We start from the raw sequence: 72,089 nt of genomic DNA, 5'->3' as shown, positions 1-72,089 counted from the left end.
ACTACATCGGATGCTCGTGTTGGTTTCGACCTCAACGAGGATGAGCTCGTTCAAGTGTCACCCCCTCCCCCCGTGCGACCAATAGGAAGGGACAAAACAAAAAACAAAGGCAAAGGCAAAACCTCGGAATCAAATGAATTGAAAGAAATGGACGAGAATATACAAGGCATAAAATATAGAATGACTCGAATGACTTGCAACTTGCTTTGGATAGAGAGAGTCGGAAACAAAGGGACATCGACCTAAGAGTGCTAGTGATGGACACGTCGAATATGATCGTAGATGTGCTTCAAGTTGTTTTGACGATGAAGGAAGACGTGAAAAAACGTTACGCTAATCGTGTTTAATTTCTAGTTGTTTTCCAAGTTTTTAATCATTTGATGTGTGTTTTTTTAAGTTGTAGGTTTAAGCTTTCTAGTTTTTTATTTTCTATTTTCTAGGATTTTTTTAATGTAATGTTTTTTTAAGTAATGTAATGGTTTTTATTTTTAATTAATGAAATCTTTTGTTTTTAATTAAAACTAAAAAATTTATTTATTTAAAAATAAAAATGTAGCAAGATGTTATGTGTTGCCTACATGGCGGTGCATCTTTTGTGGTACTACTCCCTCTAGGATTAGAACTCGGTGATCTCTAAGAAAAAAACGTATGTACAACCCAGGTGTGCTAAATAGTTGTTTGCGAAAATTCTGTCATAGTTGCGAAGAGTAATTTACGAGATTATTTTTCCGAAAAAAAAAACAAGAATTTCTTGATGAGAACTCGTGACCTCTAGTATAAGGGCCATGTGTGCTAACCAAATATGGTAAACAACTACTCACAAATAAAAAATGTCATGGTAGCTAAAACTAATAAATCTCGTATGGTTATTGTTTGAAAAATAGCATAGGCATAGTAGGCACCTACCAATTATGTTAACACAACTACTCATGGGATATGCCTACTTACCAATTAAGTTAAACAACTACTCGTGGGATAAACAACGTACGTTCACTAATATTAATTAATTACCGATTGGCATCCCTGATTCTAGTCTTCGCCTTCAAATCATTAGGGAGCTGCATGGTGAAGGGCATGTCGGCCGAGATCGCACTTTACAGTTGGTACAATCATCTTATTTTTGGCCTACAATGCGCAAGGAGGTGGATAGATATGTTAAACGGTGTCGAATCTGTCAGGTGTCAAAGGGCACATCTACCAATGCACGACTCTATATGACTTTGCATGTTCCATCACAACCTTGGGTAGACATCAGCATGGATTTTGTGTTGGATTTACCACGTACTCAACGGGGAAATGATTCAATATTTGTGGTTGTTGATCATTTTTCTAAGATGGTGCACTTTATTCCTTGCAAAAAGACGACAGATGCAGTTAATGTGGCCCATTTATTCTTTCGAGACGTCTACCGTTTGCATGGATTGCCGTCTTCTATTGTTTCAGATCGAGACACTAGGTTTTTAAGTCATTTTTGGCGTAGTCTATGGAAAATGGTGAACACTCAGCTTAATTTTAGTAGTGCATATCATCCTCAAACGGATGGCCAAACAGAGGTTGCCAATCAATCCCTTGGTAATATTTTGCGGTGTTTAGTGCGTGATCATGTGAAGACCTGGGATAGAAGCTTTGTCAAGCTGAGTTTGCTCATAATCATGCTATCAACCGAAGTACTAGATATAGTCCATTCCAGGTGGTCTATTCTATTCAGCCACGGGGACCACTTGATTTGATGTCACTACCTATTTCTAGGGTTGTTCCAAAGAAAGTGTAGGATTTCATTGGAGGACTGCATGATGTTCATAAGGTTGTTCATGACAACTTGGTCCGAGCTAACTCCAATTACAAGCAAGATACAGATAAAAAACGCAGACAAGTTGATTTTGAAGTAGGTGACTTTGTTTGGGCTGTTTTGACTAAAGATCGTTTTTTGGTTGGTGAGTACAACAAGTTGTCAGCTAAGAAGATTGGACCGGTGGAGAAGATTAATTCCAATGCTTACCGTCTACAGTTGCCAAGCCACATTTGTTGTTCCGATGTTTTCAATGTAAAGCATTTGCTTCCTTATTATGGGGATTCTTCTGATGATGACCATGGTGCACATTCGAGGTCGAATTTTGTCTACCCAGGAGGGGATGATGCGGGCCCTAGTGTGGAGGATCGGGCCCTTGCGTTCCTAGAGGCCCACGATCGTGTGACCAAAGGGGCTTCACGGAAATGCCCATAACGTTGGCTACGAATCTCCTTTTTGGGCCTACGACCAGTCAAATCGAACCTTGGAGCAAGGAGCACGTCTAGATAAGTTCCCGAAGGGGACTTACCCATTTTTGTATAACGCCCCCATCTCTGGTATGTTGTTCCTGTGGCATTTATTTAAAAGTTTTATTAAGGGACTCGGCGAGTCTTTGGCCTGACTCGTCGAGTAGGGTCGAGTTTTCGTGCACGTGTTAGTCGGCGACTCGGCGAGTCTGCTTGCCTGGAAGAAACCCTAAATCCCCGGGTTGCTCACTATTTAAGCAATGCTATGTGCCCCAAACTCGCCTCCTTCACCCTCAGAGAGCTGTGAGAAAACCCTAATCTATCCCTTATTGTTTTAAGTGCTTTTGTGTGTGGATTTTGAAGGCTTGAAGAAGAAGAAGAAGAAAGGAGCAAAGAGAAGAGGTGTAGAGCAAAGATCCAAGGGCAAAATCAGAGTTCATTGAGGTATTTCTCGAATTTCTTCTGTTTTATGCTTTAGACCTCCATTAGAACTCTTCTAGGGCTAGTTTGATGCATTTTCCAAGCCTTATAGTTGTATGGATGCCTTAATAGGTCGAGATATCCCTAGATCTATTCATTTAGGAGTTGTAGAGCCCGGATCTATTGCCTTTTTGAAGATGCTTTGCATAAGAACCCTAGATCTAGCCTTTATTATGCTTTTTGAGCCTTATTATCTTCTTGGTCGCTTATAGGCACGTAAAGATAGAATCTTTACGTGCTAATCGAGTTAAGGAAGCCCAGATCTATAAGTTTCAGACGTTGGATTCAAGCAGAATCGAGTTTAGAGTAGCTGCATGGATGTGTTGGAATAGTGTCTAAGGCTGCAACTATATTAGGCAAGTATTTGATCCGGTTGTGCATGGTCCTTTTGGGTTGCCTTCACCATAGCAACTTGATAGGATGATTTATTAAGAGAGAGTAAGTATTATTAATATATTATGTGAATAATATAATGAATAATATATTGTTATTTGATTAATATAAGTCATAGAATTAATTAGAATTAATTTGGTGACTTAAAGAGATTAATTAAATAAAGGGGTATAAACTGTCAATTGATTGATAGTTAAGCTTTAGACTGTAAATCCATTTGGATATGGTATGGACGAATTCTAAGAGGTTTAGGATAGCTAAAATCGTCCATATGCTTATCTTAGGAATGGATTTGGATAGCCTTAAGAGAAGATTATCCAATTAGGGTTTAGGTTGTAACCCTTAAGGAGTCTACAAGTATAAATAGACCCTATGGCATAGGGAATTCGACACATCTCCAAAAGCAAGGAACCTCTGGTCGAATTCCTCCCCTCTCCTCTCTCCTAAATCATTCTTATTGCTATTGGTGTTTGTAAGCCATTAGAGGAGTGACACTTGTGACTCTAGAAGCTCCAAGACCTCAAGATCAACAAAGGAACTCAAAGGTATGATTCTAGATCTGTTTCAATGTTGTTATTTAACCTAATTAGTCATTAGAAGACTTGGATTCAATGCATGTTTATTAGAAAGCCTAGATCCAAGCATTAGGGTTTTGCATGCGCACATAGGAAAGTTCTTATGGTTAAAACCCAACAGTGGTATCAGAGCCTAGCTTGGTTTTCTTTAAATTGTTGCTTGATTAACTGAAACAAACCTGCAAAATTCGATTTTTTGGTTTTTGTGTCACTGACTCGGCGAGTCCCAAGGTGGACTCGGCGAGTAGGCCTGACTCGGCGAGTCCCCTTGTGCACTCGGCGAGTCAAAGCGTCAGGAATGGCCAGATTCGGGATTTCTTTGTGTTTATCTTATGGAAACTTACCTTAATCATAATAGATCAACCTAAATCCGATTTTATGATAAATATGACTATTATCTTGACCTAGAAAAACGTAATTATCAACTAATTAAATATTTAATTTCCTTATATGATAATTAATTAATTATTTAACTATTTTGGTAATTATCTTTCAAAGAAATCTTGAATAAATCAAATATAGATAATTAGGATATTAATTGTTAATTGGAATTATTTGTTATTTGATCCTCCATGTTTTAAATGTTTAAAACCTACCCTCATGTTTTGAAATTTACTTTTGTGATTAAAAGTTTTAATTTAGACAACTTAAATTTCAAACCCTAGATTTTAAAAGTTTTAAAATACAACACTATACAAATATGATATTACTAGAATAATATATATATGTATAACTAAATGCTAGTCTTACCGTTAGTAGGCCTCATTCACGAAGCCGATCTATAAGGTGGGTATAAGGTTGCGTCCTATAAAATGGCGCTTAATGGGTGTACACTCACACCCACCGCTTGCTTGATTGGTGGAGGGTCGTTAGCCGAACGGGTAGGATAGGGCAACCTCATTCTCTCATTAAAAGTATAATAAGAAATATAAAGTAACTACATATATTTTTTTTAAATTTCCCAATCCTAGTTACTTTAGGAAAAGTGAATTGATGCAATCCCATGAAATTACACTTTGCACCTTGTTGAGATGTTAGTGGAGCGTGTGTGGTTTACCGGCACACTAATTGGTTCTAAGCGAAGGTGGCAAAGGGTGATTCATTGTTTATCATAGTTCGATGGAGCGTGTGTGGTTTACCGGCACATCGAATAGGTGATTGTTACAATGAAGGCACCATGTGAATTTGCATGGTAATTCACACCCACTTTGTGATCCTCGGCATCCCAGTCACAAACGAGAGGGGCATATCGAGATTTAAACATGCCATTGAATAGTTTCAATGAATCTCATCCGAACCTAGGAATTCTCAAAAACACTTAGGACTAATAGTGTAAGTTTTATGATGGAGAATTAGTGAATCGTCATTCACTTACCTTCAATTTATTTGCATGTTAGATTACGGCATCCCTTTTCTAGTATGTAAATGTTATTGTTGGATCCTAGCCCTAATTTTCTTATTGGGTGATAATTGGGGATTCTTATTCTAATCCATCTTTGTCCTTTTCTAATTGTAGATGTCAAACGCAAACAACGCTGCTGCTAGTTCTTTCACGTTGATGAGCCTTTGCCAAAAGGTCACCTTCGATGGAACGAACTTTAGCGAATGGATAAGATACATTCGCACCATTGCTCGCTATGAGGATAAGGAGTATGTCCTCGATGAGAAGCTCGAGAAAATCAACCCCGAAATTGCTACTCCCGCCGAAATCACCGCCTTTGAAACTCATGAACGAGATGCAACGAACGTACATTGCATCATGATCGCCACCATGAACTCCGAATTCCAAAAGTCCTACGAGGACATGTACCCGTACGAGATGCATCAAGACTTATTGGAGAGGTACCACCAAAACGCGAGACAAGAGAGGTACGAGATTTTCACTAACATGATTTCCGCGAAGATGGGTCATGGAGAATCTCTTACCGTGCACTTGCAAAAGATGCAAAGGTATGTTGACCGCCTCCGCAAGTTAAATGTTGACTTCGGTGAAGACTTGGCGATCGACATGGTGCTTCACTCTTTGCCTCCGATGTACAACCAATTTAGGATGACCTACCACATGAACAAAGAAGAGGTCACCCTAAGCAAGCTCCAAGGTCTCTTGAGGGTTGCTGAGAGCAACTTCAAGGACAAGTCTGTTGCACCCACTCCCAATCCGCCCGCTGCTCCTGTCTTGGCTATTGGACAAGGGAAGGGAAAGAAGAGGAAAGCTTCATCGAAGAACTATCGCAAGGTGAAAGCCCGAGATGGTGCCTCTTCTAGTGGGACCAAAGTTGATCCCGCCAAGCCCTGCTCTAACCCGAAGGAGGCAGAGTGCCACCACTGCCACAAGATAGGACATTGGAAGAGAAGCTGCCCGGATTACCTGCAAGCAATCAAAGAAGGAAAGATCAAGCCATCTTTCGCAGGTATATATACAATCAAATCTAACGATTCTAATCATGCTATTTCTTGGGTTCTTGATACCGGTTGTGGTTATCACATTTGTTCTAATGTGCAGGGACTAAGAAGAAGTAGGGATGTGGAGCAAGGAAGGATCAATCTAATCATGGGGAACAGAAGATCGTCGCCTGTGACCAAGATTGGAGTGTATTCCTTAGTGCTTAGGAATAGTTTAGTTTTAGATTTGAACAATTGTTGCTATTCGCCAGAAATGGCAAGAAACATCATTTCATTTCATGGTTTATATAGACAAGGATTTAGATTTTCTTTTAATAATAAGAATGGTTCTATTTTGGCTTATCTAAATGGTGTCTTTTACTTTGAAGCTATACCATGTAATGGAATATATGAAACCGTTATGATTGTTGATAACTTAGGAAATGATGTTTTGAATATTGATTCTTCCACTAGTATGGATAAAGCATCCTTGTGGCATTGTCGTCTTGGACATGTCAACAAGAAACGCATAGCCCAACTCCAAAAGAATGGAGTGTTGGAGTCATTCGACCTTAGGGAAGATGACACATGCGAGTCTTGTTTGCTTGGAAAGATGACTAAGTCGCCTTTCACGAGTACATGTGAAAGGGGCGAGGGTCTATTGGACCTAATACATACCGATGTGTGTGGACCGTTTAGATCAACCACGAAGGATGGGAACCGCTTCTATGTGACTTTTACCGATGACTATAGTAGATATGGGTATATCTACTTAATCAAGCAAAATTCAGACACCTTTGAAAAGTTCAAAGAATTCAAGAATGAAGTGGAGAATCAATTGGGCAGGAAAATCAAGATGCTTCGATCCGATCGAGGAGGAGAGTACCTAAGTCTTGAATTCCACGATTATCTCAAGGAGTGTGGAATAGTTTCACAATTGACGCCTCCTAGGACACCGCAGTTGAATGGTGTGGCAGAAAGGCGTAATCGAACCTTATTGGATATGGTTCGCTCTATGATGAGTAGTGCTTCGCTATCGATCTCTTTTTGGGGGTATGCCTTAGAGACTGCCGCCCATATCCTTAACCGAGTCCCTACTAAGAAGGTTGCCAAAACACCTCACGAGATGTGGACAGGGAAAGCTCCCTCGTTGGCACATATCAAGATTTGGGGTTGCGAGGCTTTCGTAAGACGAGATACTCACGACAAGCTTGAACCTCGAAGTGAGCGATGTATTTTCATCGGCTACCCGCAAACATCCTTTGGATATCTCTTCTATAGACCAAAGGACAATGTTGTCTTCGTTGCAAGGAGAGGAGTTTTCCGAGAGCGAGAACTCATAAGCCAAGGAGACAGTGGGAGGCAAATCGAGCTTGAAGAGATTCAAGAGTCAATAGATGAAGGAACCTCTACCGCTGGCACTCAACCCGAGGAGGAAACTCCGGTTGAACCGATTGACGAATCCTTACCTCTTAGACGTTCCGATAGAGTTAGAGTTCTACCCCAGTTTTATGGTTTTCATATTACTACCGAAGGGGACACGTATATTAGTGATGGTACACTAGTGAATCTTGATGAACCTAATAGCTATAAGGAAGCCATGGCAGGCTCGGAGTCTGCAAAATGGAAAGAGGCAATGGATAGCGAGATCCAATCCATGTATGATAACCAAGTTTGGAATTTGGTTGATTATGTGCCCGGACGTAAGACTGTTGGGTGCAAATGGATCTTCAAGAAGAAGACCGACGTGAATGGAAACGTACACACATATAAAGCGCGATTGGTTGCGAAGGGCTTTACTCAAACTCCTGGAGTTGACTATGATGAGACCTTCTCACCAGTTGCAAAGATTAAATCTATTAGAGTGATGCTAGCTATTGCCGCATTTCATGATTATGAGATTTGGCAAATGGATGTCAAGACTGCTTTTCTTAATGGGAAGTTGGCTGAGGATGTTTACATGGCTCAGCCCGAGGGGTTTGTGGATCCGAAGCATCCGAATAGAGTGTGTAAACTTGAGAAGTCCATTTATGGACTTAAGCAAGCGTCTCGCAGATGGAATCTTTGCTTCGATGAGAAAGTCAAAGAGTTTGGATTTGTACGAAGCGAAGACGAGTCTTGTGTATATGTCAAAGCCAGTGGGAGTATAGTAAGCTTTCTCGTCCTATATGTCGATGACATATTGCTCATAGGAAACGACATCCCGACTCTGCAGGAAGTTAAGTCCTGGCTCGGGAAGTGCTTCGCTATGAAGGACCTCGGAGAAGCTTCTTACATTTTGGGAATAAGGATAGTGAGAGAAAGAAGTAAGAGACTAATTGGACTTAGTCAGAACACTTACTTGGAGAAGGTACTGAAACGTTTTAGTATGGAAAACTCAAAGAAGGGAGAATTACCGATACAAAGTAATGCCAAATTGAGTAAGACTCAAAGTCCGAGTACCGAAGCTGAGATAGCAGAAATGAGCCGAGTACCATACGCTTCCGCAGTTGGCTCAATCATGTACGCTATGACTTGTACTCGCCCTGATGTAGCCTTCGCCTTGAGCATGGTTAGCAGATATCAAGGGAATCCTGGCAAAGCACATTGGATTGCGGTGAAGAATATCCTTAAGTACCTTCGGAGGACAAAGGAATGGTTCTTAGTCCTCGGAGGGAGTGATGACTTGAAGGTGCGAGGGTATAGTGCCGCCAGTTTTCAGACCGACAGGGAAAACTACCGTTCGCAGTCGGGCTGGGTCTTTACCCTAAATGGAGGAGCAGTGACCTGGAAGAGTTCCAAGCAAGAGACCGTAGCTGATTCAACGTGCGAATCAGAGTACATTGCAGCGAGCGAAGCGTCGAAGGAGGCAATATGGCTAAAGAACTTCATCGGTGATCTTGGAGTCGTACCTGCCATAAAGGAGCCCATGGAGATTTTCTGTGATAACGAAGGTGCGGTTGCCTTAACCAAGGAACCGAGGGATCATGGTAGATCAAGACATATCGACAGAAAATATCACTTCATCAGACATCGTGTAGAAGAAGGACAACTCGTAGTGAAGAGGATATCATCAGAAGATAACCCAGCAGATCCGCTTACGAAGGGACTGAGTAGGGTTAAGCACTTACAGCATGCTAGGAGTATTGGGCTGAAGGATGATATTAGCATAGATTAGATAGTATTAGAAACATGTAATAGATAAATGTAAATTGACATTTGATGATTAAATAAAGGAGTTTTATTTATGAGTAATGATACTATCTTATGTTAATTGTTTAGCTATTGTTTCACTTTGCATGTTTTGACTTCCAGAATAATTGAGTTTATTAGGAATAATCGAATTATTCAAATGGTCCACAATCGTTCATATGTTGGGAGTAGATATGAAAGAAGATTGTCATGAATTGGTGTGTAGAGTGTCTAAATGGTGTTAGACATAGCAAAGGATTGATGCAACGTTCATGAGTGCTTATGAACTAGTTTTGAGCATTGGAATAAACCCACGCTTGCTGGAATCACCTTGTGGAATACGATATAAAAGGTGATCGCAAAACGATAATATCATATAGTCTTAAAACCTAGATATATGGTTTATTATTTGTTAATTGATTGTACATTGATAATACGAAAACGCATCAGTAACTTGGTGTTATAAAACGTATTGTTGTGTATAGTTGGTGAATGAATAAGTAAATGCATATAAGTCGAAGTTTATCTGTAACTTTTATCTAAGAAGGTAAAAGCGATATCTCGGCCGCTCGATGATTTGATTTGACTTATGTGCCGGGCCCGGTCAGAACTGAATTGATGTGTTCAATTAAGTTCTATGTCAAATAAATCAGAGATCGAGAAACCTGAATGCTTGACTAACCATTCCATAGGATTGTCAGCATGATATCTAACAGAGGACTGTACGTTCCCTTATCTAAAGGACAAGATTGATTAGATCAGAGTTGACAGCGTCTTTGAGAGCTATGATTGCAAACCGAATTGTACTTGTATAGTTACTAGACTTATCCAAGTGGGAGACTGTTGGAATAGTGTCTAAGGCTGCAACTATATTAGGCAAGTATTTGATCCGGTTGTGCATGGTCCTTTTGGGTTGCCTTCACCATAGCAACTTGATAGGATGATTTATTAAGAGAGAGTAAGTATTATTAATATATTATGTGAATAATATAATGAATAATATATTGTTATTTGATTAATATAAGTCATAGAATTAATTAGAATTAATTTGGTGACTTAAAGAGATTAATTAAATAAAGGGGTATAAACTGTCAATTGATTGATAGTTAAGCTTTAGACTGTAAATCCATTTGGATATGGTATGGACGAATTCTAAGAGGTTTAGGATAGCTAAAATCGTCCATATGCTTATCTTAGGAATGGATTTGGATAGCCTTAAGAGAAGATTATCCAATTAGGGTTTAGGTTGTAACCCTTAAGGAGTCTACAAGTATAAATAGACCCTATGGCATAGGGAATTCGACACATCTCCAAAAGCAAGGAACCTCTGGTCGAATTCCTCCCCTCTCCTCTCTCCTAAATCATTCTTATTGCTATTGGTGTTTGTAAGCCATTAGAGGAGTGACACTTGTGACTCTAGAAGCTCCAAGACCTCAAGATCAACAAAGGAACTCAAAGGTATGATTCTAGATCTGTTTCAATGTTGTTATTTAACCTAATTAGTCATTAGAAGACTTGGATTCAATGCATGTTTATTAGAAAGCCTAGATCCAAGCATTAGGGTTTTGCATGCGCACATAGGAAAGTTCTTATGGTTAAAACCCAACAGGATGTGACTCGGCGAGTCGGAAGAACGACTCGACGAGTCAAGTCGCAAGTCCCGTTTTTCCCCTTTTTGAGTGATGTCGAGTGGAAGCCGTGAGTAGTAGAGTGGACTCAGTGAGTTGGAGGGAAGACTCAGTAATGGAGGGACTCGACGAGTTGTTCATACAACTCGGCGAGTCCAAGGCAATCTTCTTAGCTCAAGAACAACTCGTCGAGTTGTTCATATGACTCGGCGAGTCGGATGAAGATTGTCTGAGTTCTTGGATCGAGAGGGTACTCGTCGAGTCGATGCCATACTCGACGAGTAGCCACGAGTAGGGTTGAGAAGTGAGACTAGAGACTCGGCGAGTTGGCGGCCCAACTCGGCGAGTCAGGTCAACTGTGGGTTGACTTTGACCGAGAGAGTTGACTTTGACCAAGGGTAAAAGAGTCATTTTACCCCAGTGCAGTGTTTAGCATTTGATTGAGTGTGTTTATGGACTTGTAGCCGGGGAGATACCGGAGCAGCAGCAGTTAGCTTCCAGAGCCATTCACACAGCAGCCAGTTCACGAGGTGAGTTTCCTTTCAGTAGGAACGGGTCTACGGCCACAATGCCGGCCCGTTCAGTTAGCAGTAGTCCCGGACTTTAGTCCGATGTAGTAGTTAGAGTGCTTGATGTCTTTGTGATTCAAGCATGTTTGTATTATGTGTTCCGGACTCTGTTCCGATGCAGTATGCAGTATATGTGTTATATTAGTTGATATGTGTTATGCTATGCCATGACCAGCCAGTTCCGGACTTCGGTCCGATGCAGGGGACAAGGTCCCAGTCAGTTCCGGACTTCGGTCCGATGCAACTAGTTCCGGACTTCGGTCTGATGCAGTCAGTTCTAGACTTCGGTCCGATGCAGTTAGTTCCGGACTCCGGTCCGATGCAGGGGACAAGGTCCCAGTCAGTTCCGGACTTCGGTCCGATGCAGCTAGTTCCAGACTTCGGTCTGATGCAGTGGGCAAGGCCCAGTATGTGCTTTATATGTATTGTATGGTATGTGGTAGTTTGGGGGAGCTCACTAAGCTTCGTGCTTACAGTTTCAGTTTTGGTTTCAGGTACTTCCGCAAGCAAAGGGAAGAGCTCGGGATGATGGCATCGCACACACCACAGCTTCAGTCTTTGTCCTGGGAGATGATTTTGTTAGTTGATTTGTTTGGATACAGTTTTGATACAATTTTCTTTCTCTCAGTATTTTATCATGGTTTTTGAAACACGCGACGTTTGATGTTGTTATGTGATACTTGGTTTCATGTTTTTGTTATGATAAAAATTGAATTTTTTTGGGTCGTATTTTTGGGTTGTTTCAAGTTGGTATCAGATCCTTGGTTTGAGGGATTCGGATACACCTCCGGGTGCATCTGAACTCAAACTAAGGGAAAGATAAAAAGACTTTCAAAAAGAAAAATGTTTTCGAATGAAATTTTGAAAGGCACTTAGAAAGAAAAGAATTTTCAAACAAGATAAGGGTGTGGTGCATGCGATCAGCCGAGCTCAAGTAAGTACTCCCAAATTACCAATACAAGTTTTATTATTATGATTAATTGTTCCAGTTTCAGTAGAACAGCATGCTAGTATAGGACTAAGGATCTAGGAGGATGCCTTATGTGCCTGCTATATGTGTTACAGCTTTATGAGAATTTCATACTAGTATTGAGTAGACAGCAGTAGGATAGCCTGTTTAGGTTATGCCTGGTAGCGCGAGCTTAGCATTGTATGCTAGTACAGTTTCTTGTTATGAGAATAGTTTTGCCTGAGTATGTTTCCTTTATCCGAATGATGCTTGCTTTGTGCTTTGTGGGACTCTGAGTGGTGGGAGTTAGCCATTAGGTGAATATGTCACATCACATGTGAGCAGGGTTGAATAATCTCAGAGTGCTGGATTTGGCCCTATTGCGCAGCTCTTGTCTGAGTCCAACCGTTGTAGGGACGAGTCTTTTACTCGAAGGATTATCCGAGCCTCATTGCATGTGATGGTATTCAGGTGGTGGCTAATTAGCATTACAAGGAGGCCTTCAGCAGCTGAGGACTGGTTTGAGTGGAGTCAGAGATTTCCCTAGGGCAAGCCTAGGAAGAGAGTAGCAGAGATTAGTAGTAGTAGAAGTGACTTGGTGGAGTCAAGGTAGTTCTTGAGGAAAGTATGGATAGATGTGGAAGGTAGTATGGGCCCGTACTACTGAAAGCAGAGGATCCATACTCGAATCAAGGAAGGCCGAGACAAGACCGGGAAGCTAGTAGTAGTATCAATGATCCCTTGAGATATTTCAATTTTCTGATGTTGCTATGATGTGTTTCAGAATGGTGGTTTTGCGTCCGAGGACAGCAGTCGGCAGTGGAGGTGCCGGGGAGGGATCAGGATCAGGCTCGGGGGACGAGCGCATGGATGAGCAGACCAGAGAGTTTCTTTCTTCAGAGATTACTCGTATCATTTTAGAGCAGACTCCTGTGATCTTCGGTTCGATCAAGGAGGGTATCCTAGAGCTGATGGATGAGATATTGGGCACCTTCCGTGCCGAGGTGGCGGCCATGATGGGGTCGCGTACACTTACATTCAGGGAGTTCAGGGCATGTGGAGCTCCAGACTATCATGGGGAGCGGGCCCCCATAGCGAGTACTAGATGGTTGACGGATATGGCTAACGCGTTCCGCACTAGCAGGTGTCCCGAGGGGGACAAGGTCAGATTGGCGTCCTGTCTTCTGAAGGACAGGGCGCGGGATTGGTGGGAGGAGGTCGGACATACCATTGGAGATGATGCAGCGTTGGATGCCATGACCTGGGCTGATTTCTCTACCAGGTTCAGGGCGGAGTTTGCACCAGTTATTGAGGTGCAACAGTTAGCCAGAGAGTTTCAGGACCTCACCCAGACTATAAAGACCGTGGTGGAGATCACCGCCAAGTTCAGGGAGAGGGCTTTTCTTGTTCCTCAGTATGCGGCCGATGAGGAAATGAAGAAGGCCCGTTATCATGAGATGTTGCGGAGCGATATCCGTCAGTTTGTGAGCCGGTCTAGCTGTAAAACGCTGGATGACATGATTGCTAGGGCTCGGGAGAGGGAGATTGATCTCGAGATGGAGAAGAAGAGGAAACTGGAGGCAGTTTCGGGTACAGGCAGTTCGGGCAAAAAGCCCAAGGTTTCTGATCACAGATCCAGGAGTCAGCAGAGCCACGGTCGATGTGGCAAGTGTGGGAGATTGCATGAGGGGGTGTGCAAGGCAGGGAGTTCCGGTTGCTACAAGTGCGGTCGGACTAGGCATTTGAGCAGGGATTGTACAGCCCCTGCTACTGCCGTTGCAGCATCAGATCTGATTTGCTTTCAGTGCAATCAGAGGGGACATAAAAAGTCCCAGTGTCCAAGTTTAGCTGCAGTAGGGAAGGTGGTTGCACCTGCCCCTGCTACTTTGAGGATTACAGATGGCCGGCAGGGCCGAGTCGAGGTGCCAGTGGCGAAGAGTAGGGCGTTTCAGATGACAGCAGAGGAGGCGCGAGCAACTCCTGATGTGGTGACGGGTATGTATCTTCCCTTCATCTCTTTATTATTATTGATTGATTATTGCTTATGATTGTATGTTTTATATAGGGTCGTTCTCTATGAACGACATTTCTGCTATGGTATTATTCGATTCGGGGGCTACCCGATCATTCGTATCGCTTGCGCTTAGCAAGAGATTTAGCAGAGCTCCAGGAGAGCTGGATTGTCCACTAGAGGTTGAGATAGCAGATGACAGGACCGTGAGGGTCGCCAGAGTGCATAGAGGGTGTTCTCTTTAGTTGTTTGACGAGCAGTTTTCGGTGGACCTGGTTCCTATTCCCCTGCGAGGGAATAAGGTTATTGTGGGCATGGATTGGCTAAGCCCCAATGGGGCGGTGATTGATTGTGAGTTGCAGCTAGTGAGGGTTCGCACTCCCAGTGGGGGAGAGTTAGTGATTCAGGGCGAGAGGCCACAGCGCGGACCGACCTTTTGTTCCGTCGCAAGGGCGAGGCGCTATTTTCAGCAGGGTTGCGCTGGTTATGTAGCTTATGTCTTGGATGCCCAGGAGAAGGGCAAGACGACAGTTGATGATGTTCCGATAGTGCGAGACTTCCCGGATGTATTTCCCGAGGATTTACCGGGGATACCTCCTAAGGGGCAGGTTGAGTTTAGGATCGACCTGATTCCTGGTGCGGCTCCGATAGCCAAGGCACCGTATCGCCTAGCTCCCCCTGAGATGCAGGAGTTGTCTACACAGCTGCAGGAGTTGCTAGACAAGGATTTCATTCGGCCGAGCAGTTCGCCTTGGGGAGCGCCGATCCTGTTTGTGAGGAAGAAGGATGGGTCGCATTGTATGTGTATAGATTACCGGGAGTTGAATAAGGTAACGGTGAAGAACCATTACCCACTTCCGAGGATAGATGATTTGTTTGACCAGCTTCAGGGAGCGTCTTGGTTCTCCAAGATCAATCTACGCTCCGGGTATCATCAGATGCGGGTTAGGGATAAGGATGTGCAGAAGACTGCTTTCAGGACCAGGTATGGTCATTATGAGTTTGTGGTGATGCCATTTGGGCTCACCAATGCCCCGGCCGCGTTCATGGATCTCATGAATCGCGTGTGTAGGCCGATGTTGGATCGGTCAGTGATAGTATTCATAGATAATATCGTGGTATATTCCAAGACGCAGGAGCAGCACGAGGAGCACCTGAGGGAGGTGCTAGAAGTTTTGAGGAGGGAGAAACTTTTCGCAAAGTTCTCCAAGTGTGAGTTCTGGTTGCGCGAGGTGCAGTTCCTTGGTCACCTCGTCAACCAGAAGGATATTTTGGTGGATCCGGCCAAGATAGAGGTCGTGATGCAGTGGGAGGTCCCGAAGTCTCCATCTGAGATTCGGAGCTTCCTAGGGTTGGCAGGGTATTACCGGAGATTCATTCAGGATTTCTCCAAGATAGCAGTGCCGCTCACCCGACTGACCAAAAAGTCGGTGGTATTTCGTTGGGGGCCCGAGCAATAGGCAGCGTTCGAGACCCTCAGGCAGAGATTGTGCGAGGCTCCGATCCTTACCTTGCCAGAGGGAGTAGAGGACTTCGTAGTCTACTGTGATGCCTCAATCACAGGTATGGGAGCAATGTTGATGCAGCGAGGCCATGTGATAGCTTACGCCTCGAGGCAGTTGAAGCCTCACGAGGCTAAACTATCCTACCCATGATTTAGAGCTGGGGGCGGTTGTGTTTGCCCTCAAGATTTGGAGGCATTATCTTTATGGGGTCCGTTGTACTATCTACACGGATCAAAAGAGTTTGAGGTACCTTATGGATCAGCCGAGTCTGAACATGAGGCAGAGGAGGTGGTTGGATGTGCTGAAGGATTATGATTGTGAGATCCTTTACCATCCAGGGAAGGCCAACGTGGTGGCCGACGCCCTAAGCCGCAAAGTGTCGGCAGCCCCTATCAGAGATTTGTGTTTGAGGATGACAGTGATTACTCCGTTGTTGGAACGGATCAGGGAGGCTCAGGTTGAGGGCCTCAAGGAGGAGAGGCAAAAGTGTGAGAGGATAGTGGGCCGAGTATCTTCGTTTGATTATGACAGTCGGGGATTGCTGACACTTCATGGGAGAGTGTGGGTACCGTACTGGGGTAGGGTACGGCAGGTGTTGATGGATGAGGCTCATAAGTCTCGATTTTCTATCCAACCAGGGGCGACGAAGATGTATAGAGATCTTCGACCCGATTATTGGTGGCCCTGCATGAAGCGGGATGTTGCTTGGTATGTTGAGAGGTGCCTGACTTGCAGGAAGGTCAAGGCGGAGCACCAGAGGCCTCACGGCAAGATGCAGTCGTTAGACATTCCCGTGTGGAAATGGGAGGGCATCACCATGGATTTTGTCACCAAGCTTCCCAGGACCGCACGAGGAGTAGATTCGATATGGGTAGTGGTGGATCGGTTGACAAAGAGTGCTCATTTTATCCCAATCCAGGAGAGTATATCAGCAGAAAAGTTAGCCGATATCTATGTGCGTGAGATCGTGGCACGTCATGGAGTGCCCGTATCGGTAGTGTCAGACCGAGATGTTCGTTTTACATCCAGATTCTGGAAGCGGTTTCACGACGAGATGGGTACTCGTCTTCATTTCAGCACCGCTTTCCACCCTCAGACGGACGGGCAGAGCGAGAGGACGATTCAGACTCTCGAGGACATGCTCAGGGCGTGTGTTCTAGACTTCGGTGGCAATTGGGATACGTATCTTCCGTTAGCGGAATTTTCGTATAACAACAGTTATCATGCGAGCATTGATCGACCTCCCTTTGAGATGCTTTATGGGAGGAAGTGTAGGACCCCGATTTGTTGGGGCGAGGTCGGTCAGCGAGTCGTTGGGAGCACAGAGGTGGTGCTCAAGACGACCGAGTTGATTCAGCAGGTCCGTAGTAGACTGTAGACTGCGCAGAGTCGGCAGAAGAGCTACGCCGACAGGAGGCGTTCAGACTTGGAGTTCCGGGTGGGCGATATGGTCCTCTTGAAGGTCTCACCCTGGAAGGGTGTCATCAGGTTTCGGAAGAGGGGCAAGCTGGGCCCCAGGTTCATTGGTCCCTTCAGGGTTTTGGCCCGAGTGGGTCGAGTTGCTTATCGGTTGGATCTTCCTGTAGAGCTTAGCCAGATCCACAACACTTTCCATGTGTCTCAGTTGAGGAAGTGTTTGGTGATGAGTCAGCAGTTGTTCCCCTAGAGGATATTCAGGTTGATAGCAGCCTGAATTATATTGAGAGGTCGGTCGCGATTCTGGACCGGAAGACAAAGACCTTGAGGAACAAGGCAATTCAGTTAGTGAAGGTGCAGTGGCAGCACCGGAAGGGGTCTGAGTGGACGTGGGAGGCTGAGGAAGAAATGAGAGAGCACTATCCGGAGTTATTTGCAGATTCAGCCGTAGCAGACTTCGAGGACGAAGTCTGAGACAAGTGGGGGAGAATTGTAACGCCCCATCTCTGGTATGTTGTTCCTGTGGCATTTATTTAAAAGTTTTATTAAGGGACTCGGCGAATCTTTCGCCTGACTCGTCGAGTAGGGTCGAGTTTTCGTGCACGTGTTAGTCGGCGACTCGACGAGTCCATATTCGGGACTCGGCGAGTCTGCCTGCCTGGAAGAAACCCTAAATCCCTGGGTTGCTCACTATTTAAGCAATGCTATGTGCCCCAAACTCGCCTCCTTCACCCTCAGAGAGCTGTGAGAAAACCCTAATCCATCCCTTATTGTTTTAAGTGCTTTTGTGTGTGGATTTTGAAGGCTTGAAGAAGAAGAAGAAGAAAGGAGCAAAGAGAAGAGGTGTAGAGCAAAGATCCAAGGGCAAAATCAGAGTTCATTGAGGTATTTCTCGGATTCCTTCTGTTTTATGCTTTAGACCTCCATTAGAACTCTTCTAGGGCTAGTTTGATGCATTTTCCAAGCCTTATAGTTGTATGGATGCCTTAATAGGTTGAGCTATCCCTAGATCTGTTCATTTAGGAGTTGTAGAGCCCGGATCTATTGCCTTTTAGAAGATGCTTTGCATAAGAACCCTAGATCTAGCCTTTATTATGCTTTTTGAGCCTTATTATCTTCTTGGTCGCTTATGGGCACGTAAAGATAGAATCTTTACGTGCTAATCGAGTTAAGGAAGCCCATATCTATAAGTTTCAGACGCTGGATTCAAGCAGAATCGAGTTTAGAGTAGCTGCATGGATGTGACTCGGCGAGTCGGAAGAACGACTCGACGAGTTAAGTCGCAAGTCCCGTTTTTCCCCTTTTTGAGTGATGTCGAGTGGAAGCCGTGAGTAGTAGAGTGGACTCAGTGAGTTGGAGGGAAGACTCAGTAATGGAGGGACTCGACGAGTTGTTCATACAACTCGGCGAGTCCAAGGCAATCTTCTTAGCTCAAGAACAACTCGTCGAGTTGTTCATATGACTCGGCGAGTCGGATGAAGATTGTCTGAGTTCTTGGATCGAGAGGGTACTCGTCGAGTCGATGCCATACTCGACGAGTAGCCACGAGTAGGGTTGAGAAGTGAGACTAGAGACTCAGCGAGTTGGCGGCCCAACTCGGCGAGTCAGGTCAACTGTGGGTTGACTTTGACCGAGAGAGTTGACTTTGACCAAGGGTAAAAGAGTCATTTTACCCCAATGCAATGTTTAGCATTTGATTGAGTGTGTTTATGGACTTGTAGCCGGGGAGATACCGGAGCAACAGTAGTTAGCTTCCAGAGCCATTCACACAGCAGCCAGTTCACGAGGTGAGTTTCCTTTCAGTAGGAACGGGTCTACGGCCACAATGCCGGCCCATTCAGTTAGCAGTAGTCCCGGACTTTAGTCCGATGCAGTAGTTAGAGTGCTTGATGTCTTTGTGATTCAAGCATGTTTGTATTATGTGTTTCGGACTCTGTTCCGATGCAGTATGCAGTATATGTGTTATATTAGTTGATATGTGTTATGCTATGCCATGACCAGCCAGTTCCGGACTTCGGTCCGATGCAGGGGACAAGGTCCCAGTCAGTTCCGGACTTCGGTCCGATGCAGCTAGTTCCGGACTTCGGTCCGATGCAGTTAGTTCCGGACTCCGGTCCGATGTAGGGGACAAGGTCCCTGTCAGTTCCGGACTTCGGTCCGATGCAGCTAGTTCCAGACTTCGGTCTGATGCAGTGGGCAAGGCCCAGTATGTGCTTTATATGTATTGTATGGTATGTGGTAGTTTGGGGGAGCTCACTAAGCTTCGTGCTTACAGTTTCAGTTTTGGTTTCAGGTACTTCCGCAAGCAAAGGGAAGAGCTCGGGATGATGGCATCGCACACACCACAGCTTCAGTTTTTGTCCTGGGAGATGATTTCGTTAGTTGATTTGTTTGGATACAGTTCTGATACAATTTTCTTTCTCTCAGTATTTTATCATGGTTTTTGAACACACGCGACGTTTGATGTTGTTATGTGATACTTGGTTTCATGTTTTTGTTATGATAAAAATTGAATTTTTTTGGGTCGTATTTTTGGGTTGTTTCATTTTGAGTCCAGAAATCGCTTTCTAAATGTAGTTATGAACAATTTTGTTATTTTTCCTTAATTTTTGGGTTATGTTTTTGGGTTTGTATTTGGCCCATGGACTTTTAGGGTTTAGTTTTTAATTTCTGCTTCTTATTAATTTAAATGTTTTGATGTAATTTGGATGGTCGATCATCAATTTTATGAACTTTCGATTTTCTCCCAAATTCTGTGTGTGTTAACCCAGATTTTGAAGCCAATCTCACGGTATTCGTAGAATCAACTTGGTTTTGAAGAGATTGTCCTGGCTATTCTTTTAGAATCAACAGGTTCATTCTTGGTTATCTTTGTGTTGTTTTTTTGCGTTGCATCAGGTATACATTAAGTAACCTCAGAGTTACCATAAGCAAATCGTTTGTAATACCAAGTTATGAAATATATGGTAAACACCCAATGAAATACAATACATGTCAATTTTATTGATATTATCTAGTATATAGAGTTCGGGAAAAATTTGACCTTATAATAGGTCTACATTTCATTAATGTAATGAAAAATTTTAATAGTGACACGACCCCTTGAATAGTATAGTCTCTGAATTTAAAGGGTCAAATTTTCATATATACTGGAGTAGTATTTATACGCATGCTAGCAGTCCGCGCCTATATCGATATGTCAGTAGTGCACACACTACTCGTGGCAGGTGATGTTCCGTGAGCCATAGAATGAAGACATGAAAGTCCGCATTGCCCTAACCTCCGCCCTGGCTTCTGTCATTTGATGTTCTGTTGGGATCATGCTCTTTCTCTAACGTTGTTTGACGTCCCTGATACTCTCTAATCTTGACTCGAGTTGCGGTCACTTCTATCTGAAGGCTTTGATGTGGTTCCTGGTCGGTTCATAACCTACATCCACGTGACAAAGGAGAATTGCGGTGATCTTGGTGATAGCGCTAACCTTCCTGATTTGGTTGTCCGGTACTCGTGTTTGTATCCTCTGGTAAGCGATGCGGTATACTATGACAAAGAGGGCCTTGTCTACTGATCCTCCTCTATTGAGGTTGTAAAATCCTTTTTCCATACTACAGGGAGGGTGTTTGACCTTGTCTCAAACTCCATCTCTTTAAATCAACGGCTCATCGAGGTGACAGATCATGGAAGTCTCGTCGAGATGTGGAGTCTAGAGGGTGTATTGCAGACCTCTACTCCTCGTCAGAGTCTTCTCTTATTCCTTCTTTTCCTTTGTTTTCCTTTGGTTTCTCTTCCTCTATTATTTCTTCAGGATCTTCTTTGAAATTCTCTCTGATCCAACCACCATTTCCCTGGTTAGGAAGAATAGGGCCTCCTGGTAGTTGAGTTCCCGCCGTGTTGTTCGTGCGAGAATAGGGGTAGAAGAGATAACTAATAGACGTCTAATACTATAATTACTTATAGGGGTGATCCTTATTAGTCACTTCTATAATTACATAATGCATACCAGTTATACATAATCTAGGATAGAATAGACCTTCGAATAAATGACTATACTCTAAGTCCACAACCAAACAAGGAACAGGAAATAGAGCAATAGTCATAGATTATGAGTCTATAATATCCTTGATTATGTATAACCTTAGCGTATGCACTCAGTCCTTATAGACCTACTAACATGGGTCTTTAGTTTTCACATAAGTTAGTTATAGTACCACAAAATACTCCTATAGTATTTTAAATGTTTGACTTATATTCTCAATGTTTCTTTGTAGATAGAGTTGGTAAGTTTTTAGACTCGTTGCAACACCACAACCATTCCTGGGCATATGCTAATCACTTCTGGGTTAGACATAGTTGACCAGGCTATGTCATTCCCAGACCTAACTACACATCCCCAAGCCTACTTGTGTTGTTCAACAATCACCACTTTTGATCTGTTCTAGTATGATACTGACCTTATTATGTATGCATGTACGTTATACTTTTAGTAAAATACTCGATATATTTAAAAAGTACAACTCTTGGTCAGAGTGTTTTGTCTCATTGTATTTATAGTTGTATATCTTATATGGTTCGATATACTTAGTTCACTATAAACAATGCTCTGATACCAATCTGTCACACCCCCAAACCGGAACGGCGGAAACGTTTGGGGGTGGATGACTTCTTGTATAATATCATAACAATGAATATAAAAATGAAGAAAACAAACACAACCATCATCAATATAATTGAAAGGGTTACATCATAGTATAAGTTTACATGTTTCGAAATCAATTACATCATGATGACAAAATAGGTTTTGAACTTAAAGCCTTAGCGTCCCGTCCTCAAAAGCAATTGATTACTTGTTCACTGAATTCCTGAGAATACAAGTAGCTTTGAAAAGTGTCAACACAAAGGTTGGTGAGTTCATAAGAGTTTGATTTGAGAAAAGAGTCATTTCCTTGTAAAAATGATAGTATATAATTCCAGAAAGTCCAATATTTTCTTATAAAATGGGAAGTGTAAGTTCTTTTGTTGTACCGTAATGTGCCCTAGAGAGACCAGTAGATTCCTTTTATAATCTCCCAGTGTATATAAGTTATACAAAATTTAATTCAAATAAACCTTCGAATGTAATGGGTCTGCCCTAAGCCCACAACCAAACAAGGAACATGAAGTAAAGCGGACCCACCAATTCTAAGTCGATCGCAACTAAATTTTATATAACTCTAACATATACACTTAGCAATATAACCGAAAACTAACAACTCTAGATGATATATAGTCTTAACCCAAAGACCAAAAATGTACTAATGTTTTCCATACTAATAATAGTATATGCAAGTTTAAATCGACATACACTCATTTAGATGAATGAAAACCCCGTAAATCTTATGTTTTGTTAATACTTTATGTGAGTTATTATAATCATGCTATGACCTAGTTGGTCTGAAACGACGTTCTTCAGGCGTCGGAAATGTTATGACATTTTTCAACTCAGACCTGCCGGTCTAGCTGTTGCATGCAACTAAGGTATGGGTTTGTCAGACCCAATATAGATCTATACACAACTATCACGCTCTCCCTACAAGAGATTCTGGTTACAATACAGGACTTAAATGCGTTACTTGAAAAGTATCGTGAAACGATGACTCATAAACTAGCTATTAACAAATTTACGTGTTTCGACTGAAAACCCTTTTTGTATTGAATTGAACATAAACTATACCTATTATAGTTTATTATAATGTTTGCTGTGCTGAAAACCTCTTTTGTGTAATTGAATCCTTTAGTAATGAGTTTGTAGTGTAAATGAACATAAACTATAACTGTTATAGTTTATCAAAATATTTGTAATGTATATGAACATGAACTATACCTATTATAGTTTACCTAAATGTTGTAATGTGTATGAAAACTCTTCTTGTCGTGTAATGGACATAAACTATACCTATAATAGTTTATCAAATGTTTGTTGTACAAAGTACATAACTACACTTAATATAGTTTTATCGAATGTTTGTAAGGGTACAAATCCTTTTGTGCTCTGATATACACCTTTTTCTAAGGTAAAATAACATCTAATATAACCACATATATTCATATATGAGTACACACCTTGCTCAGCAAGTTACAAGGTGCAAATGGAATATGTTATCTATTTAACTTGTTTTACTTTTCTGTTACTGATATTAGAAAATTTATAGAAAATTCATCAAAGGTCGAAATCAGAATCCGTAAATTTTGAGAGTTTAGAAAATGTGTCTAGTTTGTTCATCATTTTTATTATGATTTTTAGTGACCTCCAACTTGTGTGAAAAGGTCCATATTCACAGACTGGTCCGGATTTGTTTATGAAAAGATAGACTGTTTTGTAAAAATCACCATAAATTGCAGAAAAATCGTATGGAGATGTGTAAGTAGTCATTTTAAAGCTATGAACCTGAACTACTTGCATATTAAACAGTTTTGAAAGATAAAGAGCTTAAGAAGGTCAAAACAGTCCGTGAATGAGGCTCAATGTTTCTGATGAAAGCTGTTGGTTTAGTTTAGTTGTGTTATTGGTGTTTTAACTTGTATTCTCCCCATAAAACTTTAGAAAACATGAAAAGATAGGGGGTATGAACTCACCTTGTTTGGTTTCAGTGGATGGATATTGAAGAAGGGAAGTGTTCAACTCAAAAACACTTGGAAGGTTGCTTGAAGATTCGAAGATCTAACACAAATATGAAGGAGTTTGTGTAAGAAATCTATGATTTGAGTAGAAAGGAGTGAAATAATCATATGGAGGATGATAATACATACCAAAAGTAGAAGAAAAGCTTGGAGAATATCCTTGAATCTCGAAATTTATAGAGAGAAAGTGAGAGAGAATGAAGTTTGTTCTTTGGTGGAAAATGAGAGAAATGTGAGGAAAGAAGGGAGTTTTCTATCCTTTGATCAAGGATGTGGCTGAAAAAATGATGGAAAGAGTACAATGAAAGGACTAGGTATGGTGGAAGGACAAGGGCTGGTCATGGAGTGGGCATGGGTGGTTGCTTGTGTCATACACTAAAGTAAAGTCAACACTCCATCAATAATATCCCACCCACTCTTCTTGGATAAGGATTATACCCAAAAAAACGTGATTAATTATGAAGTATGGGGTTCTATATGTTAAAATATGATTTTGGATGAAAATCCCGCGTTAAAATCATGTAAAACTGGCCTAAAATGAAGTCGTAGTCGAAAACTGGGTGAATTTGGCCTATCTGCGAGACTTCTCGGTACTGGGCCGAGGTTCGGTCCCTACTGCTGTTGGGCCCGAAGGTGAAATGGGCCAAAATGGAGTGAAGGTGGTCAGGAGCGAAATAGGGCGAAGGCGAATGGAAGGTTCGGTCCGAAGGGAGGTTCGGTTCGGTTAGCAGGCTTCGGGTTCGGTTCACATGGTTTCGGTTCTTCAGCAGTTCGGTCCCTATAGGGACCTTCGGTTCTAAGCACTTTCGGTCCAAGAGGATTCGCTTCCTAAAGGGAGGCTTCGATCTATTAAGGCTGTTTTACCAAATATTACCTCGTTTCAAGCGGTTTTTGACCCGGTTAAGGGTCGGGATGACCCGAAAGACTATAAAATGTTAAAGGAACTTTTGAGAGAGATTTTTAATAGAGAGGGATAGAGTGAAAGAGATTGGGAGAGGCTTCTTTTGTGACCTTTTTGAGTGTCCGGCTTCGCAACGCAAGGTCCGTAAACCCCGTTAAGCCATGTTTAAGGATCTTACACACTCCCAATGAGTATGCAATAGTGTTTTATCGCTTTGGTTCATTACTTACCACAGTTTTGGTTAAATAAATCTAGATACATGAAGTTTCCAAATGATGATTTCTCATTAAAATAATGATTTGTACAGTAATTACATAACGTAAACCCTAGTATACAAGGGCTAATTGAGTTGACCGGTTTGACTTGTTGACTTTATTTGATTTTGACTTGACTAGAATTTGACGGTTGTCACAGAAGATGTTTCCCTTTTGAGCATGTTCTCAGGATGCAGTCACTGTAGCAAGTGTGAGAGGGGCTCGGAAGGTATTCTGTTAGTCTTTCAAAGTCTTTTAGATTCGATATTGGTTAGTTTTGGAGCACCAACAATAGTAAGTATTGGTTGTCAGCAGATCAACCATTAGATGAAGAAAAAGATTGAGAATCCTTTTCAAGCTGTAAGCTATAAGGAGCTAGTGGAATCAAAGTGGGGGAGAACCACCCGAGTGGTCAAACACAGAAGTAAGTGCGAGATTGGTTTGGGTTCACATCATTGTTGAGGAAAGCAGCCCAAGTGGTTGTTCGGATGGAGGAGCATGTGAGTGGGGAGTTGGGGAAAACTTCTTGAAGTTTAGTTCGTGTATGCATGATTAGCTGATGACTGGTTGGGAAACCAGGCTAGAGATTTTTCCGTCAGGACGGGAGACGGTCGAGTGGTTGTCTTGATTGAGGATTTGATGAGCTGGGAGTTCAGAAAACCTTCCAACATTTGGTTTATGCTTTTCTTTGGCTTTGGGAAGCAGGTTTCAGGAACCAGGTTAGAACCCTAGTTAAGACTCAAGTGCAGTTGAGTGTTAGGTCGAGTGTGTGTTCGAAACAGTGTGGGAGTGTTGTAAGTCTGCGGGTGTAGTCGTAGCATTCACTAGTAGCCAATTAGTGTTAGAGTGTTGTAAGTCTGCGGGTGTAGCCGTAGCATTCACTAGTAGCCAGATAGTGTTAGAGTGTTGTAAGTCTGCGGGTGTAACCGTAGCTTTCACTAGCAGCCAGATAGTGTTAGAGTGTTGTAAGTCTGCTGGTGTAGCCGTAACATTCACCAAGTTGTCAGATAGCATTACAGTGTTGTAAACCTGCGATGGTTGGCATGGTTTTCACTAGGTTGGCAGGTAGTATGGGAGTGATGGCAGATCACGAGGAGAACAATAGTACCCACCAGTTCGAGTGCAACAGTGAGGGCGTGGAAAACAAATCCACAGATTGGTTTTAGATTTCTCTAGGTGAATTAGACTTGTTTGAGCTAGTGATCAGACTGTGGGATCGCCACTACAGTTATGAGATCAAGGAAGCAATGGGCCGTTTAAGGTCGTTTGAGATATAAGGCTACCATTAGTCGCGTAGTAGTCACTTTTAGCTTTGGAATTTGTTAATGTCAGGACTCGACGTATGGACTCGATCAGTAAATCACCAAGTCGTTAGAGCCATGGTGGCAAGAGAACTTGTGGAAATTGTTGATAAAAAGGATTACGCTTGGAAGTCGTGTGGGGCGACTATGAGATTACTCTTGACTCAGCAACCGGACGGGGCGTCCGTATTCCAGATAGGCTGGAACCAGGGAGGTCCCGATGGACCTTGGGGAAGCAGCCATGTAGCAACGTGTTGTTCAGGCAGTTCAGTGTTTTAGATGGTTCAGTGTTTCAGGCAGTTTAGTGTTTTGGGCAGTTCAGTGTTTCAGGCAATTCTGTGTTGCGGGTAGTTTCAGAGTATCAGACAGTATTGGTGTCTTAGGATTTTCGGTTCAGGCGAAGAAACTGAATGATTTGGAAGTGACTTGTCCTTTGTAGTTGGATTAAATAATCTCAGAGTAGTTGATTTGAACCTGTTGCGCAACTCTCGTATGAGTCTAACCGTTACAGGGATGAATCTTCTACTTGAAGGATTATCTGAGCCTTCTGTCAAGTACAAGTACACTACCACTAGTTATGGACAGGGATTTTGTTTCTGATGATAGCATTGAGATAATCAACAATGGGGAATGTGCATTGGTCAGTTACTCGATGAGGTTTTGGCATGGTAGTTAGGGCATAGGCGGTCCGTCAGGAAGATAGACCATTATGGAACTCAGACCTTGGGAAGGCTATGGTATTTTTGGGTTTGTGGCCGTATTGTTTAGGTCGTCTGGTATATGAATGGTAACGAACGATTTCGAGGACGAAATCTAATTTAAGTGGGGGAGAGTTGTAACGTCCTGTTCTGAATTGAATCTTAGTCTGAGGCTGTGGCCTGAAGGCCGATAATCATAAGGATTATGGCTTTTGAAAAGGGTAAGACCTAGGCCATTTTGGGTGCGAGTGATGTATTAGAAGCGATCTGGATATTCGGTTTGTGTTTTGGAGCCTAGGGGTATTTCGGCAAAGTGTCAGTTTGGGCTTTTGTGGAAAATGGACTTTTTTTGGAAGGTCTTAAGGAATATATGAGTTGATAGAAGTGTAGGGCTTCTCTTTACCTTTTCGGGGATATAAGGATCGTCGAAAACGGATTTATAACGGAGAAGTTATAGCCTTTGGAAGTTTAGTGGTTTCAGGCTTAGCCGAGTACGCTGGGCGTACACAGAGAGTACGTTGGGCGTACTAGTGAAGAAGGGAGTATACTGGGCGTACTTTTGGAGTATGCTGGGCGTACTAACCAGGATGGTCACGAATGTTCTTCAGGGTATGCTGGGCGTACCATATGTACGTCGGGCGTACGCCACTCAGACCTGAACCCTATTTTAGGGTCTTGGACACTATTTAAGCTTATTATCTCATAACCTAACCCTAATATCTTTAGCCTCCACCCTCTAAACCCTAGAAATGGAGCCTTAGCCATCATTTGAGTGATTTTGGAGCTTGGATGGCCATTAGAGGAGTATTTTGGAGTTTTTGAAGAAGAAGGTGTGTAGAGAAGAAGCAAGAGATTGAAGAGAGCTTGTAGATCCAGAGGTTTACATCATTTCCAGCCTATTGAAGGTATAAAATTCTCATCTTGGTGCTTCTACATCATAGATCTAGGTTCTTATGGATATTGTCCCTTTTTGGTTTCAAGAATGGATTTTTATGGTGAAAATTCGTTTCTGGACTTTGGTTTGCCACCAATGAAGTTATTCGAGTCCCTTGAGCAGTAAAGTTGCAATCTTTAAGGCCTATTTGCATCCATGCAAGAGATCTAGCCATTTCCATGAAGATAGTTGCTATTTTTCCAAGTTTGATCTCATTTGGTGGGGTGCAAGCCACCAAGTGATCAACTTTATGGGTTAAGAAGGATTATTAGACTCAGATCTGAAGTTTGGAAGTTGTGTCTTAAGGGATTAAACAGTTTTGAAGAATATGGCTTATCAGGGGAGTACGCTGGGCGTACACGCCAGTACGCGCAGCGTACAAGCCATGCAAGCTGTACGCGCATCGTATAGAAGAGTACGCTCAACGTACACTCAGACTGTGGACTTTGCGTTATTGGGCCTCGGTTTGGGGCCAGGGCTTGGGTTAGCAGATGTTGGACCGTGATGGGCCACCAGGAGACAGTTAAGGGCCCAAAGGCTAGTTTTGGGTTGGGTGGAAAGCCCATTTGAGGAGTTGGGCCCAATTTAGAAAATTGGGCCATTGGAGGACTTTAATGGGCCTTAGTGAGTTTAGAAGGACTAGAAAGGATTGGGCCTGGGTCATGGCCAAAATTGGATCAGAAGGGTAAAATAGTCATTTTACCCATAGAAGAATCCTTATTTCTGACTAAGTGTTTATTTGGTCATGATAGTCGGAGAGCAGCCGAAACAACAGTCAGGGATTTCTCACTCGGGTTTTCAGCAGTCAGTCTTACGAGGTGAGTTTTCCTCTAGTAGGAACGGGTCTACGGCCACAATGCCGGCCCGTTTTGATGATAGTAGTTCCGGAGTTTGATCGGATGTCGGGGTTAGCCCAATGCAGTCTATATGTTTTCGGACTTCGGTCCGATGCCGGGGCGGTCCCGAGAAGTAGTTATGTATGCTTGATGTCTTTGTGATTCATGCATGTTTATGTGTTATATGTTATATGTTCCGGGCTTCGGTCTGATGTCAGGCAAGCCCGATGCAGTATATGTGATTGTGTTATGTGTTATGTGTTCCGGACTCTGGTCCGATGTCGGGCAAGCCCGATGCAGTGTATGTGATTATATTATATGTTATGTGATCGGGGGTAAGCCCGATGTATGCTAGTCATTATGCCATGTATTATGTATTTCGGGGCAAGCCCGATGTATGCTAGTTTATGTGTTATATGTTGTTTTGTTCCGGGCTTCGGTCCGATGCCGAGGCAAGCCCGATGCAGATTATGTGATTATGTTATGTATGTGTTGGGGTAAGCCCGATGTCGGGGTGAGCCCAATGCCCGATGTGGTCGGATGTTGGGGTGAGCCCGATGCCAGACAGGAGTCCAATGTCGGGTAAGCCGATGTCGGGATTTGTCCCGATGCAGTGGGAGTAGTCCCAGAGTTATGTTATTCGATATATGTGCTTGTATAGTATGTGCTAGTTTGGGGGAGCTCACTAAGCTTCATGCTTACGGTTTTCAGTTTTGGTTTCAGGTACTTCAGCTAGCAAAGGGAAGGGCTCGGGATGATCGCATGACACACACCACAGATTTCAGCCTGGGATTTATTGAGACTCTGATATATTTTATTAATTGTTTTTTATACAGTATTTGATATGAGATTTGGAGACACATGACACTTGGTTTTCTTATTGATTATGGATGATTATAGTTTCTTATAATATTTTCAAAACAAAATTTTTGGGTCATATTTTTTGGATGTTTCATTCAACTTTATACATCAAACGTCTGTATTTTTTATTTTTCTGCAGCAAATCAACTTATATTTTTTATTTTTCTAAACAATTTCAACAAACTAAACACTCAATTCCATAAATCAATGTTATGTAACCATTCATTAGTTATGTAGAGTTAAGCCTAAGCTAAACAGAGTGTGAATCAAAACCAACATATTTTAACCTGTGATTAACAACAGCACAACAAAGAAATCAAAGAGGATGCAAAATTTTTAACCTATGATTGTGATTGCATACTTGAACCGTCGAACGCATGGGACTTGGAATTTTGATCAATCAAGGAGACTGAGACTTTTCAGCATATAACGAAGATGGAGGTTGAGAATTGCGTCTTTGAGGATCGGAAGAATTTTTCTGGAGTCGATGAGGGTTTAACGAAAGGCGAATTAGTGAGGCGATTGCGAGGTTTAGTGTGTGTTTGCGTTGTATGTTTGCTTTACGTCGATCATAAGAAGAAACTTAAGGGTTTTTTTTAAGCGTGCCTACCTCCCGACTCATGTATATTGAGTATTATTTAAAAAACGAATTCGGGTATACCTGGAAATTAATATTCATACCTTAAACCCGACCTATACTATTATCAGGTTAACCTATTAGCCAAATGTTCATACCGACCAATTTTATCCGAATTCGGAACGGATCGGGTGCATAAAACGGGTTTTGGTTTTTCTCGACAGGCCTAAATTCAATATGATTGGCAGAGGAAATAGACAGATGTTTGAAAGTCAAAGTACGTATGTATCTTTCTTTCTCTCCCTCTTGTTGCCATGCGTTGTATCTTCCATGAATTGCCACGACATGCAGCCCTGAGACGTTGTTCCTTGTGTTACGTGAGTCTCGTCCACGACATTTTAGGCCCATACCTCCGGGCCTAATAGTTCCATTGGAGCATTTAATTTTAATAAAATAAATCATTGCCATTCAAAAAGAAAAGTAAATAACATGCACTTATTGGTCCAGTTATAGTACGATTGTCATAATTTTTTTAACTTTTCTTGACAACCAAACCAAAAGTTCATGCACTAACAAGTCTCCTTTTTATGGATGTAAAGTCAAAAATGTAAGAGGCAATCAATTATTTTATTTATGATAGTTGTCACTTCAAATCGTACAAACACACACACACACAAAAATACATACGACCTTTTTACCTCTCACTAAGGATCGCAGACACACTAGTTAACTTAAATGTTCATTTGGATAGCCAGGGAATTGAAGAACTTTTAAAATGCTTCGTTGTTAATTGATTAAATTCTTAAGCTCATGGACGACATTATCATGTCCAAATGTTCCTTCGAAAAAAACAAGTTCACTTTATAATGAAACTACTCTCGAAAGATAAAACAAAGCTCATATGACATCGTCATAGACTTTTAGTTTGCATTGTGACGATGGAAATAAAGAATAGAGCCTTGTTGTTTATCTACACTTTGGAGATTGTTTAATAATTTGGTTGACCTAAACTAATACAATAAAAATCGGATCATCTACTCCCTTTAAATGTTGTCTTTTATTTTGCACGCTTCATTAATTATTCATTCATGCAACCACGTCAAGGGAAATTACATAAAATGAATATAAGTTTTAGTCATTTTCTCAATAAATTAATTAACCTTTTTTGATCTTATAAAAAAGATAAATGTTCAAAAAAACTTCCACCTTTTTGATCTTTTAATATGAACTTGTCTTTTTTATTTTACTTTCTTTTTTACAACATGTATACTGTATTTTTAATGGACGAGTTAAATGTTTAATAGATTAAACTCAACCATTGAAAATAGTTTTAAGTGTTTGTAGGTTCTTGCTATCATACTAAAAAAAATTATCGTTAAAAAAATCAACCATAATTAGATGATATGCTGACGTTTAATGCATAAGAAGTTCAGTGGTCATTATAGGAAAAATGGTAAAAAATGGTTGAAATGTTATAAAAGTTAAATAACAATATATTATAAATTTTATAGAGTTCAATGTATTATAAATATATTGTTAGAATTTAGAAAAGCTTGTTTCCAAACCAACATCAAAATTAGTAGCTATTTGTTACTTAAATCATTAATTATTCTACAAATGTATAAAAAAGTTTATTATCTCAAACTTCCTAGTTTTACCATTGGTTATGTTAAACGAGATAAAAACCAATTCGGTTGCTTCTTATACAAATGAACCTTTTTTATCATATGAGGAAAATACTTATTGGACTAATAGCAATAATAATAGTTGTAATATGATGATGGCCATAATAATAAGTGAAAACAAACTTGACTAAGAGTAATATCATTTGTTTTGTTTTTTCATCTCTTTTTTCTTTAAACATTTTTTGAACTTGAAGAAGAAGTTTAGCCAAAATAATGCATTTTCAATTTATTTGTTGTAGTTTGCTGGTTTAAGACCGTGATGTATTTTGTTGTATATTATTATCGGCTTGTTCGGTACAGAGCGTTTGAGAGCTTCTAGCTTCTAACGTTTGACAAAATTCTCTGTTTTGAACAGAAAGCCCCGTTTGACACCACAAGCGTTTAGCTTTTAGTTTAAAGAAAACGTTTTAAATCTAAATACTACTTCACATAGCGTTTAACAAAATGTTACTAATTAAAAGCTACTAGTGATCTGCTACCAACTATTTTTGCTGAATACGTCATATATATCATAGCAACTATTTGATATAATAGAACTCTATTAACACATGGTTTTTCTTTAGATGATGATAATAACCACTAATACAAAAAATATGTTATTTACATTCTTCTAGCATCCACAATCTTTTTTCTACCGATGATATATTACTAGGTCATATCATACTTTAAGAAATATCATTCGTATGCAATAAGAAAAAACGATATAAGTCATTCGAAATATAGATTAACATCCCGTTTCCGAGTTCAACTTAACGAGAGAAAGGAAAAGGAAATGGGTGGAATTGAGAAGAAAATAAAAGAAATTGGTGTTCCCGAGTTTCATTAAAGGAGGGAAGTGGAAGGAAGTGAAAGTAAATGGAAGGATCACTTTCCCTCCTAACTTTCCTTCCGATTTGGGAGGATTTGGAAAGAAATAACAAAATGATTTATTTTCCTTCCACTTCTCTCAAACTCGAGAACACAAAAGAAAATTTTGTTTTCTTTTCTTTTATCTTCTTTTCTCTCATGACTTTCTTTTATCTTCTCTTCTTCTTTTTTGTTAAACTCGGGAACAGGGCGTAAGATATGATAGATGAAACTTTGAAAAAAAAAAAATTGTTTACAAAGAAACGTTCATTTGAATATCATAAAAATTGTTTAGTAACTATGCACGTACCAATCATAAGAATATGTTATTTATATGTTCTTTATATGCGTGAACATGAATTCTGCATCTTTGACCATTACTCAATACCAATGTTCTAAATAACGTAAGGCGTAACTTGGCGGCAATGTCAAGCCTCAAGCTTTTCCGAGCCTTGGCGAGCCATGTCGTTTGTAAGGCGTGACTTAAAGCGGCAATTTTGTATATAATTCATATTTTTATATGTATTTTTAACTATTATTTATTTTTATACACATATATATGTCAAGGCGGCGTTTTGGTAAAACTTGGCGACGTATACAAGCCTTGGAGCCATGGCGCGCTATGGCGGAGCCATGACGAACTTTTTAGAACCTTGCTCAATATTATTATTTTCGCTAAATATTATTTTAACCATATAATTTTATTTATACGTTGTGCAGGTATACGTCTATTTTTATTTTTATATAAACCAAGGAGATTAGAAAGATCCAAAATATTTATATCAAGATTTTAAAACATGTAAATATAAAACAATGTTTCCATTCAATTAGTTGGTCTCTGCTCTTTAAACATTATGATGATATATCAGGGCCAGAGTTGTTGACCTCCCCAAAGGCCCTGTCACCATCATTCTTAATTTCTCAACTTTCAAAATTTTTACTTGGTCAGTCCTGTTTTCACATTCGCAAAATAAGTTCCGTCAAGTGGAATGAATAAATAGATCAGAATTATTTTTTGTCATAATAAATGAACCACCAAAGGAGTCGAATGAATGGAATTGGGTTGGGTAAACTTGGGTTAACATAAAACAAGTCTGATTAGTGATTACAAAAACGGTAGTATTAAGATAATAACTAAATTTTAGACTAAGCAATACAAGAGACTCTGCATTAGAAATAAATATACAAAGTATATTTTACACAACTAGATGTTGTATGCCCTTGCAAAGCGGCATCGATAAATAGCTTGGCTGGCGCATAATTTCTTATTGAAAAGTTATTATTAGATTCTATTATTAATTATTATGTAATAAAAAATTACCACTTTTAAATAAAATTTTATGTTTCTAGCTTATATTTCTATTGTTGGTTTATATTATTGATGTAAATCAATTAATATTGGTGTCTAATTTAAGAGATATATATATATATATATATATATATATATATATATATATATATATATATATATATATATATATATATATATATATATATATATATATAGCTGTGGTTCCTTTGGAGGACATTCAGCTCGATGACCGTATGAATTACATCGAGAGGCCTATGGAAATTCTGGATCAGAGAGTGAAGACTTTGAGGAATAAAGTAGTGAACTTGGTCAAACTCGGAGTGGACTTCGGAGCCTGAGACAAGATGCACGAGCACTACAATGACCTGTTTCCTGAGGCTGACTTCGAGGGGGAAGTCTGATTCTAGTGGCTAAGAATTGTAACATCCAATTTTCAACTACTTCCATTTTTAGCCCTTGGTTTAATTAAAGTTTGCACATTTGGTCCCTTGTTGTTAAAAGTTTCGCACCTCATTCCGTACGTTGGGCGTACTTGATGGTACGTGCAGCGTACTCATGAGAGACCTGGGATAGCGGGGTGCATGCTAGTACGCGGGGCGTACTAGCTTAGCTCTTAAAACCCTAGATTTGAGGGTTTGTCCCTATATAATCCACCTTATGCCTCCCTTGGACATTCCCTATCAACCTCTACTCCTTACAAACCCTAATCTCGAGCCTAATCCTTGTGTGTGGAGATTTTGAAGCTTGTTGGTGATTTTGGTGCTCTTTTGTTGAAGAAGAAGACCATTGAAGAAGGTTGTGTTGCTTGCCGCTTGTAGATCTAGAAAGTACCTCATTTTGTGCATCTTTTGAATGTATAAAGTTTATACCTTGATGTGTTTCTTTCTAGATCTCCATAGATGAGTTTTTATGAGCTTTTAGTCCCAAAGCTTGGACATTTGTGAGTATGGAGTACTCCAGAGCATATTAGTTGTCATTTTATGTGTTTTAGGTCTTGTAGATTCATAAAAATGGTTGCTTGATGGTCCCTTTCCAACCATGCAAGAGTTTGGAGGTGTTGAGTTTGGACTAAGTTAGGGTTTTAAGGTTTAAGCTCTTTTCAGCCATGTAAAGGCTTAAAGTTATGGACTTTATGGTTTAAGATATTCTATAGAGGTCAGATCTATGTTTGGATTGCATGTCTTAACGATTAAGACCTTTATGGAGTAATTATGGGATCAGACGACGTACGCCCCATGTACTTTTGGCTACGCCCAACGTAGCCAGGCCTGACCCCCACCCATCTGGTTTTTTGAGTACACCCAGCGTACGCGCTGGGTAGTTGACCTTTTTGCTGACTTTTGTTCTTTGGTCAAGATTTAAGGTTTTGGATCATGGGAGGGGCAAAATGATCTTTTTGCCCTTAAGGGGCATAGTTGTGGGATTTAACCTTGTGAGTTGAGTTATGGACCTTAATTATTAATTAGGGTTAATTATTGTGTTATTAGGCGGAGTCTAGTTCCAACAGTTCGGGTGTGAGATTTATCTATCATCATTATCAGGTGAGTCTCCTCACTTATTCTTACCTGCGTGGTATAATAGTTGTATTTGTGATGACCAATTAGGTCTAACTGTTATTAGTGTGTTATGCATTTATGTGTGATTGAGATCGCAAATAGTCTCCAGGGTTGCTAATAACCCACAGGACGTGTTGTTTGCCCATTGTGATTGCTAATAGTCCCAAAGGTTGCTGATAACGCTTAGTTGTTTATTTATGATGTGTTCTATGTGGTATCTTATGGAACTCACTAAGGTTTGTGCTTATAGTTGTTGATTATATGTGTTTTAGGTACTTATGAGGATCGTGTGAAGGAGAAAGTCTGATTATACACACTCGTTGGGAGATTTGTTACTGGGATATATCTATATTTATGGAATTAACCAACCATGTTCTCTCTTATTTTTCTCCATTTGATATTTTTTTTTTTGCATATATAGAGATATAGTAAAGCTTTAAATGTTGATCTTTTGGAAAGTTAAAATTATAAATCTTAATATGATATTTTTCTACGATTAAATCTCTTAAAGTAGTATTAACATTATTCCATCAACTTGGATCATATATGTTTAAAGGGTCATTATCTTTTTTAATATTAGTTTGTTCGTTATCATTTTCAATATTAGTTTGTTCCTTATCAATTTCAATATTAATTTGTTCATGGTTATTATTATTAAGATTAGTTTTTTATTGTTCATTATCAATATTTTAGTTTGTAGTTGAAATTTTTTAAAATGACCCTTTTAGGGATTCGATAAAAGCTTCTTGTTGCATTTTTATTTTCCTTTTTAAAGCCCCTAATTCATATTTTCTCTTAGGCACGATTATTGATTATTTGATTAATAATAACAATCAACAAGATACCTAAAGATGAAAAAACAATAAATGGAAAGTAATGGATTATGGATTAATGAAAATACATGGTGCTTGCCTACTTGACACAATGAGTTAGTGACACTTGAGTTCTTGACAGCCATGCAAATAGAAGACAATGAAAAACTAAAAACTGGAAAACTTAAATTTGTTCCAAGTTCCAACCTTGAGTCCCTAATTCTATATTTTGTAATCAATGGACAATGGATAATTTTAAAAAATTAACCCTAATTAGCTATTGTCCATGCAGTTGAGGAGATAATGGGAAACTCAAAACTAGAAGATAATAGAAAACTCAAAAGTGGAAAAGTGAAAAACACATACTGTTTCAGTTAAGGGTGAGCCCCCTTGATTTGGACAATCGAGAATCAAAGAATGGAGAAGGAAGAATTGAGAAGACTGCGTTTCAGACTTTTAGTTTTCAAGAATCGAGAGTAGCAAAGAAGCCGAGAAGGAAGAAGAATAAAAGGTTGTGTTTTGTCGAAATTGAATCGTCGTTCACTTGTGTTTGTGGAATTGTTTATTGTAGCATGTCTAACAATCGTTTATGTAATACAATTACTGAATTAGCTTTAGAATTACGACCCTAAGCCCTTGCTTACTTCAAAACAATGTAAGGTTGACCCTATTACACCATAGTAATTCATTGCTATCTCAGGTTATTTGGTTAGTGTTTTGTAATTGCTCGGTTGTAATTATCATTGGAATAAAGGATAATGACCTCTTTCCATTTACACGTACATTATCACTATCATGTTGACAGTTAACCATATGAAATCTAAAATGTGTGTATGGTTAATGTTATTTTTCGGTTGATTGTTTATGTAGTATTCATTTGAATGTTACTAATCTCTTTTTTATTGATCATTGTTTTTTATCCAATTTATTTTTCACGTAGTTGTTAGTTTATTAACATTAGACCTTATGACATACGAAATTCGTACATACGTGATTTGTTATCATAGTTACCTTTGTTGATACTTAGATGATCTTACAACGCATTATTAGTTTTTAATACAAACATTTATGAACCATGGTTGTTGGGATTTGAACCAACAAATGAAAAGCAATCTCAATCACATAAGGATAAAACAAGATCTATACCAAAATTGTAAGATCCAACTAGGATATCTTAGGGGTTGTTTGGTAGCCTCTTAATTGACAAATTAAGAGGTAAACTCTTAATTTTTTAGATTAAGAATGTTTGGTAGCATAGGAATAAAAGCCTCTTAAAGTTTCAGACTTGAAATTGTATCTGGAAAAAAAAGCATGCTTCCTCCCCTTTTTACACTCATACGTTGATACACGCCTCCAAAACCACACAACCACCTTCAGATCGTCTCTTTTGTCTCCTTCCACCTCCGATCATCTCCAGCACCGATCACCTCCTCCCGTCGCGTACCTCCCTAAAATCGACTCCCACCACGGCTTCCAACACCAAGCTCCGACAGCATTGCCCCTTCTCCTCCCTTCCACCCTTTCTCCTACCTCTTCGATCTACAATCATCTGCTACCTCCAGCATTGATTTCACCGCCTCCGCCAGCAACGACGACCTCATGTTGCAGGTAAGTTTTTTCTTCCTGAAAATAGATTTTTGTAAATAGATCGGTTGTTCTTTTTTACCCTTGAAAACCGATTCTTATAAATACATCGATTTTTTCTTCTTTTTTTGCCCTAGAACTTGATTATTAGTCCTCGATTTTGATTTTTGTTGTATTTAATGTCCGGTTATGTACTGGATCTTCATATGATATATGTATATCAATATTGTTTGAAATCTTAAGATAGAAGATGATAATTTGGTTGGTTAACATTGTAGATTTTTGCAAAGAAACCAACCAATTAGTTGGTGAATTGGAAATAGAACACAAAGATACCTACATTGGTGAAATGATTCATATCATATGGAGTTTGATACATAAATGATGGTGCATCATTATCTAGCAACTTTGAATGAACTTTTTATGAATTGAAAGTAGTTTATACAAATTGTAACAATTGGAGATTTTGATAAATTATTGATTCTAGCAACATACTTTGAAAAGTTGGTGATGGATTTGATATCCAGTTTCTGAATATGTGTTTAAATTGTTTATTTGTTTCCTTGTTGAATTTGAATTTGCAGGTTGAAATGTTTGAAAGAAAAAAAAATGAGGGGCTATTGTATTTGATGTAATAATCGACAAGGAGTACAAATCAATCATCAAGTGTTCGGTTGCAAGTTCGTTGTCATTTATATCTCAACATTCAATGTCAAATACGTTGTTTTTTAACTTTGAAATCCTTGGGATGTAAAAAAATGATGTTATTTTTGTAAATATATCTAAAAAATATCATTATAAATTATTGAAGATAAATTTTGATTTATGTTAATTTGGATTTTGTATAGTGTTTATATATATTTTTAATTATTCAGCAAAAAATAATACAAGGTAAAATGATTATTTTTATAATTTAACACAACAATTCAGATGTTCCAACCAAACAATATGTTAACAATTCAGATCTTAAAAATCCAAATAGTCTCTTAATCAACATATCAAATTACAATGAAGTGATGAACACTATACAAATAAGACCACACAAACAAATTTGAATGGTAGTTTTAATTAATAGAATTCTTCGATTATGATCTTACGATCACAATTTTATAAAACATAAAAACAGTCTTAAATAAAAATGTTGATTTTACGATTATGATTATCAGGTTTACCAATAAAAACCCGGAGTCCAAAACTCTGAAGGGTAAAAATGAAAATCCCAATATTATTATTATTGCACATGTATTTCCGAGTCGCACGTAATTCTATTTACAGACAGCAATGCAATTGCTTGCTGCTCTCATCTCCCCCACCCCGATGCGCCATTATTCAATTCATTCTCCTCTCTCTTTCTCTTTCTCTCTACACTCTTCGATATTCAATTTACACACCTACTATGCTCGACCCCTCGTCCCTCAAAAGATTTCTTGTAATATATTCATCACCCACTCTGTATTTATGATGGATAAAGACTGGTGTGGGGTTGTTCGTACATTTGTCGCTTTTCAGTTTCCACACCATTTACCCTAATATGGAGGGCTCTCTCTTCTTAAATGACGCTTCTTCATTCCCTTTTCTTTGATTTTTCATTTGCATTTCCCCCCGTTATCTGGTCCTAACGTAGTTTTCGATACAGCTTCGGGTTTCTAATACTGTGAATGCAGTTAATGATCGTCATCATAAACTGTCGGTGAGTGAGTTATTATATTTTCTTCATCTCCTCGTTGTCAACAGAAATGATGCCGAGAGTTAACTGTGATTCCACTACTCCTATTTCTCCTTTGTCTTCCCGCCACTCAAGCTTTCAAGGGTAAGCTTTCGATTTTTACTCTCATGTTGTTTCCCAAACGTGTTTGTGTTAAAAGGGTATACGTAATTCATTCATTGTTAGGTGGGTTTCGTGTATTCTGTTTATTTTAATAATCTCGCATCAATTAAAACGAGGGCATGCTTAATTCAATCATTATCAAATGGGTAAATTTTAAAGCAACTGCTTTTGTTTGTTTTTTTTTTCTGCGAATTGATAGTCATGTTTGTAGGAACAGTTTCTGAGTTTTAGCTTTGTTTGTTCACCAAATTTGACTGTGGGTTTGTTTTGCAGTTGTTCCTGGAATAATGGGCAGATTAGCAAAGACGATCATGGGTCAGTAGACATGGCACCAAGACCTTCCAACAATTTCACCCCAGTTAGTCTTCATCTTACGATTACTTTTAGGGTTGATGAATTTGCAATTCTTCTTTTGAATGCCAATGATCCAAAATATTATTTTTTTACTGTATCTTTGACACAGGATGCTAAATTGGGGAAAATATTGCTCGATCAATCCTCTGTTTGGTCGGAATCAGAGATGACACCATGTTCGACTTCGTTTTCTTCCATTGCTTCAAACGCGACCCCAAATTCAAAGGTTATTTTCTAGCAGATGCCTCTTTTTTTAGCTCGTATATGTTTATTCAACTTATCTTTGATGAATCTGCATACAGTCATCAATGGAATTGGTGAAAGAGATCACATCTCTGGAAACAGAAATAGCTCATTTGGAAAGTTATCTTCTTTCACTCTACCGGACAGCTTTTAAGCAACAGGTTCATAGCATCCCTTCCAAGGAGTCCAAACTAAACTCTGAAGCTTGGTTAAGTGGTTACCATGGTCGAATTCCCCCTCTTCAGGAGGGACTAAATCGTCATTCCACCATTCCAAATTCATCATCTAAAAAAGTAAGTTTTAAACTGATCTTATCAATTATCATATCCCCCACACCCCTCCATTTGACTTTCGAGTAATAACAGGAGAGGAAAACTGCACGTAGCCTTGGGGATCACCTTGAAAGTCCTTATACCGAAAATACCCTTATTGATGGTCCTGATAGGCTTTCTGAAGATTTGATCAGATGCATATCTTCTATCTACTGTAAGCTTGGGGACCAAAATCAAAGTGGACCTTCTGTTTCTTCTGCTTCATCTCTGTCTTCTTCGGGTACATATTGTACTAGAAATCTTTCTGATACATGGAGTCCTTATTGCACTGAGAGAGCTTCATGGGACAGTAAAAATGTAGGGGTAAAAGAGGAAAAAGGGCCGTATGCTAAGATGATTGAAGTTTTAAAAATAGGTGTAGATGATGATGGCTTCAGTTATGCTGCAAGGATGTTAAAAAGATTCAGGTCATTCTAAATTTCTAATCATTAACTTCAATGGTTTTAAATTTTGGGTTTTGTTCTAATTAGTTTTAAATCGTGTAGAACATTGGTCAAAAAGCTTGAGAGCGTTGACCCTGTGAAAATGAAGCGTGAACAAAAACTTGCATTTTGGATCAATGTTCATAACGCTTTGGTGATGCATGTAAGTCTTTGTTTGTCAAATGTCCAAAATACCCTTCAAAAGTAATCTGCATTTTTCGAAAAGATTAATGTTGAATTTTTCTTTAGACATTTTTGAAAGAGACGTGATTTATGGGTTACTTGTTGAAATGGTGTTATGTGTTTTTTTTATGCAGGCATATTTAGCATATGGAACTCACAGTAACACGAAAAGTAATTCCATTTTAAAGGTAAAACATGTGCAACTCATTTTTCTTTCATTTCATTCGCATTAATAAATAAATAATCCATTTGTTTTAATTAAAATTTTGTATTCTTGTACTTCAGGCAACTTACAACATTGGAGGACAATCCATCAACGCATACATTATACAGATTGCTATATTAGGAATCAAACCACACTTTAGAGCACCGGTTTGCCTCTTATTTATTTCAGACACCATTTATTTCTTAACATTCAAAGTAACAAAAAGAATTACATTAATTAATAATGGCAATGATATTCTTTTCTTCCTTCGTTTTGACCATTCAATATTTTCTTTGTGGGTCCCATGAATTGAATATATGGACTAAAATTAATATGAATGAATGATTTTCTTTTTGGTATGATTACTAATGTAAGTATGAAAACAGTGGCTACAGTCACTGCTATCTCCAGGGAGGAAGATGAAGATGGAGACTAGTAAACATGCTTTTGCCATTGATTACCCTGAGCCACTTGTCCATTTTGCCCTTTCTTTAGGGGTGTTTTCTGACCCTGCGGTATGCAAATTATTTAGATATTTACATGTCTGCTGTCTACTGTCTACTGATGATGGGTTTTTGAATGTAGGTTCGTATCTACAACGCGAAGAATGTGTTTCAGGATCTAAGGATTGCTAAAGAAGAGTTTATACAATCAACGGTGTATGTGAACAAAGAAACTAAAATATACCTACCGAAAATTTTGTATTATTTTGCAAAGGATATGGCATTGAGCATGGCAAGTCTTTTGGAGATAGTTAATGCATGTTTGTTGGAAAAACAAGAGAAAGGCGTGAAAATGAGTGTGAAAGGTAAACCTGAAAAATACGTATATTGGTTGTCACAGAGTTGTATATTTCGATACGTGATTCATCAAGGCACGGTTGAAGGAAGATTGTCGGTTTGATTTAAGTTTTTCTTTGTTTTTGTGCATTTGTGAAGATTAGATAACATTTATTCTCTTGTTTTTAATAGAGATTTTAGGGTGTATAGAATTGTTTTAAGAATTATGAATAGTGCTTGAAAAACACCATTAGTGTTCATATATTTGTCTTTTTTTAGGAGATTGATATTTGTATTGTATATGTAGATGACGTAGTTATGGGCATTCATGTATTTTATCAAGAGTGAGTCCTTGTTGTGTCTTTTTGGGTGAGATAAAAATTAGCAAATGTTGTCGTCTTGAAATGTATTACATCTTCAGTATAATATATGCCAAATGTAGTACAAAGCTATCATGTTATGTCATATCACGCCCAACAACAAAATGGTTTGTAAGGTTTTGGGTTTGTGTCGCGTAATGTTATGTCGTAAGGCCAAAATGATATCATTGTTTTTGTTATATACACAAATGGAATCGTTTTGAGGTTTTTTTGTTTTTGTTTTTGTTTTTCTTTTATGGAAAAACATAATGTAGGAATAAACGAGAACGATCGCAAACACAAAGACATAATATATATATATATATATATATATATATATATATATATATATATATATATATATATATATATATATATATATATATATATATATATATAATGTGGTTTGGTCAATGCGACTTAAGTTTACACAACATGATTAAATATTCATGAGCTTAAACAAAGATAAAGAGTAAAGTGCAATCGAAAGAGAAGACAACCTATAAATCCTAGCTAACAAACTCTATTTATAGACCGATAATCAAACATAAAACCTTGATGGGCCAAACCTATCCATTCTTTGGTCCAAATGAATGTCAACCAATAACAAGACGTCATGCAACTGTTGGATTAAGGTGTCTAAGGTGATAACTAAATTGATATATTCTTATGAATAAAAACAAAACCATTTTTGGATTGTCCTCATTACCAAAAATAGTAACGAATAATATTAGAAGAGAGAATAAATGATTTATTAATTTATTATGTCATTAATAAATTAATTAGAAATTGTTTAAAATTTATTTAGATCTAATTGGAAATTAATTTTATGTTAATTAGAGGTACAAGGGTTGGGTTGCAGTTGTTCAATAGTTAAGCAAATGAGAGATTCTAAAACCCTCTTCATATGGACGGTTTTGAGGTTCTTTTAGAAGGGGTTCTGGAAGCCTCCTTAGCTGATAGGGATATTTGATTAAATCTAAATATTTTATTATTCAAATTGTAACACCAAGTTCCAAGTATATACTTCTTTTGTTGTTATCGAATTCAAACTCAAAAGAAAAAAAAAGAATTTCGATAGCCACGTGGTGGTGATATTAGTACCACAACGTGGCGTTAATATGTTGGCCACATCGCGTCGACCATTTTATGCTAAACCCTAATTACGGGGTTTGTGCCATATTTAAGGGAAGTGAGGGATAGGGTTTGTAGACTCTCAGCCTCCATTACCTCCCTTTCATCTTCAAGAAAACCCGAGCCTTGTTTTTGACATTTATGAGCTTCTGAGGTGTTTTTGGTGTCTTAAAGAAGAAGGAAGAGCATTCGGTGCATATATCCAGTTTGAATGCCTCATTATCATCTTCTAGCATATACTTTGGACCTTTATGAGTATTCAAGCTCTAAGCTTTATGATTCTTTGTGTCTAGATCTAGACTTTCATGCATTATTCTCCTTGTTTAGGCTAGTTGGAGTGTTGAGATTCCATAAAGTTGGCAACTTTATGTATCATTTGTAGCACCCGGTTCCTGGTACGTAAATGTTATTTGAGTATTTCCTTTCTTTTAGCCTTGGACTCGGCGAGTCATAGGTCCGACTCGCCGAGTGGATGCGGGACCCGGGACACGTTTAAGTTGGCGACTCGGCGAGTCCATATCCTGGACTCGGCGAGTCACAACTGTTGGATGAAACCCTAAGTTTCAGGGGTTTGCACCCTATTTAAAGGACTTATCCGCCCAGGCCAGCCCCCATTCTCTCCCCAGAACTCCCAACCCTCGTTCTAAGCTTGTTCCTTGAGAGTTTGAGGCTATTGTGTGTGTTCTTGAAGGTTTTGAGGAAAAAGGGGAAGTAGATCAAGAGGAAGGAAAGGAATCCAGGCATCTTTGCACTCTTTCAGCAGTTCCTTTGAGGTATAATCTGTTTTTCCCCTGTTTCTATGCTTATTACTTCATGTAAGTCATTCTTGAGCCAAACCCCAAGTTTGTATGTGCAAATTATCTCGTAATAGGCTGATTGGCCCTTAGATCTAGGCAAGATTGAGCTCCAGGAGCTCAGATCTGTTGGCTTTATGGCCCCATGTTGCTTGTTCACCCTAGATCTACCCTTTTGAGGCATTTTGAGCCCTAAAATCCATATGGGTGAATATCCACACGTAAAGTTGGAAACTTTACGTGTGATTCGTGTCCTAGAAGTCCAGATCTGTGAATGGCATGGACTGGAATCGAGCAAATCCGTGTATTTAGTGGGTGCATGGCAACGACTCGGCGAGTCGTTCATATGACTCGACGAGTCTGTTCGCGAGTCTCCGAGTTTGTCCCCTTTTCGTAGTGTCGAGTGAGCAGTGAGTCACGGGGTGTGACTCAGGGAATCGGAAGCTTAACTCATCTATGGAGGTACTCGGCGAGTCAATGCCCTGACTCGGCGAGTTCAAGGTAATCTCCTTAGATCAAGAACAGACTCGGCGAGTTGTTCATACAACTCGGCGAGTCGCAGCATAAGTGTTCTTCGGATGAAGATGAACTCGACGAGTTGTTCATACAACTCGGCGAGTAGGATGAAGGACTTGGATATTGGTTAAGAAGGCGAACCCGTCGAGTCGTCGCCTAACTCGACGGGTAGGATCGGGATTCAGGGCAGTCGTTTGGGTAGGGACTCGGCGAGTTGGAAAGCCAACTCGGCGAGTCGGGTCAACTGAAAGTTGACTCTGACTTTGACTTAGGGCAAGGTCAGGGGTAAAATGGTCATTTTACCCAAAGGTCAGTGAGTAGTGTTTGATTGAGTATATTGTGGGAATTGCAGCCGGAGGGTTTCCGGAGCAGCAGCAGCGGTAGTAGGTGATCAATTCCCACACAGACCAGCAGCTATTTCGAGGTGAGTTTCCTTTCCAGTAGGAACGGGTCTAAGGCACCAAGGCCGACCCGCGTAGACGAGATGCTAGTACTAGAGTGTGGGCCGAGCCCGTATCTCTGGGTTTAGTCAAGTATGATATATGTGTTAATATGATAGAGTTGTTTATACTTGTTGTCTGCGTGATACGTGTATGTTATGGGTTAGCGGTTGAGTGTGGGCAGGGCCCGTATCTCTTAGCTGAACAGTGGTTGTTATATGTTTGCATGGTATGGGGTATTATGGGGGAACTCACTAAGCTTTGTGCTTACAGTTTTCAGTTTTGGTTTCAGGTACCTCCTCAGCTAGGGGAAAGGAGCCGGCGCGGTAGCAGCATGTCACACACACACTCTCCGGTTTCCGCATTTACGAGCCTCACTCGGATTTGTACTATGATATTTTGATTGAATGTATGAATTGGCTTTTAGACATGGTTCACTTTGTGTTATGATTTGATCAAAAAATGTTTTTAGTTATTAATATTTTCTAAAGTAATGTTTTTAAAAAAAAAATTTTGGTCGTGAAAATTGGGTCGTTACATCCTTAGAGTCCATTTATAGTTAAAGAAGTTAGATATGAAGTTTGGTAGAGTTTTGAATTCATGCATGAGGTTTTGACCACGTTTTCACCTTTATGCCCTAACTTGATTTCAAGACTTGCATAGGACATGCATGTCTATAAAACATCACTTTTTATGATCCTTTATGTAATGTCCCAAAATTCGTAGTAAAAATTTATTTTTAAAACATCAAACCCATACAAACAAGTTATTCCAAAACCAATCAAGTTGAATATATCAATTAAACATCATAATAAAAATCACAAATAACCAATGCAGAATAAACTTTGGGGGATGTTGTGCAGTCACGTTGGGCCCCTCCCTTTGGAACCGGAAGTACCTGAAACCATAAACATGAAACTATAAGCATAAATCTTAGTAAGTTCCCCGAAATACCACATACCATACATAGAATAGAGAATGTCATCTGCCAATCATAGTCTTACAGTTACTATCATGCCATAAGTCGTATCATGATCTTTACTTGCCAAGCCAGGGGCTAAAACCCGGGTCTTACAAACAAGTTTCAAGAGCCACTTCCTGGTCTTCCATGCAAGTATCATAAAGACAACTAGCATCCTACATATAACTGTCATGGTCCAGACCCTGGTCTTGCATACAATTATCGGGAGCCATATCCAGGTTTTTCATACAATTGCTAGGGGTCGCCACCTAGTCTTCCTACATAACATAATCCAGTGGGCCGACATTGGTGCCTTAGACCTACAAGTACAGTAAGAAGACTCACCTCGATCGATAAACAAATAAATATCACACACGAGTCGATGGTGCTGAAGTATCTCCCACTAATCATATCCAAAACCAAACCCTAATTAGAAATTAAGGTAATATCCCACTTAATAGGTACAAATACCAATACTAGCCCCCATTTGGGCAAAAGACCATTTTTCACTTCCGAGTCCTTAACCCCTCACAGCTAACCAAAGGTCAAACTGGTCAAAAAGTCAAATATTAACACCCAATTGACTTATGCCTTGCGTAACCAATCTACGCCTTGTGTACTTAGAGTATGCCCTACGTACTTCGAGTACGCCCTATGTAGTACGTTGTTAAGCTATTTCCATTTTAGCTCTTAATCCTCAAAGACCAACCATATATTGCTCAACCTGGTCCTAATAAATGTCTAGAGTGATAGAGTGATAAATGTCTTGCATGAACGAATAAGGACAACCAAGATCCCATTTTTATGACTCCTCATTCTCAGAAACCACAAGGAATGACAACTACAAGGCCTGGAGTAGCTTATACTCACAAGACACAAGATTATGGGACCAAAGGGCATGAAAATCTAGAATCTAAAGAGATCTAACATATGGACCAACAAGATTCAAACTTTATACCTCTTGGAAGATGTTGAAAAAGAGTAGAGTCTGGATCTACAAGCCTTGGACTCCCCAAGCACACCTTCAATGACTTCTTTCTTCACAAAACACACAAGGAAACACTTAAATGCTTCAAAACCCTCACAAGATGGCTAGGGTTTCGAGTTATATTCTCAAGAGGGCAAAGGTTGATGATAATAAGGGCCTCAAGGGGTTAGATTCCTTAAATAGAGCTCAAAACCCCAAAATTAGGGCTTTTACTCTGTGCAGTTATGCCTTGCGTAACATAAGCTACGCCTTACGTAGCTCTCTAAAAATGCGTCCCTTAGCAGCCACTATGCCATGTGTACTTAGAGTACGCCATGCATAGTGCAAAACTTCCCTTCTTCCAGCTCAACTTCAAACAACCATAACTTCTTTGTTCTAACTCCTTTTCCGGCGTTCTTTATATACACATAAAGGTATTGACAAGCCATACAATTCTATCTAGTTACCTTTGGCTTATCACATACCGAACTAAAACCATAACCCATGCAAGAAGCCCGGTCTACAACTTTTCCCTTTCTTTACATGGGTTCTAACATACGAATAAAGGGCTTAGACCTCACAACCAATATTATCAAATTTTAATATGGTCCAACTTTACATTCTCAAAGCCCAAATCCTTTACATGATCGGATTACGTCCCATAATCCCTAAGTTAAGGAACATCTGAAACAAGGTGTTACACTTTAGGTGTAAGAAAGCCTTCTGGAAAGTATGAATGAGTGGGTTAAAGGGTTAAGAGCTTAATGAATTAAGCTAGCCAGAGCAGCTCCCACGATGTGGAGGACTGACCTGCACGTCATAGCGAGAGGCGACCTCATGACTGTTTTGTCCTGAGGTTACCACGACGTGGAAGAAGCCTGACCAAGTGGTGGTGACCGATTGTGAGACCTTTGACTGTTGACCGTTGACTTTTGACAAACTTGAATTTTAGGTAAACATGGGGGATTTAGGGCCATAGATTGAGGATTTTTCTCTATTTGATGAATAGACAACTCGTGGTTCTTGCTTTCTAGTGGGCTGTGTGGATATCTGATAGTTTGTAAGGTGAGTTTTCTCATTATACTTTATACTGCATTATGTGTCCTTGTGTTTAGGATGTTGTTATGCTTTAATGTTCTATTAGATTGGTAGATATGCTATTATTACATGTGCTTGCTTATTATTGTTTTGGTGCATATATCGACATAGTGTGGTTGGTTTTAGGCGGTACTGCTTTGTGTTGTAGGCTAACATACTCGGGAGCGGTCCAACTATATGTTGTAGGCTTGGGAGAAGTCCAACTTTATGTTGTAGGCTCAAAAGGATGTCCAACCTTGTACTGTAGGCCTGGTGTGTATGCATTGTATATGTATTGTTGTATGGGGTGTTTTGCGCGAACTCAATAAGCTCTGGCTTACAGTTATGAATTTAAATGTTTTTAGGTACTTCAGATGATCGGGGCAAGGAGAATGCGTGATTGTACACAACCTCTTGTTGCATTATGTTTTGAGAGATGATTTTATACTCTAATTTCTATGATTTTGTTTTGGAAACAATGTTTGTTTATTCTATGGAATTATGAAATTGTCTTTTAAAAATGAAAAATTTTATCGTGGTTTTTGGGACATTACACAAATTAGGGTTTATCCCAGATATCTGGCAATTATAAATAGATCCCATAAGGTATAATTTTCTGCCAACTATCCCTTGTGAAATCCATAGACAAAATTACCAACCCTCTCCTCTCTCTCCAGATTGTTCCTTAGTTTCTAGGGTCTGGGTGTGAGCCATTAGAGGCAACCATAATTTTGGTGCTAGCTTTCTAAAGTGGATATGAGGATTCAAGACTACTATATAGAACTGTAACACTAAAGGTATGTGATATTATCTATAAGTTTCAATTATAGCTAGGGTTTATGATTGTTTCTATAGTATGTTGTTGTAATGAGAAAAGACATAGATCTCTAGGTTGCATGTGTCCATAATTAGATTTTATGATGTTTCTGGTGTGTAGTAACGTTTAATGTAACCTAAAAAACTCAATGCTGGTATCAGAGCCTAAGGTTCTTTCTATTATATGTGCATAATTGAAACTGGAATCAAAACAAAAAAATTCAAAAAACCTTACTGTTTGTCGAGCACGACGCCTCCTATGCTTGGCGCGGAGTGCCCTATGTTATGCTAAATCCAGATTTTCTTGCTTTTTTCCTTTTTGAAGAACTTAATTGATAATTAATAGTTATCTTAATTAATTAAACTCTTAACTTTTAATTATGTGATGCGATAATTCCTAATTCAAAAATCAAGGAAGATAAATATGGAATTGATATTATTTAATTAATAGTTTAATTAAGCTAATCTAAATTCATAAAATATTAATTATTTAAAAGTTAAATCAATTAATTAGATTCAAACCTCGTATTCTTAAAATGTTTAAAATACACATTTACACACACACACACACACACACATATATATATATATATATATATATATATATATATATATATATATATATATCACTAGTTCAAAACTGGGCTTTATCCACGTAAAAAACCTGTAATTAAATACATTTTATGTCGTTTTTTTTGAAGAACATGAGTTGAAAGGTCGCGTAATTAAAGATAAGTTATGTTGTCGTTCAATTGTAGTGAGTATAACTCGTGAAAACCCGTCATTATAGGTCAAACTCGTCATTATATGCTAGGGTGTTTTTAAAATATATTTATCTTATATTGATAATTGTCACGAATAATAAACTTATAGTGATGTGTTTTTTTTCCTAGAGTCATAAATGTTCACTTATGGCCACCGTTTATAAATATTATCGCGACCATTGTAGAGTTTAGGAGACACAAATGTAATGAAGATGTAAGGAAAACTATCTTTAATAACATGTTTAATGGTTTATCATTACTATTGTTTACATACACCGACAAATAAAAAATTAAGACGTCATAAAAATGATCTATACTAACATGTTGTTTCTTTTATTATGATTACTTATCAATTTAAGTGACTTGTTTAATATTATATCGTGAATATTGTAAACGTTTACTCACTCACAAACTATTAAATGGTGATCATAAAATACTTATAGTGTTGTGTTTTTTCATATAGAGTGATAAATGTTCACTTACAGTCACTATTTATAAATATTATTGCGGCCATTGTAGACTTTTGGAGACCCAAATATAATTAAGTTGTAAGGATAAACTATATTTACTAACATGTTTAATGGTTTATCATTAATATGGTTTACATACACCGACAAATAAAAAATTAATATGTCACCAAAAATGATCTATACTAACATGTTATTTCTTTTATTATGATTATTGATCACTTTTAGTGACATGTTGTCACACCCCCAAACCAAGGATGGCGGAAACGTTCGGGGGTGGAGGAATTCATGTATAGTATCACAAAAACAAGTATAATAGTGCTCAAAGTAAATACAACCATCATAAATATAATTGAAAAAGTTACATCATAGTATGTGTTTACATGTTTCAAATCAATTACACTATGATGACAAAATGAAATGTTTGACGATTTAACGTCCAATCCTCAAAAGCTGTTGATTTCCTGTTTTACTGATTTCCTGAGAATACAAGTAGTTTTGAAAGAGTGTCAACAATTAAGTTGGTGAGTTCATAAGAGTTTTATTTGAGAAAGAAGTTGTTTTCCTTGTAAAAGCGATAGAGTATGATTCCAGAAAATTCAATATTTTCTTTATTAAGTGTGAAATGAACACTCCTATGTTATGCAATAATGTACCCTAGAAAGACCCGTAGATTCATTCAATAATCACCCATTATATATAAGTTATATAAAATTTAAGTTAAATAAACCGTTGAATATAATGGGTTTACCCTAGGTCCACAACCAAACAAGGAACATGAAGTATGGTGGTCCCACCAATTCTAAGTTGATTGTAACTAAATTCATATATAACTCTAACATGTACACTTAGCAATTATAGTTGAAGTCTAACAATTCTAGATGAAACGTAGTTTTAATATCATGAAAGCCATTTTGTGTAAACCTGGTACTTTATAATGTATATTCAAGAAAAATCTATTTTCCTTATAAAAAGTTATGCAGCCTTAAATCCTAAGACCGAGAATATGTGTGTGTTTTGTACTTATAGTGTTTATAATAGTAATGTGTTTCCAAAGAAAATCCAATATTTTCCTTATAAAAGTCATGTAGCCCTAAATCCCAAGACCGAGAATATGTGTGTGTCTTGTAATTATAACGTGTTTGTAGTTTTAAATAGATAAAACCTCTTTTTAAAGTAGAATTTTCCCCGTAAACTTGAAAGATTGTGAACTCCCTATGTGAGTCGTTATAACCATACTATAACGAGAATTAACCTGCAACAATGTTTTTCAGACGTCAAGATCCTATGACTTTTGTCACCCGTAGACCTGCTGGTCCTGCTGTAACTAGCAGCGAGGCGTGGGGTGTCAATCCCAATATAGATCTATACACAATTATCACACTCTCCCTACAAGAGACTCTGGTTATAACTTACAGGAATTTGAACTCGTACTCTAAGAGTACGATGGAAGAATTGTCTCACAACTTACGTTAACTAGTTTACATATAGTTTGAATATAAAACCTCTTCCGTGGTGGAAGTGAAATCACCTTTTATGTAACTGTATTCACATCACGAATTTATTACATAAAAGGTGATTTCACTTCCACCACGGAAGATGTTTTATATTCAAACTATATGTAAAGTAGTTAACGTAAGTTGTGAGACAATTCTTCCATCGTACTCTTACAGTACGGGTTCAAATTCCTGTAAGTTATAACCAGAGTCTCTTGTAAGGAGAGCGTGATAATTGTGTATAGATCTATGTTGGGATTGACACCCCACACCTCGCTGCTAGCTACAACAGGACCTGCAGGTCTACGGGTGACAAAAGTCATAGGATCTTGACGTCTGAAAAACGTTGTTGCAGGTTAATTCTCGTTATAGTATGGTTATAACGACTCACATAGGGAGTTAACAATCTTTCAATTTTACGGGGAAAGTTCTATTTTAAAAAAGGGTTTTATCTATTTAAAACTACAAACACGTTATAAGTACAAAACACACCCATATTCTCGGTCTTGGGATTTAGGACTACATGACTTTTATAAGGAAAATATTGGATTTTCTTTGGAAACGCATTATTATTATAAACATTATAAGTACAAAACACACACATATTCTCGGTCTTGGGATTTAAGGTTACATAACTTTTTATTAGGAAAATAAGGGATTTTTCTTGAAATATACATTATAAAGTACAAGGTTTACACAAAATGGCTTTCATGATATTAAAACTACGTTTCATCTACAATTGTTAGACTTCAGCTATAATTGCTAAGTGTACATGTTAGAGTTATATATGAATTTAGTTGCAATCAACTTAGAATTGGTGGGCCCGCCTTACTTCTTGTTCCTTGTTTGATTGTGGACCTAAGGCCGACCCATTATATTCGACGGTTTATTTAACTTAAATTTTATATAACCTATATACACTGGGTGATTATTGAAGGAATCTACGAGTCTTTCTAGGGTACATTATTGCATAACATAGGAGCGTTCATTTTACACTTAATAAAGAAAATATTGAATTTTCTGGAACCATACTTATCGCTTTTACAAGGAAAATGGATTTTTTCTCAAATAAAACTCTTATGAACACACCAACTTAATTTTTGACACTCTTTCAAAACTACTTATATTCTCAGGAAATCAATAAAATATGAAATCAATAGCTTTTGAGGATGGGACGTTAAATCGTCAAACATTTCATTTTGTCATCATAGTGTAATTGATTTGAAACATGTAAATACATACGATGATGTAACTTTTTCAATTATATTTATGATGGTTGTATTTACTTTGAGCACTATTATACTCGTTGTTGTGATACTATACATGAAGTCTTCACCCCAGACGTTTCCGCCATCCTTGGTTTGGGGGTGTGAAACATGTTTAATATTATATCGTGAATATTGTGAACGTTTACTAACTCACAATAAATTAAACGGTGAGCATAAATACTTATGTGATATGTTTTTTCATATAGAGTGATAAATGTATACTGACAGTGACCGTTTATAAATATTATCGCGGCCATTGTTGAATTTTTTGGAGACACGAATGTAATTAAGATGTAGGGATAAGTTATGTTTCCTAATGTGACATCCCCAAAATCTCGGCCAGAAAAGACCGATTTTCATTTATGCTTTTAAATAATTTCAAATTAAATCCTTTTGATTTGAAAGAGTTGCGGAATTTGTTCCCAAAACAAAACATGATAAAATAATATTTATCAAAGCATTTCATCAAGAGATGCATTTTCATTTATATAATCAAAACTCGGGATGTCATGTTCCGATACAGACCATAAAGCATAAACGATAACATTACAAGTCATTCAACAAATATATACATATACAGACTTGTAAACAAAACAACTTGATGATTCAACCATCTTATGCCCTCGCGCCACTACCTGTAATACAAATAAAACTGAGTGGGTCAGGCTTGGGAGCCTGGTGAGCATATAGGGTTTTCAACCCACAATAAATAAGTTATATTTAATTTCACCAACCAATCACTATCCCGATTACCCATTCCCGTTATCCTCACTTTACGTCCCTAAAATAACATCTATCTCAAGGGACCTAATCTAGGATTTTCATCGGGACGGACATCACTGCGAAGGGGTTTCCTCAACAATAGATATCCTAAAGGCAGCCATGAGGGGGATAGAGTACACCGGTGAACACATCGTTCACAACATCTACAGGTTATGAACCTGCTAGCGTTCCACTGGACTGTCTAGAAAGAGTCCGTGGTCGTTATCCATACTCCGCTGAATAACAAGATCAACAACAACAACAACATCGAGGCCTCTCATCTGTTTATTACACACCAACTATCTACCCATGTTCTACCTAACATATTAGTAGATAAAATATATACTTTCATACATAGTTTAAAACCTGTATATCATTCTCGTTCAATATATATTCCACATAACAGATGAGGCATACCCACGTAACACGTATTTCATAGAAAGCAATTCAGATCTATGAGATGGAATAAAGTGAATATCCATTCACACATACAATCACAAAATATACACATAACAAGTATATCGCATAAAATACTTCATAGTTACTTGTTAGAAGAAAGTAACTACACCCTCACACATATAAACCACGACAGAAACTTTCGACTTTATTTTTATTATTTATTTTTAATAGGCCGCGACAGAAACTTTCGTTATAAATTCATAACTTCTTCGTTTGACGTCCGTTCTTGCCTAACTTTTTATCGTTTTGATACCAACAACGAGACCTTCGATCCTCGTTTAGAATGCTTCGGCTAAAAACCGCTCGATCTCAAATCGAGTATTTCAGGCTGCATACCGCTAAGTCGAAACTTCGATAAATCATAACTTCCTCATACGAAGTCAGATTTGGGCGTTCTATATATATATTCGGAAACCTCGTTTCAACTACTACAACATTAATCAAAGATATTAAGTTTATTTTACACTTAAATTTTGACGCTTATTTTTATTCTTAATTAATCAGACCACATAATTAAGCAATTAAGCACAAAACACATAATACTCAAATAATACATTCTTATTATTTCAAAACGGGTTACAAAGGTTAACCTAGACTATTACATTGCGAAAAATGGCAAGCCCGGAAACACAGACTGATGTCTTTATGACAATTCGTCAAGTCCGATCGAGAAACCTGCGCCCAAAGTGCTTACGTAGCTGGTCACCGTTTGGCAAAGATCAGGCGTTACACCTAACATGTGTAATCGTGTATCATTACTATTGCCTACATACACCGATAAATAAATAAATTAAAAAGTCACAAAAATGATCTATACTAGCATGTTATTTCTTTTATTATTATTATTGATCAATTTTAATGACATGTTTAATATTATGTCGTGAATATTATGAACATTTACTCACTCACAAGCAATTAAAGAGTGAGCATAAAATACTTATAGTGATGTCTTTTTCATATAGAACGATAAATGTTTACTTACAATAACCGTTTATAAATATTATCGCGGCCATTGTTGACTTTTGGAGACACAAATGTAATTAAGTTGTATGGATAAGCTATCTTTTCTAACATGTTTAATCGTTTATCATTATTATTATTTACATACACCGACATGTTTAACCCGTCACAGTATGTTCTTTATTATTTATAATGTAGAGTGATTTTTTTTTAAAATTTAATTGCACATATATTGGCAACCTTTCATTACTATCAAGCATAAAATCGGAAATATCAAATATAATGTAATAAAAAAGTATTTTTAATTATAATAAATAAAAAGTTATTACATCAAAAAAGATACATACAAATATACAATGATAAACTAAACTATACTTAAATTAAAATAGGTGTTGCACTCCTTATCCTGGTTGTTGGGCAATAATTCATGGGCTACTTTTAAATGAGTTGTCTTTTCTTGGGCTTTTGTATTTCATTATTTTCTTCAAATATATGTATATCTGGATCCTGTAACAACATAAATTAAAATACGTGTGAAACATGTATTGAAGCAAACATGCACAAGTAGTGTATGTAATTAACTAATAGAATCGTTTAAAAAAATTATAATGTTTAATTAATGAATATAAATATTAATATAAGTTATGCAAATAAAGTACCTTAGGATCCAGGATTACAATATATTTTTCCCAACCCACAAAAGAACCTATTGCATTCTTAACTATTAACGGGCATTTGTTATCTCCGTTTGGTATGCAGGCGGATAGCTTTATTGCTTTATCGACAGAAACTCTATAGTAATCAGGTGCCCATGGCTTTCCATGTATTTTCTGGTTTTCATCGGTAGAATACAATGACAAAACCCTTTACAACGACGTTGCTACGTTGAGCCACTGACAATAAACATTTTATCGTCTACATATACATGCATATACTATTAATAAATGTATAAGTATAAAGTTTAATTCACTGACATGTATATCTTTGTAAACATCTTGAATATACATACTTTGTTCAGTTGATGAATTGTCTTGGGTTGAGATGTTGCTATTCCTTTTCCAGTTGAATTCCCAACTTGTGGCTCCTCACACGTAGCTGTAACATTTTCTTCACCCTCATTTAGACTTTCCTGAAAATAGTTTACCATGTTTATTCTACAAAATACAGTTAAAAATATTGGAAAAGAAATCTTCAAAACATATTATTGTATTAATTAACTTACATGGTGTTCGACCTGGGGGGTATTTGAGATGTCGATTTATCCATTTTTCCTTTCTGGGATGACAATATGCGATGAAAGCATTAATTAGTAACCCATTTTATTAAAATTATCATAAAAAATCATTTACTTACTTTTTTTGTAAGAGCCTTTGTTGGAGGTGGAGTAGTAGTTATTAGAGAGTCTGCATGATTAATGATAGGAGGAACAACCTCATCAGATTCTCAACTTGGCACCCCAGATCTAGATTTGCATTTATTTGCTCGTGTAGCCTTTACTGAAGGACATAAATTGTTTGTTGCCTTTGCTAAAGGATAGAAATTGTTTCTTTTGATGAGGATCTGGCTCGAGGCAGATCCCAATATATGGTTGGAGTGACTCCCGTGCCAACCCCTCTTGCATATCCACCATGATCTATGCTAAAGACCAGTAAAAGGGCATCTGTGGTTGGTTAAAGAATGATTTTTCCTTCTTCAACTGCAGTTTCATGAGTGATCTAGAAAAAAATGTATGTCAAATAAATATAATATTAGCTAGAATTAACAAACACCCAAACCATATATATATATATATATATATATATATTCATAATAGTTGAAATATATCGATCAAAGGACTTACTAATTTTTCTTTTAATTTAGCATACTCCCCACGTCCCATGGTATGTGGGTAATGAGACTTTGCTTGAGTGACTTTTCCCTTATCAGACCAGACCTTCAACACAGTCATAAATAAAAGAATGTCATAAAATGATTTATAAATTAGTTCAAAATATAACAAAATTTATCATGAACATAATTAACATTAATTTAGACCAATTTTGTAACCTTGATTGGTTTTGATTGTACAGTTTCAATGAATGTGCGCCAATGCCTTTTTTTGATAAACGAACGATACTAAGGTGGTCTAAACTAATTTTTAAATATCATACGTAATTGGAATTTATTAGTTTTGGTAAATGGTGGTCAAATTTTAATTAAACTAATTTTAATGATCATTTAATTTATAGAATTGAGTTTTGATTCATTTAAATATTTATATTGAATTTACAAAATGATATTAATTAGATTATATTTTTTTCTTGGAGTCTTTTATTTTAACTTAATTAAAATTTTATATTGAATTAATTTACATTATATTATGCACACTCACACATATAAACCACAATTTACTTAATACACTCAAACCGCACTTGTATTATTATCGTGTTTATGAAAGGTAGTATACACTCACTTGATCAGAAGACGATCGGACAGCACTACGACTTGCAGAAGTAGTAATCCTCAGCAGATCTGGAAGATCTTCACAAAAATCGAACTTCTCGCGGGCAGAGCTTCGACTCGGGAATCGCACTTCTCGGAATCTTCGGGATCTCGGGACTTGCCTCGGGGCTCGAGAATAATACCGGGGCTTCGGGGTATTTCTGGCACGCAAAATGATGCAAAACGGGAGAGAGAAGAGAAGAAATTGGCAAAAGACTCGGCTGCCTTCGGGTTCCTTTTATAGAGGCTGGAGCCTCAGAGTACGCGGGGCGTACAGGCGTATGCGGGGCGTACTGGCCTCCGAAATCGTCACTGCATGCGTCATCCGAAGTGTCGACACTCTTCGGAGTACGCGGGGCGTACGTCGGATCGGACTGGTGACTCGTCTTTGGATAAGGCCGGAATTTAAGATTAAAAATAAATAAAATTTATTTATCATACTTCAGAAATTCATATCTTCTTCTTACGAACTCCGTTTTCGACGTTCTTTTTATCCACGCGAAGGTGAGACTACGCTCTACAACTTTCGTTTAGACTCCGTCGGCTAATTTTGACTTTATTTTTATTATTTATTTTTAATAGGCCGCGACAGAAACTTTCGTTATAAATTCATAACTTCTTCGTTTGACGTCCGTTCTTGCCTAACTTTTTATCGTTTCGATACCAACAACGAGACCTTCGATCCTCGTTTAGAATGCTTCGGCTAAAAACCGCTCGATCTCAAATCGAGTATTTCAGGCTGCATACCGCTAAGTCGAAACTTCGATAAATCATAACTTCCTCATACGAAGTCAGATTTAGGCGTTCTATATATATTCGGAAACCTCGTTTCAACTACTACAACATTAATCAAAGATATTAAGTTTATTTTACACTTAAATTTTGACGCTTATTTTTATTGTTAATTAATCAGACCACATAATTAAGCAATTAAGCACAAAACACATAATACTCAAATAATACATTCTTATTATTTCAAAACGGGTTACAAAGGTTAACCTAGACTATTACATTGCTAAAAATGGCAAGCCCGGAAACACAGGCGTTACAATTCTCTCCACCTTAGAATGATTCCGTCCCCGGAATCACACATCAACAAACAAATGCGGATAGCGACCCATCATGTCACTCTCCGTCTCCCAGGTGAGATTCGGCCCATTCGTGTGTTTGCATCGGACAAGCACTAACCCAACCATCTTGCGTCATAATATCTTAGTCTTTCGGAAAACGATTGCCTCTGGTTCCTCAATCAACCTTTTGTTCTCATCAATTCTCAATTCAGAAATCGGAATTATGTCAGGAACTTCTCCCGTGAACTTCCTCAAATAACACACATGAAAAGTGTTATGAATTCCATTCAGTTCTTCTGGTAGTTCGAGCTTGTAAGCTTGGTTCCCAATCCTCTGAAGAACTTTAAACGGTCCAATAAACCTTGGACTCAACTTTCCCCTTTTACCAAATCTTATAAGTCCCTTCCACGGCGAGACTTTAAGCAAAACCGAATCCCCAACCTCAAAAGTCATCGGTCTTCGCTTCTTGTCAGCATAGCTCTTTTGACGATCCTGAGCTGCTAACATTCTTTCCCTAATTATTTTCAACTTTTCAGCAGTTCGATGAACCAACTCCGGTCCCATAAACTGTTTTTCCCCAGCCTCAAGCCAACAAGACGGCGTACGACACTTCTGCCCGTACAATGCTTGATAAGGTGCCATCTTAATGCTCGAGTGGAAACTATTATTGTAGGAAAATTCTACCAATGGTAAATGTTCATCCCAATTACCTAGGAATTCCAAGGTACATGCTCTCAGCATATCCAGGCAATTAAGAACTCAAACGACATGGCTGCCAAACCCAACGCTATAGACAAAGAAGCTCTTCTCAAAGTCATTGAGAACGACAACAAGAATGATCTCAAACTGAAAGCTTGTATCGCTCCATGATCGCTAAGACTTGCAAGGAATATGAATAGAAGGATGAGATGGTTCAATGCATCACTACCATCAAATCATCTCTCAAACAAACGCATGCAACATTTTTCTTAATAAGTGATAAAAGAAAGGATGTTCGTGTGATGGAAAAGTTGGCGAAAGTCGTTTGATTGACAAGTGGAATGAAGAGAGGCAGGAGAGGTTGAAGAAGGAATAAATGAGGTTTTGTTTTGGTTTTGTTTCTTGGATTTTTGTAAGGCTTTAATTTATGGTAGTTAGAGTGTGTTTTGGAATGCATGTTTAATTTGGTATGGAATGACTAATGAGAGGGTTGTGTAGACATTAGGCTAACCACTAAAATAGATACAAGTAAAGTCCATCCTAAAAGTCACGTCTAACAAAATGTTATGAATTTCAAAAAATAATCAAGTTTAAAAACATAAAAAAAATCAATAAATAAGAATTGTTTTTTAAAATAGTCAAGTTGGGAATTAAATGTGTAATATGGTTTTGTATTTATACACCCCTAGTCCCACAGAGAATCATGACATTTTCATTTGTCTTAATAGAAAAATTGTAATGTAATTTCTTACAACCATTTGTCTTAACCAACATATCAAAAAAAACTCAGCCATTTGTCATTCCTCTTAATCTCAAAATAGCAATCAACTTACTTACAAAACATTTCAGCGAAAAGATATTTATTTATCTATACCAAAAAATTGTGTTTTAATATTTTGTATTGTAGAACTTTACAAAGCATAAATTGTTGTGTATGAAGGAAAATTATTGTGTACAAATCACTTTCCATCATAATTCGTTATTAGTTTATAATAAAAGTTATCAGATTGTTTAAATATCATTTAACAGGTAATTAACCGCCATCATCATTACCCCTAATAAATTAAAGTTGTTCCTTCATCTCCCCATAAACAAACGATCATTTTTCAAAAACCCTGTAAAATATTTTCTTTTAATCTAAAAAATAACCACAGTTATTGCAAAAGTTTGTGTTTTAAGATCTTTCATCTTCCTCATAAACATCAAGTATGTTTCTTCCCCTCTTTCTTGAAATTATTATGTATTTACCATGTTTCTTGAAATAATTGTTCTCGTTGTTTCCTCTTAAACACCGTGATAAAAACCTCATGATATTGTAATTTTTTGAAGAAATAGGATTGATGTCTCGGATATGTCGATACAATACCGTTGACAATCTTCCTAACAACATCTTAGTTAATATTATGGAAAAAGATGCAGCATCATATGCGAAAGACTTATGTATTGCAAGACGTTGGTTATTTTCACACACCCCTTACATATACTTGTATATGTCACATTAACCTTACCGAAATCAACTTGATTTTTTTATTATAAACTTTAAAATTTAACTTCATTAGTTGTAAAAGTATGAATGAAGCGGGAAAGGAAGGCGATGTCCATAAATGTGCTTCCCTTGATCCGATTCCTTTAGGTATGGTTTTTAAATCAACACAAAAAGCCTTTATTGATAAGTGTGCAAAAAAAAAAAAAAAAAAAAAAACTTTGAGGCCTCATACTAAAAAGGAGTGGTACGTATGAATTTTGATCATCAATTTTCAGAAACTTATAATTTCTTTTGATTTGTTATTGATACTAACGTTAATGTTAATAATGTTAATGTTATTTGGAGACTGAGTACTTCTATAGTGGTTATTTCGAAATTGGAATTAAGTTGTTAAATACTGCTGCAACAAAATATCATTGGGAAGCAACTTAGGTTCTTGGGGTGATTTACATCTCCAAAGGGCTTCCAACATGCAAAGAAGGTCTTGTATATACTAAATACATGAATTTTTCATATAAAATTTTCTTTTTATAGCTATATAATCCATAATCCAAGTAGTATAAGAGTTGAATAGGGTGATGAGTAGGATTGAATATGAGTTGCATGGAGTGTAAGTATGACAATGGAGTATAAAAATGAGTTTGAATGATTAGGACATGAATAATTAATACGTTGTGAGTGTTGTTGTATAGATTTTTTTTCGGATAATGTGGCAATCCATTGAGCTCTATATTGTGGATTCCCTTAACCCTCATCACAAGCACAAATATTTGTGGATATTTAATATGTTTTCTTAATTTCTACAAGGTCTTCATTATGTAACACACTTTAATTTAGTTTACTATGCGTATTAAAACTTTATTTTTTGGCTATTTGTTGTTATATATGTGTATGTTGTGGTGGATATTTAATCTATTGGACAAAATTTGTTTTTTTATTTCTCATGTGTAAGTGTAGGTTTAGACGTCTTGGTTGATTGTTTTGGTAAGTTGACTATATATGATCCTAATTTTGTTGATTGTTCTACAAAAGTTAGGGAATTCTTGGAAAAATTTTTGTTTGACATAAGCCTTCCGAAGATCAAGTCATGACTTTAAAAGGTGAAGACTATACCGTCAAAGAGGGCATTGACGAATATGCTGACGATGATCATGTATTGAAGCTTTTTCGTGTTTGTAAGTGGTATCATGAGTACATTGGTTTTTGTAAATTTGTAAAATATCTTCATTAGGTAGGTACATAACATTTTATGGTAACTATAAATGTAAACACAATACCTTTGTTTGTGTTTTTTGTTTATTTAAATGTAAAGAGATAGTAAAGTGTAAATTAAAATATCTTATTGTAGTAAATATGCATGTTTTTAATTTTTCGATGTTGTTTATTACTTATTTAACATTTAACAAATCATAAGTTAAAGGTGATCACTCAAAACACTCATTGAGAAATGAAATTCTCACAATTATAATGGTTAATTTATTATTTGACTTTAAGCTGTGATGTTTGGTATTCCATTTCAAAACAACTTATTGACTTACGGCTCTTTGAATAGTCAATAAGTCAAAAAAACGTGTTTGTCAATATGAAAAGGATTTTTAAAATAACATTTAATTAACACTTCAAAAATGAGATTTCATAAGTAAATTAGGATTTCTAACGTTTCATAACTCCTTATAACTTTTTGGGTTGTAAAAGAGAAATACCCCTTAAAACATGTATAAAGTCAAGACAAACACTTTATCAAAAAACAATTTATTGACTTACTGGACTTGGATAGTTTCAACCGGTTTTACTAGACTTGGATAGTTGGGTTTCACTTAGCCCATTAATGTACATATTAAATAAAAAACCAGTTATAATAGATGACATTTGGCCACCGTTTTCGGCCGATGCACAACTTGTCACAGGTTTTTTCATGTTAGAAACTTCAATATAAGATTTAATCACTTAAAATCAAACTTCAACACCATATGTCTCGCTTAATAACTGGTACACGGTAAATGCACATACAAATAACAAAACACGTTAGTAAAGAGGACATTTGCCCACCATTTTAGGCTTTCGCACTAATTGTCACTTTTATTACGTGAAACCGACATGAATATGTGAAGTCTGATATGCGGTGGTGACTCGTTTTCAATAAACTGTCATGGAAACAATCATGTGAATTAGTTTATGACCTTTAGTGATGAGAAACATGAAAAACGAGACCATCCAGTTTTAAAAAACGACACCATAGTGCAGTTTTGTACTAGTGTGTGTGTGTGTGTGTATATATATATGTATGTATATACATACATACATACACACGTATATATATATATATATATATATATATATATAAGAGTTATAATACTATATGTATGAGATTAATAATTAAATCAGTCAAACCAAGACTAGGCCTCATTCATGAATCAATGTTATAAGAGAGGTATAAAGAAATGACTTATAAAATGACATTTGAATGGGTATCCTTTTCACCCACCGCTTCTTTAAGTGGTGGATTGTCATTCGCTAAAAGGGTTATGATAGGACATTAATCACGTTAAAATTATAACATATAAGTGCTAGAAAATACATAAAATCCCACTCTACTTACCTAGGAAAAATGTGAAATTGTATGCTAATCCATGAAAGGGCACATTTTTTATTTTTGAGTAGTTAGTGGAGCGTATGTCAGTGTGTGGTTAACCGACACACTAATTTGGGACTACAAAGTAGAAATGATGGTATAAACTCGACTTTATGATTGTTGATGAAGCATTTGTTGTTAACCGACACATCAATGTGAGATCATAAATGACATCGAGGGTGTTATGCGGATTTACATGGTTATTCACATCTCATTTGTGATTCCCAGTATCCCAGTCACAAAAGTTAGAGAATAATCTAAGATTAAACAAGCCAATGATAAGATGCAATGAAATTCAAGAGATCTAGGGATTTCATATGAGATTAAAATTGGTAAAAGTCTTTCCGACCTAAAATAAATACGCAATTTGATTACGGCATCCATCTTCAAATTTTCGAATTAAAATATGGATCCTAGCCTTACATATTAAATTTGGGTTAAAATATTAAGGATTAAAATCAACTAACTAAAACTTTCTCCCTTATAATAGATGTCTAGAAATGGTGATCTTCCTCCTCCCCCTCCTCCTAACCCTCCAAGTTCAAACTTCACTCTACTGTCGATTTTGTTTAAGGAAAAGCTCACTCGTCCAAACTACTTGGACTAGAAGCGCAACTTGAAGATGACTCTTCGGTATGAGAACAAATAGTATGTTCTCAATACTACTATTCTTGATATTGACATGTAAATTGTTACCCCAGAAGAAATAGCTTCTAATTCCAAACATGTCAATGATGTTACCAAAGTTTCTTGAATCATGATTTCTACCATGGCACCATATCTTCAAAAATCCTATGAGTACTATTGGCCATACAAGATGGATCAAGCTCTTGGTGAAATGTTTCACAAGAAATCTAGGCAAGAACTCTACGAGGTCATCAAAACTCTAACGGCATGTAAGCTTAAGAAAAGAAAATATGTGTGTGGTCATGTGCAAAAATATAAAGACATGTGGAAAGATTGGAGAAGAAGAATGTGAATTTCGACAAGGACTTGTCCATTGATATGGTTCTCAACTCCTTGCCTAGTTGTTATGATAAGTTCATTCTGACTATCATTTGAACAACACAAAAACAACACTGATGCAACTCCATAACTTGTTGTAAACAACTGAAGCAAGAATGAAGAAATCTCATCTTACTAGTGTTGCAAGTGCTCGTGTCCTTACCCTTCATCAAGGATAAGGAAAGAAAAGAAAAGTTGTGGCCCAACCCAAGTGGAACGGGGAATCTCACATTAGAGAGTCTAGTAGTGCGTCAATAGGGAAAGCTAACTATGGTGTCCCTCCTGTCAGTGATTCGAAAGAGGCCATTTATTTTCACTATAGCCAAAACGAGAATTAGAAGAGAAGCTGCCCAAAATACCTTCAAGAAATGAGAAAAGGAAAGGGCAAGGTGTTTGGTTCTTCACTCAGTATTTACACTATCGAAATCAATAATGTCAAAACTTCTAATTCTTGTATCCTTGATACAAAATGTGGCTTTCACATTTGTTTTGATATGCATGGTCTAAAGGAAATTGAAGAGATCGGGCATAGGAAGCTGAACCTAGTCATGGGGAATAGACATTTTTTACTTGATACTAGGATCATGATTAATGAGCTTGTTTTTCATAGTGGTGTTAGCGTTGATTTACTTTATTGTCATTATTCTTGTGATATGACTAGAAATATAATTTTATTTCATGATTTATTTAGACAAGGATATCGTTACTTTTTTGATAATGAAAATGGTTCTATTTATGTTTATAACAATGGTATTTTCATTTTTAAAGGTTATCCTTGTAAAGGTGTGTATGAAATTGTTGTGTATGTTGAGAATGATGAAAATGATGTGTATAACATTGATTCTTATAATGCTTTAGACAAGGCATGCTTATGGCATTTTCGTCTTGGCCATATAAACAAGAAGTGTATCGCCCAACTCCAAAAGGATGGAGTGTTGGAATCATTTGACCTAAGGACATATGATGAATGTGAACCTTATTTGTAAGGAAAGATGACCAAGTCGCCTTTCACAAGAACTTGTGAAAGCGCTAAAAGTTTGTTGGACCTCATTAATACTGATGTGTGTGGACCCTTCAGACATGCCACAATGGATGTTGAGCGTTCTTATGTGATGTTTATGTATGATTATAGTATATATATATTTTTATATTTAGTTAATCAAACCTAAATCGGAAACCTTTGAAAGTTTCAAAGAGTTTAAGTACAAAGTAGAGAATGAACTAGGCATAAAAATAAAGATTATTTGATCTGATAGGGGTGGAGAGTATCTTAGCATCGAGGTCAACGACTATTTTAAGGAATGTGGAATACTTTCACAATTAACCATTCCTAGGATACCACAACTTAATGGTGTAGCCGGGAGAAGAAATCAAACCTTTTTGAACATGGTTCGTTCCATGATGATTTGAGCTTTGGTTCCTATATTGTTTTAGGAGTATGCCTTGGAGACAGGCACCCAAATCCTTAATCTTGTTCCTACCAAGAAAGTTTCCAAAACACCTCATGCTATATGGAGCGGGAAACCTCCATCACTCATACATATCAAGGTATAGGGTTGTGAGCCTCTTGTTAGGCATGAAACCCAAAATAAAATGGAACCCAAAGTCGAGAGGTTCATATTCATTGGTTACCCACAAAAGTCCTTTGGATACTTGTTCTACATACCAAGTGAGAACGTGGTCTTTGTAGCTCGAAGGGGAGTCTTTCGTAAGAGAGATCTCATATTCAGAGAGGACAGTGGGAGTGAAATTGATCTTGAAGAAATTCAAGAGTCAACCAATGAGGAAACTTTAGATGACATTAGCGCTCAACATGAGGGTGATACCCATGTTGTGCCCATTGACAATTCATTACCTCTTCGTTGATCCAGTAGAGTTAGCGTGCCACCCGACTTTTATGGATTTTTCATAACTTCAGATGAAGACACAATTATTAGTGATAGAACACTAGTAAATTTGGATGAACCAGCTAACTATAAGGAAACGATGGCAGTTCCTGAGGCTACAAAATGGAAAGAAGAAATGGACAATGAGATTTATTCCATGTATATGATCACCAAGTGTGGAACTTGGTTGATCATGTACCCGGTCGAAAGATTGTGGGTTGCAAATGGATATTCAAGAAGAATACCAACATGGATGGGAATGTACACACATTCAAAGCTAGGTTGGTTGTGAGGGGCTTTACTTAAACCAAAGAGTTGACTATGATGAAACTTACTCACCAGTATTTAAGATCAAATTAATTAGGATAATGCTTGCCTTAGTTGCCTTTTATGATTATGACATATGATAAATGGATGTTAAAATGATTTTCCTAAACTGGAAGATTATTGAGGACGTCTACATGAGTTAGCCGGAAGGTTTTGAATATGCCATATTTCCTGATAAGGTGTGCAAACTTGAGAAGTCCATCTATAGACTAACACAAGCATCTCATAGCTGGAATATTTGCTTCCATGAGAAGTTCAAAGATTTTGGATTCTATAGAAATGAAGATGAGTCTTGCATGTATGTCAATGCTAGTGGGAGTGTCATGACTTTTGTAATGTTGTATGTTAATGACATACTCCTTATTGGAAATGACATTCCAACTTTGCAAGAAGTAAAGCCTTGGCTTGGAAAATGTTTTACTATGAAGGATCTAGGAGAGGAGACATACATTCTTGGAATAAGGATTTATAAGGATATAAGAAATGTCTAACTGGACTTAGTCAGAGTATATACTTGGATAAAACATTGAAACATTTCAGTATAGAGAATTCCAAGAAAGGGGATTTGTCCATTTATAATATTGTTAAGTTGAGTAAGAATTAATGTCGCGGTAGTGATAAATAGATAGATGACATGAGTCGAGTCCCAAATGCTTCAATTATAGGATCGATCATCTATGTTATAACTTGTATTTGTCCTGATGTGTCTTATGCTTTGAGCATGGTAAGTCGTTTTCAAGATAATCCAGGAAGAACCCATTTAACAACAGTTAAGAACATTCTTAAGTATTTGTAGAGAACCAAAGAAATGATCCTAGTTATTGTTGGCAAAGACATGTTAAGAGTGAGAAGTTATAGTGATGCTAGATTTCAAACAAATAGAGATAACTTTATGTCACAATTTGGCTGGGTATTCCTTTTAAATGGTGGAGCGGGAACTTGGGAGAGTGACTAGTTATCCTTTTATGTTATTTTATTTTATTTTGTTAGACTTATTCATTTTTATTTTTATCTTGGTATGTATTTAGTTTAAATTAGGATGTTTTATTTTTGGTTTATGTATTTTTGCTTTCCATGTTGATGCTCTTTGATTGTTTAAGATCTTTGCATAATTTTTGCCCTTAGAAAGGTGGCAGTAAGTTCAGCAGCTAGGTCCAACTGTTATTTTATCACAAGAGAGAAAGTCGTGTGAGAGTTGGAAGTTTATAGTCAAGACTCACAACTTCTAATAAGTGTGGGGTGCGAGTCGATATTGTGAGAGTATATTATTTAGAAGAGTGGCGTTTCTACCATATTTTGATTCCTGTGGTATAGATGAGCTGTTCCCACACCATAAATTTTTATTTCCCACGACATGGTTGACACTTTCCTATGTCGTGGGAGAGTTTTTCATCGCGAGAGGAGGCTGTCATTCTCGATATCACGACGTGGTCACCAATTACCACGTCACCTCACTCGGCGACACGACGTGGTCGACACTTTCTCACGTCATGGTTACTACATATTACATTTATTTGCAATCTTTTGCACCATATTTTAGAGGTTGGCATTCTTGATTTCATTTTTCCGGCATATTCAGAAGCAACAGTTCCAGTTTCCAGACTTCCAGCAATTTATGGAGCAAGTTTTAGCAACCCCATTCGATCTCACCACAACTACCCTAGGGGATTCTGTTCCTTTTTCTCCTTTTTTACTATTTTTATGTTCTTTAATTAGTTTTAGCATACAATAAGGGCATTGTATGAAATAAGTGTGGGGTATGGGTCAAAAAAGGAATTTAAATTGGAAAATTTAAAATTGCTAGATTAGAAAAATTTTCAATTTAAAAAATTATAAACTTGAGAAAATAGTTTAAAACAGGAAAATGTAGTAATAATTTAAAATTTTGCTAATATTGTATGGAATGATCCAATGAGAACCCAAATGTTTAGTTGAGCCAATATACGTTATAGTGCATTTGTAGCCCCCTTTATTCTAGTGAAATCATGGGACAAAAACACAATCTCGCTTAGTTTGACGATCGAAATAGGTTTAGCATTGTGTACTTGAAATGTATCCAGGAAAAATAATATCTTTAACCAATAAAGGTTGAAGTTGAGCGTCCATGCTTAAGCATGTAGGTTTTAAGTGAAAAAAAAAGTGAGATACATGTGAATATATATATATATATATATATATATATATATATATATATATATATATATATATATATATATATATATATATATTACAAGAAAAGTTGTAAGAAGTTTAGAGCAGTCAAAGTATGAAGATTAAAAGATCAAAATTCTAAAGAAGTTCAAAAGTTAAAGATACCAAAAATCAAAATGGTGGTGAATTCAAAGAAGTAAATATCAAATTATTAAAGAAGTGAAGAATTCCAAAGAGTTCCATATTGGTATCAAAAAGTTGTAATTTTCTAGATTATGTATGCTTGGGTTGCTTGACAAAAAATACTTTGAGGTTAGAAAGTTTTCTACGGATGGACTCGGAGGGATGCATAAAATGAGCGTTGTTCAAAAGAAGTGGATGAGTGTTTATGAGGATTGTGAGTATTTAGAATTAGGGGGGTCGTTAGGAAAAAATTTAGACACAAATGCACACATTGCAGTTTTGGCATAATGACTGAGTTTAAAATGGATTGTTTTATGCGATATTGGTAAATTAAAAGTAAATTTGCTTGGGGGCAAGCAAAGGCTAAGTGTGGGGTATTTTGATATGTGTATTTTTATACATATTTTTATACATTATATCTTAATATTTTAGCCTTTATTATTCTTATTTTGAACTAAAAAGTACTTATAATGCTTTGAATTATAATTTAGAGATATTAGTTGTCGATAGAGCGGAAAAGAAAAGATTGGAGAGAAAATCGGGCTTAGAAGTTAGAAGAAAGAAAATATGTTGAAGGCTGCCATTACACCCAACGTAATATAAGTTACGCTAAGCGTACCGGTGAAACAAGGAATATGCCCCGCGTAGTTTCACTTACGCCCAACGTACTGGGCTTGGTGTCCGGACTTCCTAATCGCGATGGGATTCTCACTACGCCCAGCGTACACCGACTTACGCCCAGCGTACGTAAGTCGGTTCCAAAGGTTGTAAAAAGCGAATATCGGCCAAGCAGAAGGGAATTCGACTACCATCAATCCTTAATCGACAAGTAACATATATTTGGCCATTTTGAGGGTCTAGAAAGCGGGCGACAGGCCGTTAAGATGACACGAGCGAAGATGAAGGATTAGAGAGGGAATTCGTATCGGTAATCATGTGGCTTGTTAATGTGACCATGCTTAGCATTCCGCTGTGATACTACTATGTTTTACTTTCTGATTTTGGTGTCAAAACCATTTGCTTGAGTTTATGGTTAGATAGAACCTTGATTTGTGGATTAATTGTTATATTGGATTGTTTATTTATGTTTAATTTATCTTGCCAAGCTTGTTAAAAGATCCTTATGTGTTAATTACAATTGTTTTCTGTTAATTATTAAGTATATTGAGTTGTATGACCATCTGCTTGATTGCTTGTCTCTTATGATTTTGATGACCATCAAGATTATATGCCTAGGAATAGTGAACGTGAAACTAGGGTTAACTAGGAAATAAGTAAGTTAATGTGTGAGGCTTGTGTGATGAACCATCAACAAGAGGTTAAATGAATTAGTAATTTGATTAACTATTATTACAAGTCTTGCTTGATACGAACTGAATACTAGGAAACCTGTTATTTTAATCAACTAATCACTGCTTTAATTGACTTGTTTGCTAAAGGATTAGTAATAGCGAATGTGAATCTAATCATTTTAGAAATCGGTGAACATGAATAAATAAATCTGTGTGTGCCATTGTCTATGATTTTAAGGTACAATTTGTCTAAACCGAAGTACCTAAAGAGATGTGTCTTCCTGTCAGTATATCGAGATTTGTTATTTAGTTATGCGTTTGAGATTTAATAATACATCTCTTTATTCATTTCATGTGTTTTGTAACCTATAATCAAATATTTTAAATTAATTCGCTACCATTCCCCTTGTGTTTGACACCGTTGCTTATCAAAGTTATACTATACTCGAATGGGTTCACCGCCTGTAAGGTGTGGTTTAGATGCAATAAATTATGAATTATAAATAAAAAACTAGTGCATTAAATATTCACATCAAGTTTTTGGCGTCGTTGTCGGGGAACGGTTTTCAATTAATTTAGTTTGTTTGATTATTCGTTATTCGTTTTTATTTTTTAGTTTTATTTTATTTTTATTTTCGTTGATATCATTTCACTTGTCAGGAAGGTTTTTTTTGTTATGTGCAGGGATTCGTGATCTTACACATTGTTTGGCTTTACCTTTTGCATGGGTTTCAAGATTGCAAGCGATTAGAGAATTTTTTACTTGCTTAGCCTACTACTAAGGTGATTTGTCCGACTCAATCCATGAGGCGTAGTATAGCAAGGCGTGTCATGGTGGTTGAGTGGAAGACCGAGCTCTTGCTGTTTTTGACTAGTTTGGTCACCTCTTGTTCTACTTTTAGTTAATGGTGCAAAGAAAACAAAGGAAATAGTCTAACGGGTCCCGAAAGTTTTTTTTTTCACAAACCACTTCTTGCATGCAAGAGATTTAATCAACAATTGTTGTTTGATCTCGACAAAGATGAGTGATCATGATATCTCATTTATTTTTATAACATGTCACTTGTTTGAAAGTTGTGGCTGTTGCGGAAATTAAAATATTAAGAGTCTCAAATGAATTAAATGGAATAAAAAGGAAATTT

The 72,089-nt window shown here is 37.6% G+C and overlaps 1 protein-coding gene across 2 annotated transcripts; it reads left to right on the top strand.

The window, feature by feature from the left end:
- The first annotated feature begins 39,454 nt into the window (after positions 1-39,454).
- On the top strand, positions 39,455-42,837 carry LOC111892928 (uncharacterized). Of its 2 annotated transcripts, XM_023889002.3 has the most exons (11): positions 39,455-39,959; positions 40,251-40,335; positions 40,441-40,557; positions 40,634-40,867; positions 40,940-41,126; positions 41,208-41,313; positions 41,392-41,491; positions 41,646-41,699; positions 41,797-41,883; positions 42,103-42,231; positions 42,302-42,837. In XM_023889002.3, the coding sequence occupies exons 1-11, from the start codon at positions 39,886-39,888 to the stop codon at positions 42,617-42,619; spliced, it is 1,491 nt and encodes a 496-aa protein (XP_023744770.1). In that variant the 5' UTR covers positions 39,455-39,885; the 3' UTR covers positions 42,620-42,837. The 2 variants fall into 2 exon arrangements, with proteins under 2 accessions (XP_023744770.1, XP_023744769.1); XM_023889001.3 differs by having other exon boundaries at positions 39,456-39,959; positions 40,940-41,313.
- Positions 42,838-72,089: the final 29,252 nt, after the last annotated feature.

The sequence above is a fragment of the Lactuca sativa genome, chromosome 8, assembly GCF_002870075.4.
Source record: "Lactuca sativa cultivar Salinas chromosome 8, Lsat_Salinas_v11, whole genome shotgun sequence".
Taxonomy (NCBI): domain Eukaryota; kingdom Viridiplantae; phylum Streptophyta; class Magnoliopsida; order Asterales; family Asteraceae; genus Lactuca; species Lactuca sativa.
This window is presented reverse-complemented; position numbering and strand designations above follow the sequence as displayed.

Coding starts and splice junctions, on each gene's coding strand:
- LOC111892928 (XM_023889001.3), top strand. CDS start 39,886: ATGATGCCGAGAGTTAACTGTGATTCCACTACTCCTATTTCTCCTTTG. Junction 41,884..42,102: donor AACCACACTTTAGAGCACCG/GTTTGCCTCTTA, acceptor GTATGAAAACAG/TGGCTACAGTCACTGCTATC. Junction 42,232..42,301: donor GGGTGTTTTCTGACCCTGCG/GTATGCAAATTA, acceptor TTTTGAATGTAG/GTTCGTATCTACAACGCGAA.